At 38.1% G+C, this 72089-nt stretch overlaps 1 protein-coding gene, 1 long non-coding RNA gene and 1 other non-coding gene across 3 annotated transcripts; all 3 read right to left on the bottom strand.

The window, feature by feature from the left end:
- Positions 1-4230: 4230 nt before the first annotated feature.
- Positions 4231-4336, bottom strand: LOC145621687 (small nucleolar RNA R71). Its single transcript, XR_014108500.1, has one exon. It is a non-coding gene; the product is annotated as a small nucleolar RNA R71 (small nucleolar RNA).
- A 31308-nt stretch (positions 4337-35644) lies between these two features.
- LOC145620940 (OPA3-like protein) lies at positions 35645-58036 on the bottom strand. Its single transcript, XM_081675680.1, has 5 exons — positions 57576-58036; positions 55083-55217; positions 48650-48736; positions 36080-36268; positions 35645-35854 (listed from the first exon to the last, which is right to left on the bottom strand). The coding sequence occupies exons 1-4, from the start codon at positions 57702-57704 to the stop codon at positions 36119-36121; spliced, it is 501 nt and encodes a 166-aa protein (XP_081531806.1). The 5' UTR covers positions 57705-58036; the 3' UTR covers positions 35645-35854; positions 36080-36118.
- Positions 58037-68323: 10287 nt separating this feature from the next.
- Positions 68324-70608, bottom strand: LOC145619237 (uncharacterized). The gene is made up of 3 exons (XR_014108107.1): positions 70492-70608; positions 69883-69937; positions 68324-68461 (listed from the first exon to the last, which is right to left on the bottom strand). It is a non-coding gene; the product is annotated as an uncharacterized LOC145619237 (long non-coding RNA).
- Between the last annotated feature and the right edge of the window lie 1481 nt (positions 70609-72089).

Genomic DNA, 72089 nt, shown 5'->3' with positions numbered 1-72089 from the left:
ATGAATGCAAGATTTTCACCTTCAAGTTTACCTTTAAAAGGTCTAATGATTAGTTTGCCGAGTGAACAAGCTTAATAGTGAAGTTCATTTGATTGTGGGAAACGTATATTATGTAACAGATGTCCATTTGAACTTTTAATGATCTTTATCATCATGCTTGTTCCAGGATGAACCAAGCGGTCATGCCATATATCAAACATTTCCCAGTTGCCTACATTGTGGTTAGACACCAAATATGTTTCAATTGGACTGATATTAGTAAAGTACAATCATGAGGAGTACACTTCTAATTTTTCAAGAGTCTCATAATTGCCAGATTTTCTTTTGACGAGATACATATACTCCTTATTTTCAATAGCGGTTTCCATGTGATAATCATTCAGACATAAATCTTTAAAACTCAATAGATTACATCGAGTTTTGCTAGAATAAAATGCATTTTTAAATGTTACTTTGGACCTTTTGGTAATATTACGCAAGCTTTTCCAGAGCCCTCAACCATATTGACAGTGTCGACAATTGTGTTGAGATTGGTTTTTATTGGCTTGATATGAGTAAAAAATGACTTGTTGCTCAAAATGTCGTGTGTAGTTGCGCTATTAATCAGGCATTTTCACCATTTCTGTTGTTAAATTTCATTGTCTTCACATGAATTGAAAAAGGATTAGTAAAGTTGTCATCTACCAAAACGCGCATGAGAAAGAAAAACACATCTTTATTATAGCATATTTTACAAGATTAAACAAAACACACTTGATACTAGACTAGAAAAAACATGCTTAGGAAAAACTTAGGATTGTGGATGAAAAAGGAAAAAACAATTATAATGGACAAACAACTCGAAAATATATGACAATAATGTTGATGAAGAAAACACCACAGGACAAGCACATGATCGATGTAGTACGTCAAGACATTTTCTATGTCGTCAACAAGATAATCGGCTACACCGAGTTCTGGGTTAGGGGAACATTTTGTGAGAAAATTATTTCCCACTTGTTTCCCTTGTCCCCCTTTTGAGGCAAAATATAGGTCCACGAGGTGTTTTTCCATACGACAATCCTTGGCCCAATGGCCTTGTGTATCACATGTATATCACATTTAAAACACTTCTCTTGTGGCCTTGCTCGGTTTTGAAAATTTCCCGTTCCTCTATCGCCTCTACCTCTACCTATCAGGGTGGGAGCATTTGATGTATTTCGATGACAATTTTGACGTCCTTTCCCCCCTTCCTCTACCCCTATTGTCCCACTGACCTCTGTCTTGAAAACCTCCTCGTACAGTATTGTTATTCCAACGCCTGCCAATTTTTATGGCTTTATTTCTGGTATTGCACTGGTATCTCCTGGTCTTTGAGTAAAAAAAGACAGCATGATCTAACTGTTTTGTTTTGCGACTAACAATACGGAAATTTAGTCACAAAACCTTTCACAACGCCTTTCTCGGTACTGTTCTTGTTGTCCCATATTATTTGTGTGCATTATAGTGTGAGTTTTCTTGATCATGGCTTTTTTAGAGACTAGTTCTCCACATAATCTCAATTGTGAAGTTATGCAAAGTACAACAGAGTTACATTCACGTACTGAGCTGAAATCTTAAAGTCTCAAGATAGAACATTCATGTTGGGCTCTTGGCCCAACTATTCTCTATAAGTGTTTGTCTTAGAGGCAAACCCAAAGTTCTCTAGGATCCTCAATGAGAATATACTCAGTTTTTAATTCGTCATGAATGTGGTGTTTTATGTACACCAGAGCTTTAGCTTGTTATAGGGGAGTAGGGTTTCCCTATTCGGTAGGGATGGAAATGGATCGGGTTTGGGGCGGGTGGATCATCACCCGCCTCCATCCACCCCACCCGATCCATCCACCACCCGCTATACCATCCACCAGAATCCATCCATCCATCACCCACGAGTGAAACGGATGGTTCGGGTGATAATCGAATATAAAATATGAGTATTTAAAAAAAAACATACAGTATTGAAGGATGATAACTTGTTATTTGATACGATTTTAGGGTGATTTTTGAACCTTGTTTACTTGAAATGTTAGCATTTTGGTTCACTTTCTATCCTATTTTCATTCAATTTTTGTGTATCCCTTGCTTCACGGGTTTTTAGTGTTTTTGTTGAGTTTTCAGGACCAAAAACCGATGATTTGAAGCATATGGATAACAAACCAAGTTTAGAAGCCGTAACAAAGGAGCAAAACTGAAGAGAATGTGAAGATAAGGGCTTAAAAGACCCTGCACGGCCGTGCCATGACCTGCACGACCGTGCAGGAGTGTCCCAGCTAAGTCAAGCCACTGCCTGATTTGGCACGGACGTGCAAGGCTTAAGCACGTCCGTGCAAGTCAGTCAGCACGTCCGTGCCAGAAGATGCACGGCCGTGCATCTCACTTGGCGTAAGTTGGAGCTACCGCCCGATTCTGCACGTCCGTGCTTAGGGTGGCACGTCCGTGCCACTAAGGCTGCACGTCCGTGCCACTCTTGGCACGTCCGTGCGCCCCTGTAGCCGTACCCGACTCTTGTTTTCTCCGTCTTTTTAGTTTGAGGGTCATATAAATACCCCCTTTTGCTCAATTGTAAAACAATCCAAGTTTTCAGAGCTTCCTCTTAGTTTGTAGTTGTAGAAACATAAATTCTCTCAAATCATTAGTTAGATTTCAATTATTAGTTTGGAATTCTCAATCTCAATCATTGTAGAAGACAAGTTCCTCCATTGTTATTCAATTTCAAGCTTCAATTAGTAATTTCTCCAACCTTTTTCTACTTAATTTCTGATTTCATTTGCTTTTGCATGTCATTTAAATCTTCTTAAGTTCTTGGTAATTTGTTATTGGATGATAGTTATTTCAATCGTTAACCACTTTCCCCCAATTATTGAAGTAGTTAGAACCCTAATTGTTGATTGCATGTTTATAAATATGAGTTGTGAGTAGTCTTCTTGCTAGGGGTTGGGTGAAGCTCAACCTTTTGGGTTAGTTATGCAAATATGGGAGAAACATTGATGTTTGTATTGCAATTAAATTGATTATATGAGATTGCTTGTTAGTTCTTCATGATAGGATTAGCTACCCTTGACTTAGGAGCTTGATAGCATGATGTGCCTAATTTGACATGGAAGTGTAAATCGAGTATGTCATTACTTATTGTAATTTGATTATGTATCATCTATTGCTAGACTAATGAGGAATCTAAGTTTAGTAGTGTGAGTTGTTTTCTTATTGCATGAGGTTGATTTTACATATAGTCCTTGCTATAGCTTGTCTATTTTACTCCCGTTTGCCTAATTGCCTTGGTTGAGTGGATCCCATTCCCTAGTGTCTTTAAGCCATTGATTTAGAACCATAGTTTGTTTGTCTACTTGACGAAACCCAATTCACCATTGACTTCGAATTAGCTTAAGTGTTAAGATCTTTAGCAACCATATCCCGTTCCTTGTGGACCGAACTCTTACTTGTCATTATGCTTGGTTTGTAAGGTGTTTGTTAATAAATGTGTTTGATTGAGTGTGGAATGAGCGACCGTTCTAACGCCCATCAAAATGGCGCCGTTGCCGGGGAACGGTGTTGTTGATTGCTAATTGATTACTTGAGTCTAGTTCACCATAAACCATAAAAATTTCAAAAAAAAAAAATTGTTTCTTTTTGGCTACACTTGTAGCCTTGGTACTAATTGCGTTTGTTGAGAGTGTATGCGCAGAACTCATAACAGGATCTTGGTACCTTACGATCCCGAGATTGAGCAAACTTATAGAAGGAGAAAAAGAGCCGGTTCTAGGCCTTTCAATACTCCCCCAACTAGAGAGACCAATTTCGAGGAGGATCGAGATCAAATGGGTGACGCGGAACCACCACCTCAAAGACCTTTAAAGGAGTTGGGAACTCCGGGAGCTTATAGAGCTTCAAGCGGCATTGCTCCACCCGTTACTCAAGCCAATGACTTCGAGATTCGGCCCGCGATGATAAATTTAATTGAAAGGAGGCAATATAGTGGAGCAAAACATGAGAGCCCTCTTGCACACTTGAACGAGTTCGAGAAATATTGCAACACAATCAAGGTAAATGGGGTAACTCAAGAGTTTGTGAGACTAAAACTATTTCCTTTTTCTTTGATAGGAAGGGCTCTTGAATGGCTTGAGAAGGAGGTGAGGCCTAACTCCTTGAGAACTTGGGACGAGGTCACCACGGCCTTCTTAGGGAGATTCTATTCTCAAAAGAAGACGGCCGAAGCAAGGGCTTTGATCCAAGGCTTCTGTCAAAGGGCTAGTCAAACCATATATGAGGCATGGGAACGATACAAAGAATATCAAAGGGAGTGCCCTCATCATGGCATTCCATCGTATCAAGTGCTTCAAATTTTCTATGGGGGATTGAGCCCACAAGGAAAGACTAGCTTGGATGCGGGAGCGGGTGGCCCGATTATGAACAAAACGGAGGAACAAGTCATCGAGATAATTAAGGATGTGGGAGACACCACATGGATTGGCAAGAAGGAGAGAGCGAGTCTTTAAGCAAAGGAGGGAATGCGGTCTACTCCGTCGATCACCTCAACGCCATCAATAATTTGACATCTCAAATAGCCAATCTTGGCAAGGAGATGACATCTATCAAGGCAAAGCTAGAGACTTCCACTTCACAACAAGAGCATCCCTCCCAATCTAAGGGGAGAGGTATGAATTCTAACTCTTCTCCTTCTACATCTAATAACATGCCACATGGGTGTTTGTTTTGTGAAAATTGTGGGTCATATGACCATGATACCTCTTCTTGTAATTATGATTCCCAACCCCAACCCCATTATGAAGAGGGTAATGATAATGAAAATGAACAAATCAATGCCTTGTCTTATGATAATAGACCTAGGAATGACAATCAAAGATATTTACCACCTAATCGAAGGGAACAAGGGGGAAATGCTTATAATCAAAGAGGAAATGATTATGATTACCATAACCAAAACCAATGGGGTAATAGGAACCAAAGGGACCAAAATCCCCAAGGTAACTACAACCAACAAGGTGGTTATGGTAACCATAACCATAATAATCAAGGGAATTATGGGAATCAAGACCAATATCACCAAGGGGGGAACTCTAATAATAGGAATAATTGGAAAAACAATAACAATAGAGGTTTTTCTAATCAAAATGCTTCCAATTCAAATGTGAGAGGTAATAGAGCTCCCCAAGATAACTATTATGCCCAAGCACCACCTAGTAAGTCTAATCTAGAGGAAATGATGGAAAGTCAAGCCAAAATGTTCAACACTTTCATGGCCACGAGTGACAAGAAGTTTAATGAAGTAATGACTCATAATAAAATGCTTGAAACTCAAATTTCACAATTGGCCAATGCTTTGAAGGAAGGGGCTAGCACTTCCAAACTTCCACCCCAAGGACTAGATCCTAAGAGGCCCGTTAATGCCATATCTACTAGGAGTGGGAAGGTGTTGGAAGATAGTGTTCCTAAGAAAAGCAATGAGAGAGTGAACATGAGTGAGCCTCCCCTTGAGAGTGATTGTGAGCAAGAAAAAGAGAAAAATCAAGAGAGTGAAAGAGAAAAAGAATGTGAGAAAGAAAAAGAATGTGAAAAAGAGAATGATTTTGAAAAAGAGAGTCAAGAGAAAAGAGAAAAAGAGAGGGAAACAAAATAATTGCAAAGGCTACCATATCCTCATAAATTTGTTAGAAACAACTTAGATGTGCAATTTGGAAAGTTTCTTGAGACATTGAAGCAAATTCATCTTTCAATTCCTTTTACCGACGCTATCAAGCAAATGCCTAATTATGCTAGGTTTTTAAAAGACATTTTGAGTGGAAGGAGAAAGTGTGAATTGGTTGAAACGGTGAATCTCACCGAGAATTGTAGTGCTATTATCATGAATAAGATGCCACCCAAGTTGAAAGACCCCGGTAACTTTTCTATCCCATGTGCGATATACAAGATGCAAATTGATAATGCTTTGTGTGACCTAGGGGCTAGTGTTAGCCTAATGCCATACTCGGTATACCAAAGACTTGGGATAGGGGAACTTCTACCCACCAACATCACCCTACAATTGGCCGATCGCTCTATTAAATTCCCAAAGGGTAAGGTAGAGGATGTTCCTCTAAGGGTAGGAAAGTTTGTAATCCCGGTGGATTTTGTTGTGTTAGAAATGGACGAAGATGTTAACATTCCAATAATTCTAAGAAGACCTTTTCTTGCTACTTCGGGTGCTTTAATAGATGTTAAAAGTGCTAAAATTTCACTAAAAATAGGAGATGAGGTAATAGAATTTGACTTGAATGAGAGCATGAAATATCCAAGCTCTAATCTTGATAATTGCATGATGATTGATACTATTGATTCTATTGTAACTTCCATGCATGAGCACTTGCTCACTACTAATGATGCCCTTGAGAATGTCCTTTTGAACAAGGAAAAGATAGGTGACCAAAGCAAAGAGATGGCATTGTATGAGGAGATGCTTGAAGGAAGTACGGAATCAAGCGATGAGCAAGTGTGCATGGGAATCACAACACATGATGCATTAGAAGTAGCTACCTCAAGGGAAGGTAAGGGTGTTCCAATGGTAGAGTTGAAACCTCTACCATCACACCTAAGGTATGAGTTTTTGGGCCCCAATTCACTTTTCCGGTTATTGTGAATTCTTCTTTGAATGAGTGCCAAACTCAAATGTTATGTGGTGTTTTGAGAGACCACCAAGGTGCTTTAGGCTATACCATAGATAACCTCAAAGGTATTAGTCCCGCTTTATGTATGCACCACATAACACTTGAGGAGGGTGCTAAGCCTTCCATTGAGAGGCAAAGGAAACTCAATCCTCAAATGGGGGAGGTGGTGAAGAAAGAAATCACCAAACTCCTTGATGCCGGCATCATCTTCCCCATTTTGAGTTCTAGATGGGTTTCCCCCGTTCATGTGGTCCCTAAAAAGGGAGGAATGACCGTAGTTGAAAATGAGAATGGTGATCTCATTTCAACTAGAACGGTGACCGGTTGGAGGATGTGCATAGACTATAGACGTCTAAATGCATCCACCAACAAGGATCATTTTCCTCTCCCTTTTATCGACCAAATGCTTGAAAGACTAACCAAGCACAAGTATTATTACTTTCTTGATGGTTATTCGGGTTTCTTTCAAATCCCTATAAACCCGGATGACCAAGAGAAAACAACTTTTACTTGTCCCTATGGAACTTTTGCATATAGGAGGATGCCCTTCGGGCTTTGCAACGCACCGGCAACCTTCCAAAGATGCATGATGAGTATTTTTGGGGACATGCTTGAAGCCGAAATGGAAGTTTTCATGGATGACTTCTCGGTAGGGGGCCTTTCATTCGAGGATTGTTTGTCCAACTTGGGCAAGTGCTTGGCAAGATGTGAGAAGGTCAATTTGGTTTTGAATTGGGAAAAATGCCACTTTATGGTGGAAGAGGGAATTATCCTTGGTCACAAGATTTCAAGCAAAGGGATTGAGGTCGACAAGGCCAAAGTTGAAGTGATAGAGAAGCTACCGCCACCAATCAATGTGAGAGGAGTAAGGTCATTTTAGGGGCATGCCGGGTTCTATAGAAGATTCATCAAGGATTTCTCACAAATTGCTAGACCCCTAAATGCTCTTCTTAAAAAGGATGCCATCTTTATTTTTGATGAAAAGTGTCTCCAAGCTTTCAACAAATTAAAGGAGGCCTTAATATCAACTCCAATTGTGCAAGGGCCAAGATGGGATTTGCCATTTGAACTTATGTGCGATGCAAGTGATGTTGCGATTGGAGGAGTATTGGGGCAAAGGGTAGAGAAGAAGCTTCACGTGATTTACTACATGTCTAAGACCTTGAATGAAGCTCAACGGAACTACACCACAACGGAAAAAGAGTTTCTTGCCGTGGTTCATGCTTTTGAGAAGTTTTGGAACTACCTCATTGGTTCCAAAACTATTGTCTATACCGATCACGCAGCCATTAGGTACCTTATTGCAAAGAAAGAATCCAAGCCACGTCTTCTTCGGTGGGTCTTATCTCTCCAACAATTTGATGTTGAAATCCGTGATAAAAAGGGGGCCGAGAATGTGGTTGCGGACCATCTTTCCCGACTAGAGAATGTGCAAGCTAGCAATGATGAAATCCCTATATGTGATGAATTGAGAGATGATGTGCTTTACATTTTGAATGAAAAGGAGCTTCCTTGGTTCGCCGACTTGGTGAACTACTTGGCTTGTGGAGAATGTCCACCCGATTTCTCCAAGAATCAAAGGAAGAAGCTAAAAAGAGAAGCAAGACATTATGTATGGGATGATCCCATTCTCTAAAAACGAGGAGTAGATGGTTTGCTCCGTAGGTGTGTCCCGGATGAACAAGTGCAAGAAGTGCTCAAGATGTGCCATTCCGATCCATGTGGAGGGCATATGGGAGCCAACAAAACTGCATTGAAAAATCTTGCATAGCGGGTTGTGGTGGCCTCACATTTTCAATGACGCTTGGGGATTTGTGAAGACTTGTGACCGGTGTCAATGAACCGGCAACATATCCAAGCGCAATGAGATGCCCCAACAACCGATTCTTGAGCTTGAGGTATTTGATGTTTGGGGTATGGATTTCATGGGGCCATTCCCGAATTCTCATGGAAATCAATACATCCTTGTGGCGGTCGACTATGTATCAAAATGGGTGGAAGCCATTGCCTCCCCAACCAATGACCACAAGGTTGTCATGAAGATGTTCAAAAAAGTCATATTCCCAAGATTCGGTATTCCAAGGGCGGTGGTGAGTGACAATGGTTCACATTTTGTTCATAGTGCTTTTCAAAAGATGCTAAGAAAGCACAGGGTCCACCAAAGATTCGGCCTTACCTATCATCCACAAACAAGTGGACAAGCGGAAGTGTCTAACCGTCAAATAAAGCTAATCCTCGAGAAGACGGTTGCTAAGAATAGGAAGGATTGGTCGGAAAATCTTGACGACGCTCTATGGGCATATAGGACGGCGTACAAGACCCCAATAGGCACAACTCCATACCGGCTAGTGTATGGAAAATCTTGTCATCTACCGGTGGAGCTTGAGCACCGAACCCAATGGGCGATCAAGAAGATTAATTTCGACTTGGCAAGCGCGGGAAAGCAAAGATGGCTTGATTTGCATGAGCTTGAAGAGCTAAGGTTGGAAGCCTATGAGTGTGCTAGCAACTATAAGAATCGCACTAAGGATTGCCACGACCGGAACATTAAAAAGAGAGCATTTCAAAAGGGCGATAAGGTACTCCTCTACAACTCTAGGATGAAATTGTTTCCCGGGAAACTTTTATCAAGGTGGAGTGGACCTTTTGTCGTCAAGGAAGTGTTTCCTCATGGAGCCGTGGAAGTTTGGGATATGGACGGCAAGAGATCTTTCAAGGTGAATGGGCATCGCCTCAAGCTTTACTACGAGGGTGCTCATGTGGGTGTTTTAGAATCAACTCAATGTAATCTTATCTCCTGAGTGTGGAGGTCGTCAAGCTAGTGACGTTAAAAGAGCGCTTCCGGGAGGCAACCCGAGTTTCTCAACTCTCTCTCTCAATAAGCTATTACTTAATTTCCATCACTTTACTATTACTAACTTTTCTTTCAATGTCTTTTGTAGGTGTTGATGAAAAGAGAAGTAAGAAAAGGTTTTTGTGAAAATGAAGTAGTAGGCAATTTTATTAATAGTAATAATAATAATGGTGATAATAATAATTTTATTATTATTATTATGCCTTACTATTAATGACAAAAAAAAAAAAAGGGAAAGATGCAGCATCAGGTATGCACGGACGTGCAGAACATCGCACGTCCGTGCAGAATCAGGCAGTAAGTGTCCACAATGCTTCGGAATTTGGCACGGACGTGCCAAATTCAGCACGTCCGTGCCAAATCAAGCAGGAACTTTATCTCAAAACTGATCGAAACTGCACGTCCGTGCCAAATTTGGCACGTCCGTGCAGCCTCGATTTTGGCTGTAAAGCCACGGGTTTTAATCTAAAAAAAAAAAAATTTCCTCACATTCTACTCTTTCAATCTCACGAATTCCCCTCATCTCTCTCTCTAGAACTCCTCTTCCTCCTCTCCATACTCACTCAATTCTCCTTTCCCACCCAAATTCTCACCCAAATTCAACTCTTTATACAATAATCTTCACTCCATTTCAACAAATTCACAAACTACTACTCCTTTTATCACTTTCAATCCCAAAAATCACCCAAAATACTCAAACCCTAACCTTGAAAAATTGATTTGGGGGTTTTCTTTGGGAGATAAATTTGAAGCAATTGGTTGAAGGGGGTTGTCAAGCAAGCAAAAAGGAAGGCAAGAGAGGTTCATTTGCGGGTTTTACACCCACGATAAACTCGGTATAATCGTTCCTCCCTTCAACTATTTATGCTTAAATTCTTGGATTTTTGCATGTAATTGCTTATGAAAGTTTGTTGAAATTGGTTATGAGTGATTGATAATTGATAATTCCCAAGTATTATAGAGTTTGAATGAATTTTGGTGTGTTTTGAGAATTGAACTTTTGTAAGTGAGGTTAAGGAATTGATTTTCATACATGACAAAGCATGCTTGTTTGAGTAAATTGTTGTGTTGGATTTGTTGATTCTAGTGCATAATTTTGATATTAGAATTGTTGTGGTTGTGATTGGATTAAGTCTTAGTGGCTTGGTGATTTGCTTGTTTTAGGTGGGAGACTTAGAGCTTGGCTTGATTGTGTAATATTTGTTGGCCTTATTTGAACTTTGGTTGTGTATAAGTGAACTTAGTGCCTATTGTGTGTTTATTGTGTTGATTATTTGGTTGCGGTTTGTTTCATTGCATTGCATAAATCCGACCATGTCTAGAAGAAATCGACCTAGAAACACGGACGCTAGGTACCGCAACCCTTCTCCTCCTCCTCCCGTTGGTCCACCACAAGTGGATGCAATGGGAATAATTTTCAATGACGAAACTTTTGCAAACAACTTTCTGAGAAATAGTAGGAGGAGAATTAGGCCGACCAAGTTCTATAGTGAGGAGGTTGCCGAGTCCCTAGGGGTGGGGGAGGACATTAGAATGTTATTCGAGGGATGTGGCCTAGGTAGTTGGCTAGACTTACATGCCTTGACCTACAAGAGATTAACTCTTGAATTCCCACTACTAGAAAACAGGCAAATAGCGACGGATTGCTTCCGACGGACACATTATTCCGTCGGAAAAGTCAAAATTTCCGACGGATTTTTAATTCGTCGGAAATTTCCGACGAATTCAACAATTTCGTCGCAAATCCGTCGCAAATTTCCGACGGAATAAAAATCCGTTGGAATATATGTGCGTTCCGATGGAAAATTCCGTCGGAAAAGATATTTTTCGACGGATTTTAAATCCGTCGGAAATTTCCGACGGAATTTTCCGTCGGAATATATATTTTTTTTTTAAAAAATAAACCCAAATTCTAAAAACCCTACCATCATTTTACGCCTCTTTTCCTCCTCTCTCCTCTCCTTATCCTTTTTCCTCTTCATTCTCCCTCCTGTTCTCCTCTCTGTCGTTCTCTCTCCTCTCGTTCTCCTCTCCTCTCTCCTCCTGTTCTCCTCTCCTGTTCTCTTCTCCCTCCTTCTCCATCCTTCTCTCTCGTTTTCCTTCTCCATTCTCGTTTTCAGCCTCTTCTCTCTGTTCTCTCTCCTCTATTTCTCCGTACTTTCCCCTCTTTCGACCACCACACCACGGCGTCAACAACAACACAACCACCGTCACCAAACGGTCTTTTTCTAGTAGAACGTTCATGATGCCGACGAGTTTGGTTTGGTGGTGTTCAAGACGCCGGTGAGTTTGGTTGGTGGTGTTCAAGTCGATTTCTCGCCAATTTTTAGAAATAAATGGTTTTTCATGTCAAATTCGACCCTAAAAACTTTAGATCTAGAGTTTTCAGGTTCGAATTTGACCTTTAAAACCCAAATTCGAGCCAATTTTGGGGTTTTTTGGGTGAAATTCAAGGTATGTACCTTTTTTCTTACTGATTTTTGTTTTTTGAGATTTTTTTTAATTTTATAGTGAATTGTGGTTGAATTGCGGTGGTGGTGGACTTGTCGGTGGCGGTGGTGTAGATCTAGGTTAGGGTTTGGGTGTTTTAGGTGCTTGGATCTGGGTATGGGTTTAGGTTAGGGTTTGGCTGTTGAAGTTCGAGTTTAGGGTGTTGGGATTTTAATTTTTTTTTTCTTCTTTTTTTTGTTAATTTTTTCGGGTTTCGGCAGTAGTTTTAGGTGGGTTTCGGTGGTGGTTTAGGTGGGTTTCGACGGTGGTTTTAGGTGGGTGGTGGCGGTAGGTCTGTTTTCATTTTTTGTTTATTAATTTTCTTTTTTTTTTTTGTTCAGTTTTCAAAGAATTTTTTGGGTTTTAAGTTTTCATTTTAATTTTTTTGTTTGTTTTTTGTTAATTTTTTCGGGTTTGGTGGTAGATCTGGTGGTTGTGGGTGGTGGGGTGGTTTTAGGTGGGTGGTGGGGTGGTTAGATACGGGCTAGGTAATTGGGTTGTAGATCTGGTGGGTGGTGGGGTGGTGGTACGGGTTAGGTGGGCTGGTGTGGGGCGGTGGTGGCTGGTGGTTGGGGTAGCTTTTTATTTTGTTTTTTTTTAAAGCATTTTCCGACGGATTTTCCGTCGGAAGTTTTCGACGGAATCATTTTCCGTCGGAAATTTCCGACGGACTTTTTTGTACCAGAAAACTTCTTCCGATGCAGGAAATCCGTCGGAATTTCCGTCGGAAAGGGTCGATTTTCCGACGAGCACTTTTTCGACGACACTTTCCGACGGAATTCCGTCGGAAACCAGATTTCCGACGGAAAACAGGGTGTTTCCGACAAAAAATTTCCGTCGGAATTAAGCTGTTTTCTAGTAGTGTCCTCTCCACCCTCCAAGTCCAACGGGACACAACTAGGAACCCCCGCCGTATCACCTTCCAACTAATGAACACCACCCATACCATGACCATCAATAGGGTGAACCAAGCGTTCGGGTGGCCTACGAACGGAACCATTGGGGCAAAGGATAGGCCACCCCGTAGCTATAACGCAGGTGAGTTTTGGAGGAAGATCACCGGCCTCTTTAACTACAACCCCAGGACCGATAAGGCCACGGCCATTAGCCACCCCGCATTTAGGTTTTCACAGCGCACCATAGCGAACACGACGTTCGCTAGAGGTGACAGTTCGGGGGTAGTGTCCACTAGGGAGCTTCACTTCCTATGGCACTTGAGTATGGGTAGTTCGGCCCTAGATGTAGGGTCCTGGTTTGTAGACCACCTAGAGGATGTTGCCACCGGGTCCGGTAACATCACCATAGGTGGTATGATCACTATTATTGCTGCTGCTCTTAATCTTGATTTTGCAGATCAGCAGGTTTGCCCAGGAGCGACGCGGATCGATATGCAGTCGCTTAGGACAATGAGGTGGGTGGAGGACGTCGAGGGGCCACACCCCTACCTGTGGCACGTCAGTGGCCGGTCCTACGCCTACCTCCCCGACCCGGAGCGGACCTTCATCTACGACGAGACCAATTGGATCTTCGAGAGAGACCACGATTGGGCTCCCGGCAATGAAGACGATGAAGAGGAGCAAGAGCAAGGAGAGCAGCAGCAACCTCCACAACAACAATTCCAACAACAACAACACGATCACCAACAAGGGTACCAGCAAGGGTACCAAGGTCAAGGCATGGGTGAGGGCAACCCACCCCTCACCTTCGAGCAGCAAATGCATATGATGAACCAAGGGTTCAACCGGATGACCACCAAGTTCGAGACTATGAGAAAGTCTCACGAAGATATGAGGTCCTCCTACGACAACATGAGGACAAGCTTCGAAGGACTTCGGTCGGAATTAGGTGAGTTCCGAAATGCCTACCGACATTGGTACCCCGGGGGCTCAAGCTCCCAAGGAGGACCAAACCAATGAGTTAGTCTCTTTTTCCCCTTTCTTGTGCTTTTATTGTTTTAACATTGGGGACAATGTGTATGATAGCTTGGGGGGGAGTCTTTCTCTTTGGTTTTGTTGATTGGTTCTTGTTTGTGCTTGATTGGTGATTACCTTGCATGTTGTTTGTTCCTTCCCCTAACATCCAAACCCCTTAACATCCAAATTTGCTCCCTTTGAAATCCAACGCCCTAAATCCAAATCTCTTAATGTGTGAATACTTTTCTTCTCTCCTCTCTTCATTTATTTGTATAGTTGTGCTCTAATTTATTTTTTTTATGCTTAGTTTAGTTCTCCTAACTCGTTCTCTAAAAAAAAAAATAAAAAAAAAATAAAAACCGAAAAATAGCCCTTGGATGAGACTCAAATGACGATGCTTATACGATTTGCTTGCTTGACTCTTGAGTGATGAGTAAAGTTCTTTTAGAAGGGTGTGTGCAAGAGTTGGGGTCATTTAGAGGCTTATTAATCTCGATTGCACTAGTGTATATGAAATGAAAACCGATGAATGCTCAATTGCACGTCTAGCATAGGATATTGTCTAATTCGCCCAAAGTAGGATATGTTTGAATCAAATTGCGGTCCCTTGTGCCCTTGGTGTGTCTCCCTTCCTCCCCGAAACAAAACTCTGCTAGGGAATTAGTTCTATGTATATCTTGTGTAATAAGTGGCATAATAAGCCACATGTTTCGAATAAAAGAAAGAGCCGCTCAAAGTTAAAAGAGGCGAGGGCAATGAATGAAAAAAAAAATAAAAAAAAAATAAAAAATAAAAATAAATAAATAAAACTCCTCCAAAATCCTCAAAATTTTCACTTTTTCTATTCTAGAGGTCAATTTGTGGATGCCTCCCACACGCTTTCTATTTTGAAGTTTCTTGTGTAAATTCGCGAATTATAGCGTAGTTGAAAGGGCTTGGGAGTGCATTTTGGGAGGTGGACTTGCATTCTGAGATTTTATAACCGAAAAAGGGCTTTGCAACTTTGGAATATCTAGACGTGCTCTAATGAACTAGTAAAAGGTATAACGAAGTGTCCTAGTGCAACCTTGCTTAGTTCACCTCTCTACCCCCAACTTAGGTGCACATTTGTATGAATGGTAATTCTTGAAAGTTGCTCACTTGTCTTGCTTGTGTTTTGTATCCCGATGAGTTGACTTGGGCAATAAAAATATTGGTTTTGTGTGTTTTGACCACTTTGAGAGCAAGAATGTGCTATGTTAGTTGGTGTGGTTTGTGTGAGTTGTGGGTTAAGCTCAAGGGAAACCCTCACGAGATAAAAACTCGTCCTCTTAGGCGACTTAGGGGTTTAAATTGCTTTCACTTGTGCTAAAAGTATTTATGGTTCTTGCCATGCGGATTTGTGTTTGTGTTTTCTCTCCTTGGTTTGACCATTAGCAAGTAATCTTCCTTCTTGATTTTGCATGTTTGTTTTGCTCGAGGACTAGCAAAAACTTAGCTTGGGGGGATTTGATAACTTGTTATTTGATACGATTTTAGGGTGATTTTTGAACCTTGTTTACTTGAAATGTTAGCATTTTGGTTCACTTTCTATCCTATTTTCATTCAATTTTTGTGTATCCCTTGCTTCACGGGTTTTTAGTGTTTTTGTTGAGTTTTCAGGACCAAAAACCGATGATTTGAAGCATATGGATAACAAACCAAGTTTAGAAGCCGTAACAAAGGAGCAAAACTAAAGAGAATGTGAAGATAAGGGCTTAGAAGACCCTGCACGGCCGTGCCATGACCTGCACGACCGTGCAGGAGTGTCCCAGCTAAGTCAAGCCACTGCCTGATTTGGCACGGACGTGCAAGGCTTAAGCACGTCCGTGCAAGTCAGTCAGCACGTCCGTGCCAGAAGATGCACGGCCGTGCATCTCACTTGGCCTAAGTTGGAGCTACTGCCCGATTCTGCACAGCCGTGCTTAGGGTGGCACGTCTGTGCCACTAAGGCTGCACGTCCGTGCCACTCTTGGCACGTCCGTGCGCCCCTGTAGCCGTACCCGACTCTTGTTTTCTCCGTCTTTTTAGTTTGAGGGTCATATAAATACCCCCTTTTGCTCAATTGTAAAACAATCCAAGTTTTCAGAGCTTCCTCTTAGTTTGTAGTTGTAGAAACATAAATTCTCTCAAATCATTAGTTAGATTTCAATTATTAGTTTGGAATTCTCAATCTCAATCATTGTAGAAGACAAGTTCCTCCATTGTTATTCAATTTCAAGCTTCAATTAGTAATTTCTCCAACCATTTTCTACTTAATTTCTGATTTCATTTGCTTTTGCATGTCATTTAAATCTTCTTAAGTTCTTGGTAATTTGTTATTGGATGATAGTTATTTCAATCGTTAACCACTTTCCCCCAATTATTGAAGTAGTTAGAACCCTAATTGTTGATTGCATGTTTATAAATATGAGTTGTGAGTAGTCTTCTTGCTAGGGGTTGGGTGAAGCTCAACCTTTTGGGTTAGTTATGCAAATATGGGAGAAACATTGATGTTTGTATTGCAATTAAATTGATTATATGAGATTGCTTGTTAGTTCTTCATGATAGGATTAGCTACCCTTGACTTAGGAGCTTGATAGCATGATGTGCCTAATTTGACATGGAAGTGTAAATCGAGTATGTCATTACTTATTGTAATTTGATTATGTATCATCTATTGCTAGACTAATGAGGAATCTAAGTTTAGTAGTGTGAGTTGTTTTCTTATTGCATGAGGTTGATTTTACATATAGTCCTTGCTATAGCTTGTCTATTTTACTCCCGTTTGCCTAATTGCCTTGGTTGAGTGGATCCCATTCCCTAGTGTCTTTAAGCCATTGATTTAGAACCATAGTTTGTTTGTCTACTTGACGAAACCCAATTCACCATTGACTTCGAATTAGCTTAAGTGTTAAGATCTTTAGCAACCATATCCCGTTCCTTGTGGACCGAACTCTTACTTGTCATTATGCTTGGTTTGTAAGGTGTTTGTTAATAAATGTGTTTGATTGAGTGTGGAATGAGCGACCGTTCTAACGCCCATCAAAGGACAAACTGATGAATCATACGATTCATTCCCAGATTCATTACCATTCAAAATATAATTTCCCATACCTAAATTAGCACCAAATTCACATCAACAATTAATTAAAAAAGCAGCAAATTCAAATATTTATATGAACCTTAAACACAAGCAGCAATTTCGTAAAATAACCTTAAAAACAAGCATTAAAATCGAATTAATTTTGTGATATATAAGGAAGCAAATTCGTGAAGAAGAAGGTATCAAATTTATATGAACAAATTAATTAATTGAACAAGTGAACAAACAAAATTCATATGAACAAATTAATTAATTAAACAAGTGAACAAACAAATTCCTAAACAAAAGGGACGATTTCCTTGCTGCCGTCGTTGGCTCGTTGCTAAGGTGTCACCTTGAGGCAAAGTTGTAGAGAGGGGCAGAGAGTAGTGGTGGTTTTTCTTAAAAAGTTAGGGTTTAGAAAATAATGTGCTGACGCTCTTTCAATGTTAGATATATGAAATGAATTGAATGGCAAGGCATAACATTGAGATTGAGATTCATTTGAATTGTGAATTTAATAGTTTATTTTAACGAAAAATTTCAAGAGATTGTACATATTTATATATATATATATACAATCTCACCGTATTAGGGAGCTGAAAGCTCACTAAGGCAACTTGTATGTTAAATTTTTGAGTAACTAATATCTCATTATTAAAGTCTTTTGATGATCCAGAAGATCACTGTCTAGTGAATTACATACAAGTGACTTATACTTATATAACAATCTCTTGATTATTGGGGCTATTATCAGTCAGCACAAGAATAAAGATAAGAAATGATGAACACTGCACAATATACTCTCCCCCCATGGATAATATTCTCCAGAAGAGATAAATTTTATTGAATTTGATCTTTCCAATGAAATGAATTATTTTGCAAATTTATATACTAAGTTGATCAAGAATTTTAATGCCCCCATATAGAGTGTTTTTATCAACTTAGGGGGAGAAGGGTTAGCATTAGTTGGCAAAATCAAAAACTTGATGATCCCCGTAATGTAAGTTTGAAAAGTTACATGCCAACTATCTACATATTATCAAGATATGTTGCACATTAATATTTTGATTTGTATTTAGTTATGACTCATGTTGCATAGCGTTGAAGATACATTTTGGTCATATTAGTTATGTGTATACATTGAGATAAAATCTTGCCAATTATACTTGAATCACTACACGTGAAGTGTAGGTTGTATGATCGGTTCCAAAATAAAAATATGTCTAATATATATGATATATGGCAAGATAGTGTAGTTCACACTAATAGTGTAATAGTATATAAATACCATACTGTATGAAATACCCTAAAAGTGGTATAGGTGTCTGAATTATTACAATAGATGGCCTATGATGTAAGAAAGTTATGATGGTACCAATAAGAAATGTATTCAGATATCATTGCAAAATAGCATGCAAATTAAAATTGTATTTTGAGGAATTATATGATACCAAGATATGATGGAACCGATATATAATATGCAGATGCAGAATGAATGGACTTGTGAATAAGGGATCAGAAATATATGTCCATTTTGATGTCGACATGAAACTAAGATAATAAATCAAAAGGTTATCATGGACTAGTAGTCCAATTTGAAAATAGATTTCTGAAATCCACGCTGTACAGTTTTTACATTTTGAGTCTTTTATTCATATGTATGTTTGAGTTTTAGATTTATGCATTACTCATTGTATGTATAGAATGTAGTTTGATGCATTACTCATCACATATGTATTTTGTTTATGATTTTATCATAAATTCTACATCTCATATTGCATGCATTAGTTCTATACAACAATTGTGTTATATCTGAATGTATGTGGTATGACGAGTTTATAATTATGATGAAGGCTTACAAGAAGAAATTTATATATACTTCGATGGGCTTATAATTGTGATAAAAGTTTATATGATGACGATCCCATAGCATGTTATGAATCATGTTTAAAAGTTCCCGAAGAACTTACATACAATGTATTCAAATATCTAGCCCTTCAAATTCTATATTCTAAAAAATGACAATGTTGATATTGTTACCAAACTCATGGAGAGTATTGGTGACTAAGTTATTGAGTTTTCAACCAAAAGTTTAACCAAGTTAATCGATTTTTGCATTCATTGGAAAACTCTCGTGTAAAATGAAAATGTCTATAGAAGAATAGTAATAAGATATATTATAGTAAGAATAATCTTCTTATGGTCCAGAAGAACCATGAGTGAAGTATATAATAATTACTTATGTTATATTATTACTAATTCATATAAGCTTAGATAATGATATTAAGATATCACAAGTTGCCATAAAATATTATCAATATTTGATAATCAATAGTTACTTTACGACCTCCAGAAGTAGGCAAAATTTTAATGATGCCTAACAGTGAAGGTTTGAAGATTCAACTTTGATTAGGGAGGATCAACTATCAAAGAATGTTATTCAGCTACGAATGTGAAGTTACTAAGGCATTGGATACATTACATTGGAAGATCTCAAGTTATGCATTCATCAGAGGGAGAAAAATACGCGCTACACTCTTTTTCCCTTAACCATGGTTTTGTCCCACATTGGGTTTTCATGGTAAGGTTTTTAACGAGGCAGCATGTCGAGGCATATTACGAAAGTGTTGTAATCTTTTTCCTTCACTAGGTTTTTATCCCATCGGGTTTTCCCTAGTAAGGTTTTAACGAGGCACACTATTCGATAATGGTCATCCAAGGGGGAGTGTTATATAATACATGTATTAGTGGATGCCCATTATAACCTTAGGAATATTCAGGAATATTCTAGATACTATTATTCCCCAAAACCCTAGTTGTATCTCATGTATACTCCCACATATTATTGAATAAGAATATCGATCTATTCTCTCCCCTACTTTCTTCTCTTTCTCTTTAATTTTATAACATAATATGTGAAGCTAGCTTTTTTCAAATTGTGTACACGATTAAAATGAATGACCTTCCACATTCCTTTGTAAATCAATTGCTAATTGAGCCAATGAGTAGCATAATTAATCCCGCCCCTTGCAAATTTAACATGTATGACTGAATAGATCTGATCAGTTGATCACCGTTCATCGCATTTAAGAATTTCAAGATATTTAACCAATAAAATAAGTTTCTTTGTCTATAAAAATTATACGTCTATTTGTGTGGGACATTAGATGAGTTTATATATATAGGATAGAAAGAATACTTAATTTAAAATGGTGATTAGTCTTTAGATATGATAAACTTTAATATGAAATTTTTTGTTAATGTAGTGTTTAATCTTTTAAATCAATAAATGATAAATGATGAGTGGATGGATGAATTTTTTTTTAATTTCTTTTTTACCTCTTTTTTTTTTGCATGATTAAAATTAAAAAGAAAGGATATTTGTTGGTTTAATATAAAGTTTATTTTATATTATTTTATACTTAAATCAAAATTGTATTTTCTAAATGAAGGTAGTTTTAGGTTTTTAAAAAAAAAAAAAATAAAAAAAAAACATTGTTTTAGTTGATAGCAAAATAAGTTTAATATATTAAGTTAAAAGAATAATTTTAATATATTTTAATGTGTATATATAAATATCTAATCCAATAGAACCTTTTTTTTACCTCTATCATTTATTTTAATTCTTTAACTAATGTATAATTTAAATCCATTATTATTTTTTTTAAATTTAATCCAAAATTAAGTTTTTGTAAATGAACGTTATTTTCGTTTATTTTTTAAAAAATGAACGTGATTTTAGTTGTTATCAAAATAAGTTTAATACATATTTTTTTTTTGAAAGAATGACAGGCTAAAGTCGTATCACCTAATCAAAAGTATTACCTAAATCCTCTAACTAAAGTAGATAGGGAAGCAGGGTCGAATCCATAGGGAAATTGGTCTTTCTACTCCTAATTAATTAATATAATCTAAATTATTAAAGTAACCAATTTGTTGTTTATAATGTGAAATTATACTACGAAGATTGAGTTTAGAGAGAAAGTCGATAATAAGAAGGCCTACGGTCATAGGTTCACCAATAATTAATAATCCAGGATAAAACATAACAATCAATAATTAACATTGCACAAATAACATGATTAATAGGCTCTCGCAATTTATTAACCAACATAGATCTAACAGGCTCTCGCAATTTACTAGATCTAAGTTTCTGTTGAAAATAGCCTTTAACATCAAATTAACATTTGCTCGATTCATCAATTCAATATTGCTAAACATTCACAATCAAATTACATCTGCTCGATTCATAATCTAATTGCAAAGAATTAAAACAATTCAATAAGAAATTATCATGCAATATCAATAATCAATAATAACAAATTATCCCTTCATATTAATCATGGATCCCCATAAACCCTAGAATTAAACTACTCAGACATAATTAAATCTAAAACATGCATAGTAATAAAATAAATCATGAAGAATTGAAAGGAAGAAATTACTGAATTTAATTAAAATAGAAATCGTACCGAATCGGTGGAATTACAAAGTAATCAAGAATAAGGGAAAAGTTGAGAGAAAAGTCTAGAGAGAGAAAAATACTAAGTAGAGAGAGACAGTTAAAAGGAAAGAGTAACCAAATATACTTATCCTAAAACGTACTTAAACGAAATTCTAAACAACTCCTAATTAGAAACTAAGTGCTCGTCTAACAAGCACCACCAGAAACACGCGCCCGATCGGGCTAAGGGTCGCCAGATCGGGCGCGCCTTTTTGCCAGCACTGTTTAGGGTAAAAATACCCCAAAAACGTGGCCCAATAAGAAGGCGACACGTGGCCCAATCTTATAGCGACACGTGGCCCAATAAGAAGGCGACACGTGGCCTTATAAGAGGGAGACACGTGTCCTCCTGATAGGGTGACAAGTGTCAGCTGTCCCAAACATATAAAACAACATTAGAAAGAGAAAAAGGCATTTTTTACATCAGGCCCAAATCCCGAGGAAAACCTTGAAAGCCACAAAACGACGCCCCCTATGACACGTGGCGGCCCCTGATTGCGCAGCCAATCACGTCACGGAATTCTATGGTACAAACCCTAGAGGGGCACATGTTCCCACCCTTATAAATACCCCAATCATTTATGATGGGAGGGGTGGATGGTGACATAACATAAAATAGAGCATTAAAGAGCTCCAACTTTTCTCTACTTTCTCTCTCTAGCTTTTCCGATTACCGATCTCTAACTTGATCGTCGGAGGCGAATATTCCGATAAACTGAATATTCGTTGTTTTGCAGGTGTCCGAGTCTCGTTGCCAGGAGAGCGTGACCAGTATCCGAGGAGACCACAAAAAACCCTAAAACATTTGGCGCCGTCTGTGGGGATACTCGTCCGTTATGGAAATAAATGGTCAGACACCTAATACTGGTCATCGTGCAGGCGAGGACGGATATGTAGAAGACTTACATACAACCATACACTCTAGCAATCCTCTAACTGCCTCATTTCAAGAGGCCGAGCAACTTCTTGTTACCCCAGCTACCCTAATGGCCGAGCTGACTAAGCTTCGCCAAGAGTTGGCCTCAAACCAACAAAAGGGGGGAGGAGGTGCGTCCAATAAAGTGTACAACAAGACCAATGCAACTGATGCTGGTAATACTCCATTCCGTCGTCCGCATGGAAGGTCTCCCCGAGTCCCACGGACCAATCTCTCTAGTCTGTTGGCGAAAACACAGTCGGCTGGGGGGAGGGGCAGACAGCCAAAAAGAGTGGAGACTGAGCCGTCACAGCGTTTCAAGGACGCAAGGGACTACATTCGGCACAAACAAAGGGAAAGGGCCGCATATTCTGACACGGCCTCTACCCCAACCATGCCGGATGAAGTCTCCAACCAATCTTTCTCTCAATACACCAACACGACCGTCTCCAGCAGAAGCCAAGCCGCGCGCTCACACTGTTACTCCCATTCCAGTCCAGCCATCACTATATCAGCCCCCTCAAGTTCTCAATGGGCAGTATGGGCCGTATGGCCAGGTGTTCGGCCAGGCTCCCTACCTGGCTGGAACGTCCGCGCAGCCTCAGCCCATTGATTGGCAGATGCGCTTGTTGAATTTGGGAGATAAGCCGCCTTTGTTTTCGCAAGACATATTAACATCCCCTCAACCAGCAAAAGTGAAGAGTGTTCTAGTGGGTGCCTATGATGGTACGGGCAACCCAGAGGAACATATTACCTCGTACAGGAATTTGATGTACTTGCAAAGTGTAGATGACGCTACCTGGTGCAGATGCTTCCCGGCCACCCTTACGGGAGTGGCTCAAGATTGGTTTAATAGCCTTCCGGCCGGATGCATAAACTGCTTTACTACCCTCAGTTTGTTGTTTGTGGGAAATTTCTCTTACAACATCCCACCAAGAAAGACAAGTCTCAATTTGGCAACAATTATCCAAGGAAAGAATGAAGGCCTACGTTCGTACGTCCAAAGATATAACCAAGAAAAAGCCAAAATTCATAATCTCCCGGACGAAATGGCATACTCAGAATTTCTCCGGGGATTAAGGCATAATGGTTTCAAGTTTGATTTGGTAAGAAAAAAGATTCGGTCGTACGCAGGTGTATTGCGGGAAGCCGAAGCCTACATTGAGGCCGCGGACTTTTGTTCGCTCACCATATCAGAACAGCCGACCAAGGGGGCTGAGAAGAAGCAATTTTCTCAGCAAGACTCGGTCGACCGAAAGAAAGAAGGAAACAAAAGAAAAGAAATCTGGGTAGCTGATGACAAGCAACCCAAGTCAAAGAAAAGCAAGACGTACGAGCCTCGGTATGAGTTTAACAAGGATGGCTACTCCATTTTGATGGAGATAAAAGGCAAGTTTGAGTTTGAGAAGCCTCAGCCTTTGAGAGGCTCGGCCCAGTACAGAAACAAAAACAAGTATTGTCATTACCACAAGGATGTAGGTCATGACACGAACGATTGTATCAATCTGAAGAGGCTGTTGGATAAGTTGACCGACAAGGGTCTATTGAAACCCTATGTGACGAAGTCCAAGTTCACCTACAAACGGACAGACAACACGTCCGAGAAAAAGCAACAAAGTGATAAGAAAAATGACAAAGAAGATGATGGGAACAACACTGATTCAGGTTTTGTGGCCGTGATATCAGGAGGCTTTGCTTCAGGTGGCCCTACCATGAAAGGAATCAAGCAGGACGCTCGAAATTTGTCAAATGTGATGCAAACGGATGCCATTAAGGCCGAGCCTTTTCCTGAAGTGATCATTAGTGAGGCTGACCGTGGGGAGGTCAGGGCCTTGCACAATGATCCCATGGTTTTTGTCATGAAGATAGCAAACTTGAAGGTGGGATGAATATTGATTGATACGGGCAGTTCGGCCGATATCATCTGCCTGTCCGCCCTAAGGAATTTAAGCTTCCCAGAAGATGCTCTTCAAGACATCACTCACCCTTTGGTAGGATTTGGGGGGAATGTCATTCATCCCGTCGGACGGATAGATCTTCCAATCCGTTTCGGGCAGAAAGGAGAAGGGAGAGACATGGTTGTACGCTTCCTAGTTGTCAAAGAATTGACAGGGTACAATGTCATTCTTGGCCGTCCTACTCTGAATGCAGCCAAGGCGGTCATTGTGCCCCACTTGATGTTGGTGAAGTTTGAAAGGTCGGACAGTAAAATTGGAACAATTGAAGGAAGTCAGAAATTGGATAAGGAATGTAATTAGTTGGCCGTGAAGCCCACAGCGCGCGGTCCAAGACTGTCCGAGCCAAAGGAAGAAGGAACCTCACTCCCAGCATACTAGGTCGGCTAGAAGCGTAAGGAGGCCAGGGCAGAAGAACCCTAGCAATTAATGACTGTCGGCCGGCCAGATGAGTTGAGGCCCCAGCCGGCCGACAGCCACCAGGATATAGTGCTTGACTCCAACCTCCCAGAAAGGACGGTTAGTGTTGGCACTATAGCCTTGGGAATGCTTGGGGATGAGTTAGTTCAACTGCTAAGGGAATTCAAAGATGTGTTTGCATTTGAGGTTGGTGAAATGCCAGGGATAAGTCCTGACCTGGCCGTACACAAGTTGGCCGTGAATCCCTTGATAAAGCCTGTCCGCCAGAAGAAGAGGAATCACGGAGAAGAGAGGAATCAAGCGGCCGCAGCAGAAGTGAAAAAGCTGCTGGACGCCGGTTTCATTCGGCAATGCTTCTACCCAGATTGGGTGGCTAATGTAGTTCTCGTGAAGAAGTCGAATGGGACTTGGACAATGTGCGTGGACTACACGGATCTGAACAAGGTGTGTCCTAAGGATAGCTTCCCCTTGCCCAAGATTGACCGTTTGGTTGATTCTACGGCCGGGCACGCCCTAGTGAGTTTTATGGACGCATACTCCGGATTCCATCAAATTCCCTTGCGGGAAGAAGATCAAGAAAAGACAGCGTTTGTCACCGAGCAGGGGTTGTATTGTTACAAGGTTATGCCATTCGGCCTCAAGAACGCCCCTACTACCTTTCAGAGGCTTGTTAACACAGTCTTTAGAGACCAGCTCGGCCGAAACATGGAGGCGTACATTGACGACATGATTGTCAAGTCAAAAGAGCCGGCCGACCATCTAAAGGACTTGCGTGAAACGTTCACCGAACTCAGGCGGCATAAGATGATGTTAAATCCGAAGAAGTGTGTATTTGGTGTTGAGTCCGGCAAGTTTCTCGGATTTTTGATTGATCAACGTGGAATTGAGGCCAACCTTGAAAAAATTCAAGCCGTCCTTGACATGAAGTCCCCAAGAACAATTAAGGAGGTGCAAAGACTGACCGGCTGTTTGGCAGCCCTTGGAAGATTTTTGTCATGGTCAGGGGATAAGTGCCGTTACTTTTTCCAAACCATTAAGAAGAAAGCAATGTTTGAGTAGACAGAGGAGGCTGAGGAAGCATTCGTACAATTGAAAAGTCACTTGCATACATTACCTCGCCTCGTCAGTCCGCTCAGGAATGAGAAGTTATTCATTTATCTTGCCATCTCTGAACATTCTCTAAGTGCCGTCCTCCTTGCTGAGAGGGACGGCCACCAGGTCCCGGTCTATTTTATCAGCCATGTACTTCACAATGTTGAGCTTAAGTACCCCCCAATTGAAAAATTTGGCCTGGCCTTGTACATGGCATCAAAGAAGCTGCGGCCGTACTTCTTGGCACATTCAATTGTGGTCTATACAGACCAACCCTTGAAGAAGCCGTTCTCAACGCTAGAAGCAAGTGGTCGCATGCTCAAATGGGCTTTGGAGCTCAGGGGCTTTGACATTATGTTTGAACCAAGAAAGGCAATCAAGGGGCAAGCTTTTGCGGATTTTTTGGCTGAAATGACACGGCCTGATTTTCAGCCGGCCGGGGACCAGATTTGGAAAGTATTTGTGGATGGTAGTGCAATAGCGACCGGGTGTGGTGGTGGTATTATATGTGAATCTCTTGTGGGAGACAAGTTCAAATACGCATTGAGATTTCAGTTCCAAGCGTCAAACAATGAAGCTAAGTACGAAGCATTGTTGGCCGGCCTTAGGATGTGTAAAGCGGTCGGGGCAACCAAAGTTGAAGTATGCTCGGACTCCCGGCTAATAGTCCACCAAGTCAATGGTGGCTTTAAAGCCAGGGAGCCGTCCATGATGAAGTACATGCAGCTAGTGAAAGATGAGGCCGGGTGCCTTGAACATTTCTCTCTTAGACAAGTTCCTCATTCAGAAAACCATCAAGCGGACGCGCTCTCCAAATTGGCTTCCTTGGCATCATGTGATACTCCAAGATTAGTGTTTTGGGAAGTAAAAGAGAAAAGGAGTATTGATGACGAGCCCGTTCAGATAATAGATAGAAGTTCAACCTGGATGGATGAAATTATTTCCTATTTGAGGGATGGAATACTTCCGGACGATCCAAAAGAGAGTTGGCTAATGAAGAGGAGAGCGGCCTGGTTTGAGATGAAGGATGGGGAACTATTCAAAAAAGCTTTTGTGAAGCCCTATCTTAAATGCATAACTACTAAAAGAGGGCATGATGTGTTAGACGACCTTCATCAGGGACATTGTGGCTCTCATATTGGAGGACGAGCCTTAGCTGAAAAAGCGACACATTTGGGATATTACTGGCCGAGCTTGAAGACGGACGCCATGCAAATGGTGAAAAAATGTGACAAGTGCCAGAGGTTTTCAACCCTTATTCATCGTCCAGCAAATAGTCTGTCAGCCATAAGCAGTCCGCTTCCTTTTTCTAAATGGGGCATGGACATTTTAGGGCAGTATACTCCTGCATCCGGCCAGAGACGATATGTACTAGTGGCAGTAGACTATTTCACTAAATGGGTTGAAGCTGAGGCCGTCCGGGGCATTAAATGGACGGATGTGTCAGCCTTCATTTGGAAAAGCATAATCACTCGGTATGGGGTGCCTCAGTCAATGGTATTCGACAATGGACCTCAGTTTGAGACGCGCCAACTCAAGGAATGGTTGGGAGATCAAGGCATAACTCATTGTTTTGCCTCGGTCGGCCGACCGCAAGCCAATGGTCAAGTTGAGGCCTATAACAAGTTGATCTCAAATGGAATCAAGCGCAAGCTTGAAAAGGCAGGCGGACTATGGGCAGATGAGTTAGTTAATGTGCTATGGTCCATACGGACAACCGCAAAGAGTTCCACAGGGGAGACTCCATTCTTTTTGGTCTATGGAGCTGAGGTTGTACTCCCAATTAAAATGTACGAGCCCACATTGCAGGTAATGCTATATGATGAATCGACCAATTAGGAGGCCATGAAGACCACCCTAGACTTTCTTCCAGAAGCTAGGGGCAATGCGGCGCTTAGGCATGAAATATATCGCTGAAGGATGACAAGGGCATTTAACCGCCGAGTGTCTAGGCGGCCGCTAAAGATGGGGGATCTAGTGTTGAGAAAAATGGAAGCTGTTGGCCGTGCCAATGAAGACGGAAAGTTGACTCCAAATTGGGAGGGGCCGTACCGAATCAGAGAAGAAGTCTGAGACGACACATATCGCCTTGAAGCAATTGATGGCTGTCAGATTCCACGGACTTGGAACACTAACAATCTGAAGAAATATCATGTTTAAGTTTTTCTCTTTAAGTACTTAGCCAAAAAGTTGTATATTCAGTTAGGTCTATTGACCGAGCAATGTAATTAAAGTCATACGGCCACAGCAATGTAATTTTGACAAATTAATCAAATAGTCAAGCATTGTTAAATTCTTTTGCTATCTTGTTTTTACTTGCATATTATGATTTAAAATGAAAGGCCGAGTGAAATCACTTACTAAGTTGCTTCCAACATAGCAACACGGCTCATCAAAGTCTTACTGAGTGGCCGATGTAAAAAGGTAGCAAGATTGCTTCCGATGAAGCAACTCGGCCACAAACAAAAAAAAAGAAAAAAAAAAACTGACTTAATGCATAAAATAACGCGTCCGCTTTGATTCAAGGCGGACGATTGAGGCAAGGTATCCTGAACTTGTTTAATAACAAGTGTCCTTTACAAATAGGGAAATGGCATACCTAGGCATTTAGCCCGGTCGAGCCAGGAATCTCTAAGTTGAGATAATACTTGGGATTTCCAGGGTCCATCCGAGCGATAGTTTTAACGGACGACTCGTACAAAGATAGATGAACGGCCAATTAAATTAATTTGGTGCTTCACCTTGTCCAAGGGCAATCATTACTATGATTTGATTAACTTTCTAGTCGTCATACCCTTCAAGGCATAAAAACTACCAAGTTAATCAAACCTCTTAGAGTATGGACTAGGCGAACACCGAATAAAGGGGAATACCCCTAGGATCTTACGATAGAGCATAATATTGAGACGTACGAAAATCATTCAAAAAGCACAACATTGCGAAAAAATTGCTAAGTATGAAATAGGATTAAAGAACCGCTCAAAAGGCGGAGAAAATTTCCATTAATCTGACCGCTCAAAAGGCGGTCGAAATGTTTACACAACCGCTCAAACAGGCGGCTTCAAAATAAATACAATAAAAGAAAAGTACAATAAAAGCTAAGTAAAAGGAAAGCTGATAAAGGGAAAGCTGAAAGCTGAGCAGACGGTTGCTGGAGGACCTGAGCTCTATTTATCCGTATTATCCTTGGCAGGCTCCTCCGCACTCTTGGCGTCCTTGACCGGAGCGGCACCATCGTCCGCCTCCTCCTCCTCATCCTCTTCTTCCTCGTCCTCTCCGGACTCGGGAGAAGTAACTACCAGCTCTGGAGGAGGCCGACCGACCTTCTTTGCCTCTTCTCTGAGGCAGACGTAATTCAGACGCTTTTTGAAGCGCTCTTCGTAGTAAGCGGCTTCACCATCGTCTACCATCAGTTCAAAGGCATCAAAGAAGTATGCCTTAAGCCGATCTTCAGCGTTCTGCTCTATGCAGACAATCTCTTCCGCGCTGGCCGGCCAAGGAGCTTTAAGCTGCTCAGTATAGTCCGAAACGGACTTCTTCAAGGCCTCAACCTCGGCCTTCAGCGCGTCCGCTTCTTCCAAAGCAGACTTAAGGTTGGCATGGGCCAACTTCAGCTCACTCTTCAAGGCCTCAGACGCCTTGAAGCCCAGCCTCCACTTCTCCCTTTCCAGGACGGCCTCGTCTCTTTCAACCCTCAAGGCCTCCCTGGCCAAGGACTCTTGTTCGAGTGCCTTGCCCAGTTTGACCAGGTCTTCAGTTTGACGCGCCCCCTTGTCGGACAGCGCGGTTATCTGGTTCTCAAAGTGCACCCTTTGGACGGCGGCCGTCCCAGTTTCCGCATCCTCGGCCTTCCGAATCTCGAGCCAAGTCTGCTTCAGCCGCTCGTTTTCCTTGTCCTTCCAATCAAGGAAGGCGTTCAAGCGGAGGAAGAGCTGCGGACAGAAGAAGGAAAATTAGTCAAATAAAAAAAATATGCTAAGTGTTGGAAAGAAAGTGTAATGAAAGGGAGACGTACCTCAATACTGCAGTTGAGCATGGGGCCAAGGAAGCCCTCATTGATTCCCCGCAGCTTGTCACGCTGTGCTTGGGGAACCACGCGAACCATGGCCTCGCGCATAGCCTTTCTGTCCGCGCCAGTAAGCGACTGGCCGGGCAGCCTCATTTGCAACTCCTCTGAGATATCTGCGGACGACCGTGCAAAAAGAGTCACCTAAAATGAACAATTACTAGTAAATCAAGATATACAAAAATAAAGAAGAGAAACTAACCAGTGGAGAAGCTTGGAGGATAGAGATTGACAGGAGGGGGCGGTAGAGAGGCGTCCCCCTCATTCCCCGAACGGCTAGCAGCGTCACTGGCCGACTGGCTGGCGTTCAACCAGTCAGATGTTTTGACTAACTCGACGTGCGAAGTCGAGATGGGGCCGGTCGTTTTCTCCGGGGACGACTTACCCCCATCGTCCAAAGGGACGAACGCATCATGGACCTGATCAGCAACAGGGTCCATGGACTTGGAGACCTTGCTTTGTACCAGACGAGGTTGTTCTCCTTTAGACTGCGTTGGAGCAGTCTGCGACTTGGTCTTGGCCGCGGATTTTGAGGAAGCCTTGGTGGCGACCGTCTTCCTCCTTTTGGATGCGCTCGCATCAGGAGTGGAAGAAGTCGGCTGCTTCCTTCTTGCCTTTGGAGTGGAGGAGGACTCTCAAAACACAAGTAAAGATGTTAGAAAAATTGCACAAGGCAATTAAAGAACATGTCAGCGTCCGTGTGAATTTGAGAAGGAGCTTCCTTCCAACATGCTTGAACGGACGAAATGCGTCCGTGCAAACTGGGGAAGCAGGGTCCTCCCAATACAACAAGATGGACAATGAGAAAGGAAAGACTAAAAAATTAAACAAGTATTTACCTCTTTGAATTGCTCGTACATCTTAAAACGAGCCTTGTAACGAGCAATGTCCACCTCGGACATCTCCACCTCCCGCTTCTGTGCTGAGTCAAGCATAGCGTACGCCTCCGCTGCAAAAAGAAGAAAAAGTGTTAGAATAATTTTCTAAGCAAAATTTATGTGCGTACAAGAAGTTTATATCTAAGCGTCCACCTAGGGGTATGTTCTGGTACAATCCGTACGCAGACATGAAAGTAGTGTCCCTAAGCCAACAAGATAAAGGGACCCAGTGGCGAGGAACACGTTCGGTTTTGTTACCCCGCTTGACCCTGTTGACCTTGAAGTATTCAAGCTGGTATTCTTGGCTGGGATGGACGGGCGGTTTGTCAGGCTTGTGATCCCCGCGTCCGAGTTGGATAGGTTCCGGACGGCACCTATTCATGCGAAGGTTGAACTCCGCGTCTTTAGTCTTGACACGGTAGAAACGGTGCTTCCAATCCCTCCACTTACTGACACGGTCGACCACTACCATGTAGTCCCTGGTTGCACTCAAGACGAGCCAACCATCCGTGTCCTTCTCCAGCCGTGTTAGTGCGTGCATCTCATAGAAAACGGCAAAGTCAGGCTTAAATCCTTTGCAGATGCACGTCACCAAATACCCAAATACATTCAACCAATTGTTTGGCGTCAGTTGGAAGAGGCCAATGTCGTATTCGTCCAGCACTGTCCGGACGAAAGGATGAAGAGGGAAGCGAAAGCCCACATCCAAGGCAACCCTGTACACGCAAAAGGCCCTTTTGCGCGGCTTCTCATCATCCCAGGTAGCCACAGCAATGGCTTTCCTGGGGACTTGAATTTCAAATCCCTCCCCCAGATGGAGGAACTCCTTGTACTTCTCGAATTTGTGGCCCAAGAACTTCAGGGCCGTCTCCCCCACCGTACAGGCTTACGGGTCTCGGAAGTTATCGATGTTGGCGACGTTCTATTCGGCCGCCGCCTCGCCTTCGGCCGTCTCACCTTCGGCCTCTTTCTCAACTTCTTCTTCTTCCACCAAGTGAGAAGGAGCAATACCAAACTCTGAAGACAGCACCCTGTCAAGGTCTGCTGCCTCGGCCGAGCTCCAGCCTCTAGAGCTGAGTACGCCTATGGGGGAAGTGCATCCTCTTCGACTAAAGGACGCTTGCCCTTATCTTTGGAAGCAGCCGCCTCATTTCCCGAAGGAGGGGCGCTGCGAATAGGCAGAACAGACGGTTCTCTGATTGAGATTCCCGTCCTTGGCCTGTCTGTTCTGCCTGTTGGAGCAGAGATTGAGAAGTGGGGACGAACGAACCAACAGCGTCCGCCCCAGATTGGGAAGGATGGTCTTGGCAAGCTACCAGCTCGGCCCCATCCATGACCGTGCTGGCGAATTGAGGGAACCTAAGTTCCGGAATTGGTGCGGACGAGGCGCCTTGAGCTTGTTGGCGTTCCTCGAAAGAAGATGTGACCTCCACGGCCAAGTGATGAGAGCCACTGGAGGCGGTTGTTGTCTGTGTGGTGGAGGTAGTCTCCACCTCCATTGTACTTAGGTTACTCGGGTCATAAGGGACCCTAGGGTGAACCAGACTACCGTTTGGGTTCCTGGCAGCATGAACCTCACGCGTACGCATTGTTCTAGCCATTGCCTGTAGGGACAGAGAAGAACAAGTGGGGGTGAGTACGTACGCAATAGACATAGACTCACTCCAAGGAGGAGACAACTCTTCTCCGTCCACTCTAGACTCCTCAGTCCCAGGCGAACGGCCGGCCTCATGAGGAGAGTCGGACGAAGCCGAGTATGGATCAAGAATTGAAATGAAGTAAAAAATACAAGTAAAAATAAAAGAAAGAAGTGTAGACGGCCTACCTTTGTACGTTCTGAAAACTTTGAAGGTGTTCTTGGTGTTCTTGAAGATTGACTGGAAAACTCATAAAAACGTCCGGAAAGCTCAAACTCACTGTGGCGCTCTTGAAGATTAAAGGGGAAATCACTTTCTCTCAGTAGAATGCTCTGACTTCTCTCTAGAATTCACAATTGGGTAAAGTGTGAAAATGAGATTTCACCTCCCATATTTATAGAATGAATTTGTGGGGGCAAAATGGTAAAACCACTTTTCCCGCCTAAACATTCAAACGGTAAATTTTTGAGAAATAACTCGAAGAAAGAGACGGATGACGTTAGGGTTCCGTTAACTTATATGGAGATCCAGACGGACAAATTGACGGCACGTCAAAGTGAGTTGAATCACAAATTCAAGAAATTTACACCTTCAACACTTAGTCTCCAGAACACTCAAAATATCTAATGAGGGAAATGCGTCCGCCCAGTTCCCAGACATTAAGTCCAAAGGGAGATTTCAGACGTACGCAACATGGTGGGAGTACCAGAGAGTACGCCTGAAAAAGAGGACGTCCAATCCAAATGTAGTGGACGCTCTAGGTAGCTAGGAAATAAGCTCCTCCCAGAGTATGAGAACGTCCAGACCAAAAAGCTAGGACGTCCATTTCAAATGCTGTGGACGCTTTGGGTAGCTAGGAAATAAGCTCCTCCTGGAGTATGAGGACGTCCAGTCCAAAATATCTGGACGTCTTGATGAACCAGGAGATAAGCTCCTCCCAGAGTATGAGGACGTCTAGTCCAAAATATGTGGACGTCCAAATGAGCAAGAAGACAAGCTCACTCCAGAATATATGGACATCCAAGTAACAAAAAGAAACTTAAGCCAAAGTATATGGACGTCCAGGGCAGATGGGAGGTAAACCCAACACAGAGTACATGGACGTCCAGATGGAGGATCAGAAGAGGCGGCCAGTAAGTGTACGAGCCACCCCCTCTGAGGGGCAAATGTTTAGGGTAAAAATACACCAAGTACGTGGCCCAATAAGAAGGCGACACATGGCCCAATCTTATAGCGACACGTGGCCCAATAAGAAGGCGACACGTGGCCTTATAAGAGGGTGACACGTGTCCTCCTGATAGGGTGACACGTGTCCTCCTGATAGGGTGACACGTGTCAGTTGTCCCAAACATATAAAACAGCATCAGAAAGAGAAAAAGGCCTTTATTACATCAGGCCCAAATCCCGAGGAAAACCTTGAAAGCCACAATACGGCGCCCCCTATGACACGTGGCGGCCCCTGATTGCGCAGCCAATCACGTCAATGAATTCTAGGGTACAAACCCTAGAGGGGCACATGTTCCCACCCCTATAAATACCCCAATCATTTATGATGGGAGGGGTGGATGGTGACATAACATAAAATAGAGCATTAAAGAGCTCCAACTTCTCTCTACTTTCACTCTCTAGCTTTTCTGATTACCGATCTCTAACTTGATCGTCGGAAGCGAATATTCCGATAAACGGAATATTCGTTGTTTTGCAGGTGTCCGAGTCTCGTTGCCAGGAGAGCGTGACCAGTATCCGAGGAGATCACAAAAAACCCTGAAACAAGCACCATGTTCACAGCAACTCCGCCCGATCCTGCTAAGCCTCGCACGATCGGGCGCGCCTAGCACGCATGGCCCCTTTACTGCTGCCTTGCCCGATCGGGCCCTTGTTACTCCTCGAGGCTTGGACTTCGATTGGGCTCGATTCCTCAGCCCAATCCAGATCTCCTCTTTGGGTCTTGAATACTCGGTCCAAATACCTCGGTATTCCAAATACCGAGCCCTTAATCACCGGCTTGATGACTCTAGCCGGCCTTGAGCTTCAATAACGGTCGTGCTCTCTCATTCTCGTAGTTGCTCCATGAAAAACCCGGGAAAATGCTCCAAAGATGCAATTTCCTACAAAACTCAACAAAGACTACGAAAACACCAACTAGTAATAAAAGTGGCTCGAAAGAGCCAAAAACACTACTAATTATGAACAAGGGACGAGGGTAAATTTCTATATATAAAATGGACATATCAAAAAACAATTTTAATAAGTATATTTTTATTTAATTCAGTAGAGCATATTTTTGTACCATAACTTTAAGTATTTTAAATAATTTAAATTTTAAAAAATTACTATTCATTGTTTTTACCTACAATACAAAATTTTTAAATATTTTTCGTCACTTTTGCTTTAGTGGCGTGTAAATTTTATTATTGTAAAATAAAATACAAATCTAATTTTTAATTGGTCGAAATAATACATTTGCTTATGTGGCGAGTCGAATGTTCCCGAAAAATGCATATTTTATTTATATGATGATATACTACCTCCGTTAACTTTTATTTGCAACTTTGGAATATTTTATATCTCACAAATAATACCCCAAAGTTGCAAATAAAAGTTAATGAAGGTTATGCTATGATAGTCTTTTCTCAAAATCAAATCAATAATACAAGTACTAAATGTTGGCTACATATCACTAATCTGCAAAGCCAGAATTTGTAGGCTTAAAAATTGTCGCATCACCTACAAAAGCAGTTTTGTGTCGGCTCTAGGTACGTACCACGCAACTGGCTATCAACAACTGACTATTTCTCTCACCTGCCTAATTTCTTGATACCTTATAATGTCCCAACAACTAACCATTGCTAAACCATAAACTCTAGTTTAAGGCCCTTAAAAGTCTCCAGAAGTCCAGATGCGAAACTGACTCAACTCTGCAACAGCAGTCGAAGCAGAGCAACCAAGCTTACATTCATACAATTATGAGACAAGAATTTAGGAAAGTTATCCGCGCTTAAAGCTGTCTTTCCTAGCAAGGCTGAAATCATAGATCAAATAAATCAATTCTTCAAAAACCACTGCCAACAGACAGGCATCTCCTCACTATAATTTTAGAAAAAAAATGCAGAAACCATATATATTTAACTATTTAAGGATTGCCACCGGGAACTCAGGAAGATGTTGGTATAAACAAGCCAACATGGATATGAATTACAAAATCTTGTACATATGCCTGTTTACAAACAACATTTTATCATATGAATTAGTTTACAGGTACAATGAATTATTTTAGACAAAATGTTTCGAGATTTTTCTGTCAGCAATTGTGGACTGTATAGATTCTAGATTGGCTGAACACTTTTCACATCTGTCAGATATTCTGCCATGAATGGAGCATCAAGGTTAGAAATGAGAAGGATAATCAAGGAACAAAACAAGAGTGAGAATCATATTGCAATTAAATTAGTTTGTACATATACTTAGATTTTGAAAATGTTTCATTCTAGCATCAATAAGATAGAGAGCCGAGAGCCTAAGCTAAAGTTATGCTCAGAAAGGATACGTTGAAATATATATATGTACGATTGACAAACGTAATCCTTACCATGATTAATCAAATTAAATATCTGCATGGCCAGTTAGACTATTTTGGATCCTGTGCTATAGGTGGCTGTTTGCGGATGCTGAAAATTCCACTTTTTCCTTGTTCTTTTGCCAGTTTTTCTATCTCTTCAATTCTTTGTTTAAGAGCCTCAATTTCTCTAGTCAAATCCTCATCTCGATGTCTCAATGCCTAAAAGAAGCAAAAATGAATTGTAAATTGTTCAGCAAAAGAAGCAAATTGAGAAAAAGAGGGGGAAAAAACAGAGACAGCAAAGGTTAATCTGCTACCCAATTTGTATACCATATTTGTGTATATACAACTATATTTTGACATGCAGTTTGTATGCCATATTTAGAAGTTCAATAGTTGGGTAGCAGGTGATCATGAGTTAATGAATAGAGACAGCAAAGGTTAATCTGCTACCCAATTTGTATACCATATTTGTGTATATACAACTAGCTATACTACAATTGGTGTTGATGTGTACAGGAAACTATGTCCAAACTAGTTTTATTCCAGTGCGATAGACAGAGAAGATTAATCAGGCCAATAAGGATCAAAGGAAAATTCGAGTATCAAAATAATCAAAAGGGAGGATAACAAAAAGTAACACTTTTAAAAATGGAGTAATTAATAATCTTTGATGATAAATTTATTACATAAATGAAAATAGCAATTTGGCAATTGCACTTTATGCCTATTATTAATTAGATGCTTGGGGAAATTCAACAAGAAGAACAATGTTGTCTCTCAGTAGTAAGCATAGATACAAGATCAAGTGAGTGTTTTCAATATTCTCATCACTCAATTGAAGTTGAACAAAATAGAATCACATAAAACAACCCTGAAAATCTTAAGAAAACAAGAAATATGACAGATTCAACTGATTTTTTGTTATCATCCCGCAGTCCAGCTCTAAAGTGCGCATTGACAAGGGAATATGAGCAATAACATTCAGATAGAATGATGCTACAATAGGCATCACAAGCATGGGCATAGGGACTATGATTTTTACATCTCAGAAATCCTTATATGGAAGCAGTACACTACATTATATTAGTGATTTGATTAAGCATTCTACGTTTCTACAAGTATAGCACAAGCCACAGCTTCCTAGTAACTTGTCACTATCATCTGCCTTTTGTGATCGAATACAAAATATCAACAACCAATCAGAGAACTGCATCGGGCTTTCACCACAAAAGACAAAGCACTGTATTACGTACAAAAAATACGCTCGACATTAAGTATTCCTAAACACACTTTGATTTAAATCAACTCCTCAGAGACTAAATCCTTCTGATTATCCTCCTATTGGCGCATCATCAAAAATGTCTGGAATTAAATTTAAAGTACTACATCTTCACCATTAAAAACAATTATTTACATTATAGCGAAACCTAATAATAACCCAAGGCTTAAAGACTCCACCTTCTTCCTAGCTTCAACTCATTTGTGTCTCGCAATTATTAGAGATGAATGTTATGCACCCACCAAATGGATCACCTGTGCACTTCACAGGAAAAAGGAAGAGGGTATTTTTGGCAATACAGGTACTTCAGCTTACATCTTCTTGGGAATGGGGAGTTTTGTTATGTTTGATTGTTTCAGGAGGAAGGCAGGGGAAAATATGGGCAATCAGTACATATGTAGCCAATCTAGGATAAGAAATTGTAATAAATAGAAGGGAAGAGAGAGGAGGGCATTAAGAAAATTGTACTGAATACTTGTATTGGATAAAGCTAGCTTAAAGCTTAATGAGTTGTATTTGCTAGTATTAATACAAACCCATCTTTCCTGAATTTCTTCTTTCTGCAAGTTGCTTTTGCTTCTTTTCTCATTACTTTTTATGTCCTTTTTCTGAATAAGTTCTTTAGAGCATGAGACTGATGTAAAGGAAATATCTACAGACTGTGATCTTCAAAGGGAGTTTGGTAAAGCCCGCAACAATTGAAATAAGTTGTTTTAAATTACCCAAGGTTTGGATTATGTATTCACATAATTGCCCCTATTGACTTGTGTGGTTAGTGGTAGGACTATTGCTCCCTATCTTTCATACTCTGTAAAACCAGACTTTGACATTCTTACTCACCTGTAATATAGTGACTAACAGAAAATCAAGGCCAGCATATAAATTGTTATTCACAGAATCCTCAGAAATAATAACATCAGTAATTTATGTTGGAACGTTTTACCTGACTGCTCCTCACTTTATCTAGTTGAATTCCTCAATATCTTTTAAATATTAAAGGTCACCTAATCATCATTGTGATCTTTAGAGGTGCTATTATCATATGCTTGTTCTAAATTATTTAAATACACCATCCATGTTCCTTTATCTAACTGTCAAGTCAGGAGCTCATGACCCCATTTCTTAAGGTATTGGAACTGATTTTGCAGCCACGTTCTTCCATTTCCATAATCACTTCTTTTTCGAGATTTTCTTATTTATGAAAATGTGTACCATATTGACTTAGTCATAGCCCTCATTTGTGTGGGTTAGTGTGGGCAAAAAGAATGTTTTTTCTAGAGAGAGAGAGAGAGCCATTTCAACCCTACCCTCTTTCAGCTTCTCACAGTCACTCCAGCTCCAGCTCCTCTGGTCACCAGAAAGCCAGATTGCGGTATCTTGGAGCTTTCTTTTCTTCTTCTAATCATTAATGGTAAGGTATTCACTTCTGCTTTAATTCGAGGAAGTTAATTATAAAGCTTCAATTTTTTGTGTAGAGAGAAAAAAGCTTTGTATTTTTTAATTTACCATATCCCTGCAGCTTTATCTTGCGTTAAGTGCATTTAAGCTCAATAATTTCTCTTAAAGATTGGTGCTCTTTTATGTTGAATTTGGATACATCAAATTTCAAATCGCTATATTGGAAGGCAATATCTTCTATGGAGACAAGTGGTTTTTATGAAGTTAGACATGCTTTAGTCAAAGCAGCTCAACTACATCCTAAGAATGTTGACGTACTGCATGAGTTAGAATGTTAAATATTATTGAAAAGTAGGTGATTTTTGTATCTATTAAAGGAAAGTGCTGGGGAGTCTCTTTTTCCCAAGGAGGATAGAAAAAGGAAGAGAGTTATATCTTATGTAGTGATGGCTTCCCCTTCTAGGAGTGTTGATTTTACAGAACAGAGTTGCTTGTCCGGAGTGTGTGACGTGCATAATGGGAGTACCACTTCACAGTCCAAGAGATGTTGAATTTGGAGTATGACTCAATACATGTCCCAGTTGGTCTTGCATTTGGGTCAACACCATCAAAAAGGGAATCAAATCAAATTGGTGAAGGGTAAGAAGGCTTATTCAATGGAGATTCAGATATATCATAAAAGATGCTAATGTGCAGACAATTTGTGATAGGAGTAGGTAACTTAATTCAAATGAAGTCGGACTTAAAAAAATCTTAGTCTCTTACACTCATGTGGTGTGGGTATTGATTTTATGAGTTTGTGTTTGTTGCCCTTGATGTTTTGATGATAACACAAGTCAAACTTAGGATTGGACTAATGTCTTGATAAGTTGTGTAGTTTGATAAGTCAAGTTACAGGATGATTCGAGACAAAGGAACTAGAGCCTTAAGAAACAGAAGACTAGTTGCAGTGTTCCTTTACAGGAACAGAAGCTTCGATGCTTAATGGAATGCGCATTATCTTTGGATAGAATTTTATGGTTGCTTAATTATAGGAAAATCAGTTTTTGGAAAAATATCTTTTCTATTTTGATATTTGAATAAATATCTTTTAATTTTTCGGAAAATATCTTTCAAGAGAGATTGCAACTAATTTCCTAAACTTGCGCTACTGATGATTGATCAAGTCTCCCACTAAACAAGGAAACTGCTTCTAAGTAGTTTAACGTGCCCCGAGTTTTAGGACACGATTGAAGTACTGGAAGTAGTGGAGATTGGTGGCGTTGATGTACAGTAGTAGTGGCGTAAGTGGAGGGGGTAATGGCATTTTCTTCAAGCTAAGTTTTCCTATAAGCACTTAAGTTAATTTCTGGAAATATTTCACCCTTGCTTAATTATATTTTTCTATCTTCATTGTTTTCTAGGAGTCGAGAGTCACCTTCTACTATAGTTGATAACTTTCTTATTTTCTTTCATTAGAGTATTTCATTCAAGAGTTCTAATTGGGGATTGGGAGTTTGTGTGAACTCTAAGAGAAGTCATAAGAGAAAGAGAAGAGAAGAGCAGCAAGTAGAGGGACTTGCTGCTGGGAACTTCAAGTTCATTGGGAACTTCAAGTTCATTGGGAACTTGGAGATAGGGTCTTTAGCTTGTAATAGGTCGATTGCCCTATTCTAATAAAGAATCTTTCCTAAAATCCCAATAGGTCGTGGTTTTTCTTCTTGTTAGGGCCAAAAAGTTTTCCACGCTAAAATCTCTTTGTGTGACTTTTGAGTTCCTTTAGCTTAGTTTTCTTAATTCCACAAAAAATTAGCTAATTCCTCCTATACTACAATTCACCCCCCCCCCTCTTGTAGTATTCTTCTAAAGTAACAATGTTCAATGAAGACCTTTGATCTCAAAGAAGTAATGGATTTATAACAAAAGAGGGCAGGATTCCTTGATGATGATTCCGAAGAAAGTTTATCATCGGGTTGCTAAAAGGAATTCTGGTATCTATCACAACCCAAAGATGGGTCAACCATGAAATTTGAGTTATTAATGCTACGAAGGAGTCACCAGGAGAAGATATTGTAAAAGCAGGTTGAGAATATTGCAAATTCTGATTCTTCATAAGAAGTCTCTCAAAGCTCACAGGCTAAAGGGTCACCTATGAGTTCTACAGATAAATGGAGGGAAGTAAATGCAGGTTCAAATTCTGGATTGGATTGGATTGCATCACATGTGAATTAGTAGGTAATAGTTCTAAGGAAAGTCTTCAGAAAAATGTTCCCCTTAAGTCCAAAAAAATGCAGTGTTCATTCATGTATTTACAGATCAGGAAGACCAATATGAAGGTACCCGGTGCAAAGACGAGAACTACTTCACACAGTCATTGAAAGAGACCCATAAAAGGTCAGCGTGGGGGAAAGATGCTTCTGTTCTAATTCAAAATTTTGTAGCATAGCATGAAAAGTAAGGGCGTAGCTTCCTTCTTAGATTGCACCAAACGCCCAAGGAAAAAGAACTATTTAAGTGATAAGTGTATTGATAGTGGGGTTGGGTTTGGGTCAAATGTTAGTAATGTTTGGAATGCTTTTTCGGTAGATCATAGAGTCCAGTCAACCGTTTGTGTAACCTTGGAAAAGGCTCTAAACTATAAGCAGTGGGTATCTTTGTACTGTTTTCCCATTTCTTAAAAATTCACTAGATTTGTTGTCTTTATTACCTAAGAATTTATTAGTTGTCGCGATACACATTCCATCTCCCTATTTCAACATATTCTCAAGAACAATCTTTCTTGGATTTGAAATTAGATATCTCCCTTGTAACAAAGACTATTCTTAAAATATGAAAAAGCATTAATACTAGTCTTGTTCATTGAATTGTAAGGAACGTTCCTTTGGGCACCACGGTGTTTGGTACAAAATTCTTTCATGCTTTAGCCACTCCCTTGTCAATATTTCATCCCAAACATTCTTCTAATTTCAGTCTAATTGCACTTCCAACATCATAATCATTGGAATATTGAACAAAAGACAATCTAAATTGTATCCACTTCTTATGTTCCATTTGTAAGAAACTATGATAACCAACATACAATGGAGCATGGAGCATAAAGATAAAAATTAAGAGTTTATTTTCTAGTATTCATGTATGTATGTAAAACCCGAAGGATTATGAAATAAAGGTGATATAAGAAACTTAAAGAAATAGATTGCACTCTAATAATATAAAACTATTTTTTTTTTAATTTTTTATGTGTCCTTATTACAGAAATTCTTGTTATAATATTAATTTCAAAAAACGAATTTTATGAAAATTAAAGGTGTGTTTTTCACATGGAAAAATACGGGTGTGTTTGGCATCATTATTGTTTTTGTTTTATTTGTTTTTACCCCCAAAATAAAACAAAATAGTACTTGGTAAAATAGGTTAAAAAAACAACTTTACAACTATTTTGTAAAAAAGGAAAACGGTAAACCTAAAACACCTCAAAGAAGTTATTGAGGTTTTGTTAAAAATAATAAATAAAAAATTAACCCTATCATTCACAAGATTCAAGGAGTAAGCAATTATAAGTATGGTACGTTCTCCTCTCTCTTTTCTTTTAATATCATTTGTAATCTCCACATGTCTCCTTATTGTTCTTTCTACTTCGTTAATTTATATAAATTTATTGATGTTTTTGCTTTTAAATTTGGTTGTATTCTATTTCTTCGATCAAAATTGGTTATCTTTGTTCTTTATTTTTCCAAATTTTAATCGGTTTTTGTATAATTTGTATATAATTTAGGGATTTTCCATATGTTACCCAAATATATATTTTTTTCCTCGCGGTACCATTAATATTCTAGTTAATTAATACAGTGACACTATGTTAATAAAAAGTTAATTTTTTTTTTTTACGAAATCGCATACCAATAGTAGTCTATAGTACTATATATTAACAACTAAAAAATATTCGATCTTAGTCCTTGTATCACCCACCTAACAATATATAAATATAAGGAAGGAGCAAAGAAAAGCAATTAATCAAAACATAATAATCAAATTAAGGCAAATTAAGCTCATCTAAACCACATTATTTCTTCTACCTTTTCTTTTTGAATGAGTTGTTGAAAAAAAAAAAAAAAACAATTGATTGAGAGCAATCAAAACAATACTACACGACACTCGTTGCAATTTAGCATGAATCCAGAATCTAAATTGATTATCCATTTTTTTTTCTTTGTTAAGAAAATCAGAGGAATAATGAGCTCAATAATTAACTTTACGTCAATATATTAATCTAATCAAACTAAACAATAATTTCACAAAAATTATATGAAAAAATGATTCAAACATATTGTCAAATGTTCTGGAGAAACTTCGACGCATAGTTGAAGAAATTAAGTTAATTAACAATTATAACAGCGAAAAGTATCATCTTCAACCTAAACGGAAATTTATATATCAATCAAACATAATAGATAACAATTAAAACTTCAATCATCGTCTTCAACTTAAACGGAAATTCATATATCATAGCAACACCGTTTGTGGAAGTTATCCGGTTAGTTTTCCGGCGAGGGGGATGGTGAATCGCGTCGCAAACGACGTTTGTAGGAGATGGTGAAGGTGAATTGAAGCAATGTTCGAAGGAGAAGAGATGGAGGAAGAGAGATAGGTGAAGAAGAAAGAGAATTGGAATAAGCAAAGAGATGAAGGGAAGGAGAAGGAGAAAGGGGATATGAGCCTAAGAGGAAAGGACGAAGGGGATATGAAGAGAGAGAAGGAGGAAAGAAGGAAAGAGTAGTTGCCATTGATATCTATAAATTTGACATTATTGTAGATTTGTGTACAAATGGAAGAATGAATGAATGAAGTAGATCAATGGTACCAAATATAATTAACGTTTTAATTAACGGAGTGTTAATGTTTTAATTAACTATAATCTTGGGTGGTACCACATGGAAGAAAAATATATTTGGGTACCATATGAAAAAGCCAAAAGTTCAATGGTACTATATGGAAAATCCATATAGTTTATTTTGGGTGTTTATGGGGCTCTATTTTTTCCTGTTAATAATTAAATCATGTTGTAAATTGAAATACTTGAATTTGTGGGTAGAAAATCTGGTCAACTAAGTCTAAGCCAAAGACATGCCGTTTAAAGTAGCATGACTGACATATTGGAGATTTGGAGCAAATTGTTGTTTTAGAAGCCAGGAGAAAGAGTATTTTAAACTAGTATTAATTTTGTGGTACATTTTATGAGAGCTATATGCCAAGTTAGCTTAAATATTTTTTTTTTTGACAAAAAGTTAGCTTAAATAGGATCAATCACTTTGATGAAGTTTGCATGTTTAACATAATCGTAAGTTGTGTTTTTCTGAAACTTCCTTTATTTTGAAATGATCTGGTCTATTTTGTTGCTATTTTCCGTCGTCGCAAGTTTAAAATACAGTGTTCAACATCTTTGAGTCTTTATATAAACCGGTGGAAGAACAAGTTCACTAGACATGTTCTATTTTCTGCTTGCTCAGATCACCAACTGTACATAGATTTTGTCAGATAATTGAGTTAGCAATATCAGTTGTCTGTCAAATCTGTCCAACTATTAAAAAAAAAATTTACTTTTAAAAGGTGTAACTGTGATGTATTATGTCAGTTGTATATGGAACGGCTTCATGTTTATGGAACAGACTGATTGTGTTTGAGGATCGGATGAGTTTGTTTATGTACCCTCCTGGAGATTCTACTGAGGATTTACTCTGCTAATTAAACTTACATAGATTGGACTATGTCTACTTTTCTCTTTCTATCTCTATTTTGATTGGTTATTGGAGTGATAAGTGGCACTCTCTTAGATACAGCAAGACTATAATCCTGCAACCTTTATATTTTACATATTGTATGGTTCTATTCTATTTTTATATTACAAATATTAAATGGACCATATCATAACTTTAGGACATGACATTTTTTTTCCTTAAAATTTTGAACATATGAGTAATAATTTAGAACATCAGTGTGAGTTATATGTTTAGAACATTAACTTCAGAATTAGAACAAGTGATCAAAAATTTAAAAAAATTTGCTTTATAAAATTTTAAACATATGAGTAAAATTTATTACATCTGATTTAAGATTATGAACATGTGAATAAAAATTTAGAACAAACTAATATAGAATATAGAAAGTGTGAGTAAAAAAATTAGAACATATGAGTAAAAAATAGAACATATGCTTCAAAATCTGAAGCATATAATTAAAAATCTTAGAACATACGTTTTAAAATTTAGAACATATAAGTTAAAATTTTAGAACAAGTTATTGAAAATTTATGACATTCAACTTAACTAATTTATGATTTAGAACATGTGAGTACTAAATTAGAACATTTGATTTAATTTAGAACATCTAAGGAAAAGTTTAGAACATCATATTTAAAATTAAGAACACACGAGTAAAAATTTAGAACATAAAGAGTGTTCTCACATAACAGAAATTCTCACATATAGAAGGAGGTCTCACGAATCTGAATTGATCAAAGTAATCAAACATCTTTAGTCTCTAGCTAACTTGTGATTTAAGATCTTACACCAACTTATAAGTGAGTATCATAATTGGCTTCAAAAGTATCATGACTAGCATACTGTAGATTTTAGGCACGAAATATATGCACATAGTATATGCACATGATTGATCTTCTTCGCATTAAGGTGAGTAATTTCATAATAATTGTTCCAATTTAGTCAATTTCAAAAATAAGGGTTTTGATTGTTTCGATTTGGGTTTCATTTCATAGAAATTGCTTCCCAAGCTCCCAATATGTCTCTATATGATCGTATCATATAATAAAGTCATAGCTATATCTGAATTGATTAAAGTAATCAAACATCTTTAGTCTCTAGCTAACTTGTGATTTAGGATCTTACACCAACTTATAAGTGAGTATCATAATTGGCTTCAAAAGTATCATGACTAGCATACTGTAGATTTTAGGCACGAAGTATATAAGATGAGTAATTTCATAATAATTGTTCCAATTTAATCAATTTTAAAAATAAGGGTTTTGATTTTGGTTTCGATTTGGGTTTCATTTCATAGAAATTGCTTCCCAATATGTCTCTATATGATTGTATCATATAATAAAGTCATAGCTATATCTGAATTGATCAAAGTAATCAAACATCTTTAGTCTATAGCTAACTTGTGATTTAAGATCTTCCACCAAATTATAAGTTAGTATCATAATTGGCTTCAAAAGTATCATGACTAGCTTCCTGTGGATTTTAGGCACAAGTATACGCACATAGTATATGCACATGATTGATCTTCTTGCATTGACGTGAGTAATTTCATAATAATTGTTCCAATTTAGTCAATTTCAAAAATTAAGGGTTTTGATTTGGGTTTCGATTTGGGTTTCATTTCATAGAAATTGCTTCCCAATATGTCTCGATTTGACCCCAAATCGATTAAAAATTCACAAAATAGAACTGTATTGGTACCTGGGTTTGTCGATAATGACGTAATAAGTCCCGCTCATCTTCCTTCTTCCCTATGCAACTCGTTTTTTATGTTTAGCCATGGCAAAACAAGCAATTAAAAAATGGAGCAAAACGTACCCAAAAAGGAAAGCTTTCCTCTTTCAAACAAAGAACAAAATGAACTCTTAGTGCTTGGTGGTTGACAATATAATAAGGTCTTCAACTCTTTGGCATTCTTAGGGAAGCAAGAATTGACATCTCCTGACAGCAATTAGAGCAGGGGAGAGAGAGAAAGAGAATGACTGCAATTGAAGAATTGGGGTTTTATGTGAAAAAAATGGAGGGAAAATGGGTGCAATTAGGAGAAATAAGGGTCACGAGCAGCTCACGTGAGAGTCAACGTCGGAATTCAGTGGATCAATACTTGAAAGCTATGTTACTTGGACTTGGGTACCCATGTCCGACACGGATACGTGTCCAAGTGTCCGACCCGGCTATTTTTTGAAAAATTTCCATGATTTTTAACTAAAATGAAGTGTCCAAGTGTCCCACCCATGTCCGAGTGTCGAGGGTCTGACACGAGTACGTAAGGTGAAACGAAGAGTCCAAGTAACATTGCTTGAAAGTGGAGGTTGGTCGCCCTTAACAATTTTTTTTTATTTGGTGTGACTTTGCCAAAAAAAAATTCATAAGGTTGTCTAAAAAAAAAACTTTATTCAAAAGGTTGTCTAAAAAATATAATTGAGATAACTAGTGCATTAGACCATAATACCACATTCTTCTCATACTTGTTCATGGGCTTATCCCTTGATTTAAAAACCACAGTTGTTATAGAAATCATGGGAAAGTGGATTTGATACTGATGCACTAAAGGATGCATTCTTTTTCACACTAAATTGTCTAGCTTTATGGAGTCATTCTAAAAAGGGTATGACTTAAGGCTTCATTTGTTTTGATGAAAAACAGTTTCCAAGGAAATGATTTTCATATTTTCTATTGTTTAGCTTATAATGGGTGGAATACACTTTGTCCTAAAGGTGAAAAAAAGTTTACACGAAGAGTGGAATACATTTTTCTTTTGAATTGAAGGAATGCCACAATTTTCTTTTGAAATGAAGGAATTCCACATTTTTCACCTTTCTTCTAATACCATTTCCCCTTCTCCTATCCCTCTTCTCTCAGCTACTCTCATTTTCTTCTGTCAGCTACTCTCATTTTCTTCTCCCTTAATTATTTTTCTTACACGGAGACAAACAAAGGATAATTATTCTTACAATTGCTTCAGGAGATAATGGAAGAGCATTTTATTTCTATAGAAATAATTTTGTAGTTTATGTAGGTAAGTCCTTAAGAGTTTGTAGTTCATTGTTCTTATTTCTACATATTAAAGCCAATTAAATTGTCAAAGTGTATGTTTTTGAGAGTTGGATAAGGGTTTGGGTAAATTCTTGTAATGGGAGATTGATCCGGGTCTAAGTGAACTCTCATATTCAGTGAGCTCAAGTTCCTTCTAAGAATAGGTATTAAGTTAAGTCTAATATTGGATGAAGAGTTTTAGTGAACCTTTCTTATAACATTTAGAGTTAAGTCTTGATTAGAAGCTAGAGTGAGAACAATGTGATTCCTAGCCGAGTTCCGATAAGTTGTACCTGAAGTGTTTCCCTATTAAGTGGAGTTTGAGTCTAAATAAAGAGTGAATCGTGGTTTTTCTTCTTGCTGGGCACAAGAAGGTTCCACGTAAAAAATTCTCTTGCACTTCGTCTTCCTTATAGCTTTTGTTAAATTCCGTATATCTTTCTTATAATGCCCCGTCTACTTTTCAACCCGCCTCTCGTAGTGTTCGAACATTAAAATTAATTTGTAACATCATAAGGAAAACTGAAGAGTGGAACAGTGGGACCATGGAGGGGATAAACGAGGAAAAGGGAGACTGAAAATGACTTGGTTGGAAGGAGTTAGGAAGAATATGAAGTATATGGATTTGCATGAGAACGAGGCATTTAATCGTAAGGGATGGAGGAGAAAGATTTTTGTGGATGACTATATGGAATAATCACTTTTGGCTCATGTAGCCGTCCCCACTTATGGGATTAAGGTTTTGATAGATTGATTGATAAGGATATCGAAAACTAGTAAATAAAAAAATGGCCCTCACCTATGAAAATTTGACATCAAAGTGTAAATTTAGAACATTGGGTTGTTTATAGAGGTTGTGCATTCAGCAGCCTATTACTAAAAACAATATATGATAAATGACAATAATGAAGCATGGAGCCATATTTGTACACTACATTATGACCATCAAAATTTTTTTTCCTACTATGTTTTTTCTTAATTTGCTTCAGCAAGTGCAAATAACAATGCAGGCAAAACAAATAAATCATTTATGAGCTTTGGCATTAACTTCTGTGGCCACATTGTGGCACTTAACAAGAAAAACACACTCCATTATCATTTAAACTGCCTGCTTTTAAAGAGATGTACCTGGAACTCCTGTGCACGTGCTTCTTCCTTCCTAGCCTCTGATTTAGCACTTCTCTGCACCTCAAAAATAACAGCAACTCCAGCAACCTGCATATATGCAACTTGCTATTCAAACTGGCAAGAGGATCGCAAATCACCAATGCTAAAAGCAGCCTATGGAAACTAGTGTTACTCAGCCCAATACAATTTGTTACTCACAATGTCACAAATATGAGTTGTGGGTGGTGAAATTACAGTGTAATCTCTAGTGTTCCTACCATCCTAATTATGTAAATCAATGTTACTCGGACTCGTCTCTAAGTGTCTTGCCCGACAAGGTGACGAAGTGTTTTAGTCAACAATTCAACACAGGCAGTGTCCTGACTAATATTTGAAATACGACTACTATATAAAGTGTCCCAAAAATTTAATCTGACACATAAAAATAAAAAAAATATATATAAAAGTCATAAAATTGAAAATTTTATATAGATGAAATTCAAAAATATGATAAACAATATTAAATACTACTTTCTGTAATAATAATAATGATAATAATATAGATGAAATTAGACTTTCTTTGGAGTTAACAGTTACCCATGTGTACCCTTTTCCCAATGAAGGCAACTAATAAATCTACAGTACTCCGCATAAAAATATTAAATTGGAAGAAAGTTCAAAGTTGTTAACCAAAAAAAAGAAAAAAAATTATACAGCTGTAGTACATAACTAAAAACTTAGGCAATAAAGATAAAATCTATAACTAATACTAAAGTAATCCCCGCTAACATCATCACTATCCAAGTGTCAGCTTCTTATAATAATTTTTTCCCCCAAAACTATTTTTGACATTATTATTTTTTTTTTTAACCTTTTCAAGGTAAAGCTAGTATTTGAAAATGATTAATTAATTATACACTTTTCTAAAAGCTTTTATAATTAAATTGACTAAATACAAATTTTCTAATTCTATTGAGTAAAATTAATTGACGATTGTTCTCTTTCACATTTTTTTTCATCCTACATAGCTTTTTTTTTTTTTTTTGTTTCTTTAAAAATCTCCTACATTTTATTGGTGATTGTAGAGTTTGGATTTTTCACTCTTTATTAATTCTTCAAACTTTCAACAATGAATAAAAAATGAAGGTTAACATGTTTAAAATTTTATTATAGCTAAGAAGTTAATAAGAATATTTAACATGTCCTTCATTTTAACTCAATTAATCTAACTAAAGGGATCACGATTGCGTGCTATGTTTTGCTTAAAATATTTATATTACATACTTACAAGTAAATTTTTATTATTAAAACTGTGCATGGCACGGGTTTAACCTAGTAATAATATAAAGAAAACGAAAAAAAGGAAGGGTCCACCATTTTGTTTTAAAAATTAGGTTAAGGTGAGTTTTCAAGCGCCAATGAACTTCTTCCTTTTACACACTAGTTTCTTATTTTCCTCCATTAATGAAACATCAAGCTTTAATTCTAAAAAACTCAAGAAAATAGAAGATTCTTTAGCCTACAAATGGGTACTCCGTCGAACACGAATCAGATCGGGAACCACCACGAACTGGAAGGAGTGATGTATTGGCCGTATCGACACCTAGTTCAGACACTTTTTTGTTCCCCAAGTCGACACTTTCCCGGAGCCGTGTCAAGGGTCATGTCGCACGTCGTGTCGTGTCGACACGCGACACCCATGGCCAGGGAAGGTGTCGGAATAACACATATGTAAATTAAGATGTCAAATAGTACATCACATACATGATGTGCAAGTAAAGCTTAATGGAATATATGCGTGTAACATAGCTTGGAAAAGCAATTAGATATTTCCATACTGCCATGAGGATTGCAAACATGGTTTTAGAAGCAGGCCTTCTAGATAATTGGATATTCTAAAGCCAACAATACTTTATCGAAAACTCCAACCGCGCATGTCAAGGATAGAATCACAATGTTGTAATCTATGTCCCTATTGAGTAGCCATTTCAACAAAAGATTTCAATCAGAAGCAAACCAACAAATAACACTAACAGAGAAATTTTCATGGTAACACACAGGTTAAGTATTCTAATATTCTAATGAGCTGGTGGCTGGGTGCAAAGTGCTAAATATATATTCATATGTAAACTGTAAACAAAAGCATTTAAACTGAATCCACCCAAGATCAAAAAATAAAATATCAGTTTAGAATGGTTAAGATGGTCATTAATTAGTAGATGGATTCATGTTACTTGTGTTCCATACATATTCTTAGGTATTTATAAGGTGATCATAAAAATGAGCAAGCTTTTTTTAAAAGAAGAAACTAATAAAGCATAGTTAGGCTACCCAAATGGGCAAGTAGATATAATTATAGATATAACAAGGATCCATGTTATAGTTAATAATCATAATTTTATTTCTTAACAACCCTTCCTACATACTTCCTCCACTCCAAGTTAATTGACACATATTCCTTTTCGGGAAGTCGCGTGTCTACTTTTTTTGTTTAGAAAGCCACAAGGAGGTGAGAATTGATCCCAGGATTTCCTAGAACCGGGAGGAAAGCTCTAACCACTTAGCTATCCTTCACTCTCAAACGCGTGCCTTATTTGGGTAAGTTTTATATGTAGAAATGTGAACTTTGCCCTCACCCTTCACTTTTCCCTTCCCCATACAAACCCAGTCAGTGCCTTAATTTATAGATACCACCATGGGCACAACAACCATTTTCTCTCTCCTTCCCCACAACCAACCCCACCACATAACCCCATGTGCAGCCTAAAAACCACCAGCACTCAACCTTTGTGCATACCTCATAGCGACCACCACCACGCTTATTCTTTAATTTCTTTAGTGGTCAAAGTTACACAGCATCACCATATACAGCGGTACAACTAGCAACAACAACCAAAAGAACCAATGGTTGAAGAAACAGCATGAGTGGAATTCTTCACCGTATTAGTATTTAACAAAAATTACAAAAATAGATACACCTTTACTTTTATTCATTAGTGTTTGTGAGTGCGTAAGTATTACAAATGGTGGTATAAACTCGTCGTCGCAGCCTTTAATTCCTATGTTTAAGGGTGAATATTATCATTTATGAAGTCTCAAAATGAAGACCTTAGTCAAGTCCCAAGAGTTATGGGATTTGGTGGAGTACGGTTAAGATAAGCCAAACCCGGCACCTGCTATTCCCGATCAACATTTACGGGAAAATAGTAAGAAAGAGGCAAAGGTTTTATTGTTTATTCAATCGGCATTGGATGATGAGATTTTTTCCATGAATTTCCGATGCGTCAACACCCAAGCAAGCATGAGAGATCATCAAACAAGAGTATTTTGGTGATAAGAAAGTAATTGCTGTAAAATTACAAACTCTTCGTACTCAATTTGAGAGTTAAACAATGACAAAGAAAGAATCTATTCAAAATTATTTGTCTAAAGTGTCCTCAATTATTAGTCAAATGAAAATATATGGTAATAATATCTCAAATGAGACAATCGTGGGCAAGGTATTAAGGAGTTTGAACAATGATTATAAGCATATTGTGACTGCAATTTTAGAGTCTAAGGACATATCAACTTATACATTTAATGAGTTGATGAGTTCTTTTATGGCTCATGAGGAGAGAATGGATAAGTTTGTTGATGAAACTGTCGAAGAGAAAGCCCTTCAAGTTAGAGTAAAATTGTGGGATGATTGCAATATGATCAAGGTCATGGTCGCGGTATGGGTAGTCGAGGTCGTGATGGAAGAGGTCGTGGTTATGGTCGAGCGTGAAAATTGTGGTGGTTATGGTCAATTTTTGAAGGACGACAATCTATGATGAGTAATGTTCAATGTTACTATTGCAAAAGGTATGGACACAAGGAAGACCGTTCTTGGGATAAACAAATAGACGAGTAAGGTGGTGAACAAAACAACTATGCTCATAAAGTCGAAGAGGAAGAGAACGAGCTATTCTAGAGTTGGGTGTGTGGTTAAGTGTTCATGTTGAATCAAAGTAAGTCTATGTCGAGTTCAAGTCGAAGTCGGTCGTCGCAATATGGTAGTTGATGTTTAGCAATTGTACGTGACTTTGAAGCAAAGGGGTGTGTTGGGTTGTGCTTCCAAGTTGAGGGTAGTTGTTTCCTTAATTTTAGGATTATTAATTTTATGCTTAGTGGGTTTTTGATGTCAATCAAGAGGCTAATTCTTTTAAAGGTCCCAAAACACTTTTAAAAGGCTCAAATAGCTTCATTATGGGCCGCCTAAACAAAGAAATAAACAAGGAAAGGTCCACTAGATCAATAGAGAAAGAAGAAAGCATGATTTGCAAAGAAGAAATGGAGCAGTTCACTGCAGTACACTTCTGGCAAGGAGCACGGTGGCCACGCGCCGAGATGGGTCCCATGCGCTACCTCCCCGGACCCACCTTCAACCCACCTACACCATGGGCCGGCGCGTGAGACTTAGGGCAGCGCGAGTGGTGGTGTTGTGGCGCGTGGGCAAGGTTAGGGGTTGATTTTTTTATTTAAGCACTTAGGATAAGGTTTATAATTTGATTATGTAGTTGCTATACACTTCCTATGTATATTAGGAAAGTTTTTAGTTAATTAAGTAAAGTTTGTTTAGGATAAAATTTTTATTTTAGATATGATACTTGGGGGGGAAGGTTAGGGGTTTGTCCTAATTTTGTAGGGATGGAATTAGCTTATTATTAGTCTATAAATAAAGGATCTTCGTGGCCTTTAGAGTCATAGAAAATCATATTAATTCATTAAACTTGTTTAGCTTTGCTTAAAACTTTTCTTGTTAATTGCCTATTCAAGGAGTTGTCTTGATTGTTAGAACGTGCAAATCTTTAGTCTATGAGTAGTTTAAGGTTTGTTCATCAAAGTATCTAGTTCTAGGAGTAATCTAGATAGTTTGATTAGGCATTTCTAGGAGTGGTAGTTTTCAAGGTCATATCCGGTTACTTTCAATCGTTTTTGGTTCGAATTTCTGATCACGAACGGAGATTTATTCTAATTTTGTGATTTTAGATCTTTTATTAGTTTAAAGGGCTTTAATCCACATCAAATTGGTATCAGAGTTTCAAAGGTTTGATTTATTTACAACTCGTTCAAGTCGCAATTGTTTTTGGAGGATCAGTTTTTTCAGACAACTTCAGAGGGCTCGTTCTCCTTTGTTACAAGGTCTTTTAAGATGATTTTTTTTTTTTTTTTTTTTTTTTTGAATTTGGGTGAAATTTTGTCTACTTTCTGCTTGCAAAATTTCAGAATTTTCAGAGTTCGTTTGCTATTAAACTGGACTGTTTTCCCAGCTGTGTCAGTTTTAGTCCGATTTGATAGTTATTGTTGTTTGTGTGTGACTTTGTTCCAAGTTGTGCTGCGGTTTTTGCTTTGTTTTGTGCACATATTGTGTGTATAAATCATGGCAGGCTGAGATGTTTCAAGAGAAACTTGAGATTATGGACGAAAAGATGACTAACCGCAATGATGCAAGGTTTGAGGCTTTTACTAAGTAACTTCAAAGTCATAAAAAGAAGGAAAACATGATAGTGATAGTGATGCTTCTAGTAGTGATGATAATCATCACAATAAACTTCAAATTGATGATAGAGGAATCAAACTTGATGATTTCACGGTTCTAGGAAGCCCCGAAGATTTTCTTGAGTGGGCGAGACAATTGGAGAAAATTTCAGATTATAAGGGTTTTGATGATGCTAAACGTTTCAAAATTGCTTATATTGGACTCACTAAGAATGCGGAAATTTGGTTCGATAATTTAAAGGCTTGACATGCTACAACAAGGAAGTAGAAAATCAAGACATGGACGGTTTTGAAGAAAAAGATGAGCTCTAAATACCTTCCACATGATTTCGAACAAACCCTATACATTTGACTCACTTTGTTGTCACAAGGTACTAAGAGTGTTAATGATTATATGGCTGATTTGATAAACTAAGAGGATCACTAACGGACCTCTGACTACAGCAGAGCAGCCAAATGCACTCACCCCAATCAACACAGAACAGATGGCAGCATTGATGGGAAAGAGGGCAGCACGTAAGACAAAATCAGCAGCCAGTAGCAATCTTTTAGGGAATTGCTTGTACATATAAAAAAGGGAGAGAGAGATTGAGGAAATAGGCAATTTGTGAGTAATCTTTTGTGGAGATTGGTAACCTAAAGTTACCCTAGGAGAGTGGCGAGCTAAACCCACCGTTTGTAAGAACCTTTTGACTGGTACTTAAATCAAAGATTCAATCTTTCTTCCTCAAATTTACTTGTTTGTGCATTTTTGTTTGTGAACTGAAATGCTTCCGTTACAATATCTTATAAATCACCCTATCATCCCATAAACATGCATAGTTATTTCATATAACTGTAAATACAAATCAACAGCATAATGTGTAAGCAGAAGATATAAATATCAAAGAAAAAGGGATAGAAAGAAAAAGGATTGCTGCTACAAGATTACCGTGAACACAAAGAGTTCTCCAATGAGATCAGCAGCGGCTTGGACAGCTTTCTCTTCATTTAAAGGACGAATCTCAACATCAGTTCGGTGACCATAGATGCGCCGTTGAATCTGTGTTGTAATTCGATGATTTACCTGGTTCATCCAAACATACTTGTTGTAATTAGCAATCTAAAAGTTACAAAATATACAATTTAAAATTTTTATGTCACGAAGTCAGAAATGTGGTTAGAGTTAAGATTTTCACACCAATATGTTACATCAGGTCATTCAAACTCTTCATTTTGAAAGAAAAACACATTTAACAATTTAAACAAAATGAACTTCTAATTCATAGGGAAGCAGCAAGCAGTCGTAGGAGTTTGGATCAAGACCTAATTAATAACCTATAATACTCAGACTCTTCATTTCACCTAAACCCATGTCAGACACTCGGACATGAGTGTTGGACACTTCACTTTTTAGTTTAATATCAGACAATTTTCTCACAAATTAGCCGATTCGGACATTTGGACACGTACCCATGTAACATTTTATAACATCTCTATGTCGCAAGGACAAGATTGTGCACATCCAAACCCTTTGACCTTGCCCTATGTGGTAGCCTTTTAAGAAACATTGGGTTGGGTAATATTACATGTATGATGATGATGATGACAATGAGGAATCACCCCATTACATTGTTTTTAACTTTTAAGTCATTTAACTATAGTAACTTATCCAATCCCATACATCAACCTTGAACAAGGTTAAGAATCAAGCAAAAGATAAGCAAAATCAAGGCTAATTTTATCACACATGACAAACACAAAACCAACAAATAGTACTTTCACAATAGAAAGTAGATATGACAAAAGAAGTGATGCCAATATGAAGAACATATTAATTCAGAAAGAATGGCAAAGGGATATCAGTGTAAAAGGCCCCATGAGTTGCAAAGGATTCACAATATAATTTCTATCAGAATAAGCTATTTCTGCAACCCCAAAGGTCGGCACAGAGCACATAAGGAAAATATGCAGTCCTACCAGTTGACAGAACAGTACAAGATAAACAAAATTTAAATATAATAGGACTATGCTGATACATGAGTAACTGGGAAGTAAAGGTCATACGATTATTTTAAAATCGATTTCTCCATGATAGTCCAGCAATGCATTGAAAAAATAAGAACATAGGCCCTCTATTTCCTATTCTGAAAAGTTCATTGATATGTATCCTAGTGTTAGTGGGCAATTAGAGGTGTATATGTTTTCACTTCACAAAGAAGAACAAAAAACTCTGAATCGTGGACAGCACCTCCATAATGTCAAGTACCCCCTCCATCCTACATAATGTCAAGTATCCCCTCCATAACTTTGCTCAGTATCATTGTGACAACTAGTAGCTACATAATGTCAAGTACCCTTCCATCCTTATTGTACTCCTTCCATCAACTCAACATTCTTGCTGCCAAACCCTAAGCCTTTAACAAGTTTTCATGGTTTACAAATTGTTATGACAGCGATGGAATCTACATGATATGTTAATAGTATACTGATCAAGACCCAATCTTCATTATGCATAGTAAAGGTTGTAAACAACTAGCTAATAGTAGCAGCACAAGTCCAAATGTGATTGATAAAGGAGAAGGTGATGGCAGGGACAAGCATTTGAGTAGGCGCACACACAAAAATTTACGCCATTGTAAAGGTTCTAATTTCTAAACCAATTTTTTTTCATTATAAATTTAGGTCCCTTATACAAAAGAAATGGCAAATAACACTAAAATATCTGAAGTGTCGTTCTCAAATTCAAGAAAATCCATGGCAGGGCAAGCATTTGGGTAGACGCACACACAACAGTTTACGCTATTGTAAAGGTTCTAACTTCTAAACCAAATTTTTTTCTTTGTAAATTTAGGTCCCTAATCCAAAAGAAATGGCAAATAACACTAAAATAGCTGATGCGTCGTTCTCCGATTCAAGAAAATCCATAAGCATGACAACAAATATTAAAATTACCAAAACAAAGAAAATAAAAAATAAAAAAAATAAGAGCATAATGCTGCAATGCTCTGCAAGCATCAGACCCTTCAAAACTCCATGCCCAATTTCCCATTAGCATTTATACCATAGGTGAAAGCAAAATCGGAATATATTTCAATTCTAATCACCCCTAATTCCTTCTTAGCTCAATATGAAATATTGACTATAAAAACATAAATCACATTCATAAATCACTTACTTCATCCAATGGAAAAATCATCTACAAAACCCCATTTCACACAACAATCATACCTCCAAAAACAACAATTAAATTCTAAGAAATAAACAAAACAATACCATCGTATAGATTGATCATCAGTGTGAAATGAAGAAAAAATCAGCTCGAAATCAAATGTTAACAACATACATAGCCGCACAAAGTTGAATACAGGAAATCACAATGTGGGTATTATAAAAAAAAATACAAATGAAATTGGAAAAGAAAGAAAAAAAATGATGGGATTACCTGAGCAAAATTGATGATATGTTGACGAAATCTGGGGTGTAAACTAGCCTCTTTCTTGAGACGATTAGCAATGGGTTTGCAAGCAGTTTTTAAAGCAAGAGTTCCAAGCTTTACAAGAGGAAGTACCATTGCTGAAAATCACAACAATTTTGGGAAGAATCGTTGGAGAAAAAGGCTTACATGTTTCTTTGAGCTCAAGTCAGAAATCAGGAAAGAGACGACTCAGTCGGAAAGGTGGGCTGATGGCGTCGGAAAAAGAATATTGAAAAGTGGTCGTTTAGGAAAGCTAAATGTGCTCTTAGGCCAAACTGCAAAAGAGGTTTTTTTTCAGGAAATTACCACCTCACAAAAACATCATAATTGCTTTTACCACCTCCCAATCCAAAAGTATTACTTTACCACCTCATAATAAAAAAAAAAAAAAAAAAAATTTGCCCGCAATAATCCGACCTTTTCGCCGTCCGTTGAAAATAATCCCACCTATGGATTATTTTTAGATAATCCCACCTTTATACCCACTCCGCTATAAATGGTCCCAACCGGTCATGTAACCTGTGATATCAAGTTCCATGACACGTGGCGGCCTGTGATTGGTCTAAAAAATAAAAATAAAATAAAATAAAATAAATTTTTAACAAAAAATTAATATTAAAATTAATATTTTTTATAGAAAAAATTCAAAAAAAAAAAAAAAAACCACCCCAGCACCGCCTGAGTCCCCACCTCGGCGGCTCCGGCCACCAGAACCCACCTCAGAGCCGGCATCGGGGTCCAACCCCAACCCACTCCAGCGTGACTCCAACCCCCAACTCCAGCCCCAATCCAAACCCAACCCCAGCACGACTCCAATCCCACCGCAGCACCGACGACCTCCTTCCCCTTCCCCCGAACCACCAACCCACTCCAGCGCGACTCCAACCCCAGCACCGACTCCAAACCCAACACCTTGCAAACTCTCTAAAACCCTCGATCTCAGCCCCTTTCCCCTTTTCCGTCCCTTTTCCGGCTACCTCTCTTCCCCACGCCTCAATTTCGACCATCATCCCTTTCCCACGCCTCGATTTATGGTTGTGGTGGATTAGTGGCGATGGAAAGGGGTAGGGAGGGTCGAACGACGCGCGGCTGGCTTCTCCGGGCCTTGTCTGGTAGGGGCGGCGAGGTGGCTAGGGTCGTTGTGAGGCGATGTGGTGGCTGGTTTATTTTTTTTTTAATTTTTTTTATTTTAAATTGTTAATTAAATGTTAATTATTAATCAATTCTTAAAATCAAAGTTAAAATTAAAACTTATTTTTTGACCAATCACGTTGTGACACGTGTAAATAAAACTTAAAAAAAAAATACCTACTCAACCGGTTACAGGTCACTTGGGACCATTGAGAGCGGATTAGCTATAAAGGTCGGATTATTTAAAAATAATCTAAAGGTGGGATTATTTTGGGCGGACGGCCTAAAGGTGGGATTATTCCAGGCAATTTTTCCTACAAAAAAAAATTAAAGATAGGTTTTACCACCTCCACCTGACTCCGGTGACGGAAAGTTGCTATTGGGACCACCAGTTTTCATTTCCCTCCGCATTTAAGACAAAAAACACGATTTCCCTCTCTCTCTTCCTTTTCTCACCTTCCCCACTGAATTCTCATCAATTCTCACCTCCCTCCATCAATTTCTCATCGATTTCACTCTCGCTCCTCTCCAATTCTCATCTTTCTCTTTGTAAAAAAAGGTAAACCCTTATTTCTCATCAATTTCTGTCTGTCTCCTCACATTCATCACTCAGCAAGAAGACTTGGGACCACAATTTCGCAACAACTCAGCAAGAATTTTGAGCAACCAACACTTGGCACAAAATACTTTTCATTTGATTAACCAAATATTCAATTTCATTACATGCAATGGCAACCCTTACAACAAGCATAAAACCTTAAATAAAGATTCATGCCAATCCTAAGAACTAGCAAAATACAAAGCCATAACCAAACCAATAATACAACAAAACACAACAACACCAATTAAAATAGCCAAATTCTTTGATGTTCCTTCCTTTCCATGAACCTCCTTGCACATCATCTTCCTTTCAGAATTAAGTGCCTTGCACTTGACCTACAAGCAATCAATCTCATTTAGCAAGCACCTCCTCTGCCCACGCACTAACATCACCTACTTCCTTCTTCAAGTCAGTAATTTCACCCTTCATCAATTTCTTGCCAAGTATCAAGTTGTTAATCACCCCTGTTTGCCAAGGATTTCCATCTGGCTGATCCACCCACTCAAAGGCTTTACAACCCCTTGTCTCTTTCACAGGGTCATAGAACTTGCAAGACCTGAACTTTCGTCCCGGATTATCCCTAGTCCAGGAAGTAAGCCCTGCCATCGGTACTCCGCATTGACATTTTTTTTCTTTTGATGGTGAAAAACTTAAGGAAGACATTTCCTTCTGCGGCAATTGACAAGCAAAAACATCAAAATTACTTCTAATTGAACTAAATTACCATTGTCATACCCTAATTACATTAATCAATCGTAATTAAAAAAAACCCCAAATTAATTGAAACTAACATGAACCCTAATTTCTAAAATACGAAATTAGGGGTTAATTCTGAAGTCATATCCACACTTACAATCAAAGATCAAAATTGCAACATAATTAAGACAAGAATTGCGAAAAATTGCTACAAATTCATCGTATTCGCGTTTAAATTGAAAAACTTACCTCCTTCCAGTTTCTGTCTAACCGAACTTTGCTAATTGAGCACAAATATGGAACAAATCGATGTTGGAATTGATAGGGCACAGTTAATTTGAGGTTTTTGGAAAGAAAATCGAAAAAGAAAACCAAGGTTAAATGGATCTTTTTAAAAGAAATTGGTGCAATGGGTTATTTATAAATGAAAATCGAGGAAGAAAGGGCCAAATCTCAAAAAGTAGCCGTTACTCTAGGCCCCACATCAACTTTCCGTCACCGGAGTCAGGTGGAGGTGTAAAATCTATTTTAATTGTTTTATGAGGTGGTAAAGTAAAACTTCTTTTTTGTTAGGTGGTAAAAGCAATTTTTGTGTTTTTGAGAGGTGGTAAAAATCAAAATTTCCTTTTTTTTATTTACTGAGCTTGAGTATGTTAGGTTTTTTAAATTTGTTTTTTTTTTAAACGGTTTTTTAAATTTGTTGATTAGTACCTTAAAAATAGAGGCTTTAGGATTTACTATCCTAGAAAAAAGTTTTTAACCCTAATTAATCAAAATAGGACCGATTACTATCCAAATGCACTTTCCGGTGACTTAACTCACCTTATGACGTCATAACCCTTATATAACCACAGTTAATCCTAACTCTAATCTAATTAACCTAACTAACCTAAAATTAACCTAACTAACACAAATTAACCAACACAGTAAACCTAAAACAAAAAATACCCCAACTAATTTTTGTATATAAATCAAATGAGCAGTGTCCCCAATTTAACCCCTGTAATGGCTCCTTCACCATTATCAACTCAAATCCTCTCATCTTATCCACTACAAATCAACAAAACTTCAATCTCCCTATCACATCGCACACTTGAGCTTGCAAAATGAAGACATTTTAATAGGTAATTGAGTCTTTTCTTTAGGCTTCTTCTCTACCCAAACTTTCTTTTTTGTAGAGTCAACTTTCCTTTTCCCTTTATCTTTGTTAGAACTTTTCTTCTTAGGCATCACAGGAGTCTTGAACTCAATTTTGTCACCTAGGCGTTCCTTAGCAGGAATTTTCTTGTCAGCCAAACGAGTCGTCACATCGGTCTTCTTCCCAATTTTGGTCTTGTCCTTTTGAGATCTACCAATTAGCCATTACTTCAAATCATTGGATAAAGAAGGTGGAACCTTTTGGGTAATCACTTCCCAGTATAGGCCTAGCACACCAATACTTGTCAAATCTATCAACTTTTTGTGAAATGGGAAATTCAGAAGGACGACGAAGATCTCCAGAGAAGAAATGGTTTGTGTAAGACCATATTGTCTCTTCACCCTAGAAGGATAATAAAAAGTCAACCTTGACAAGCTAGGAAGACGGCAAAAGGGTTGGGTATTGCAATCAATTATCTTTTCAATCGATCTTCCACTAAGAACAACCCACTTGATGGAAAAAACACAGTTCGCAAATATCTTGCCCCATTCACGGCGACCCATCTTCAAAGAAAAGCGCTTCTTTCGCCGCACAAAGCAATTGGGAGCGTATTTTTCAATATTGCCAGGAGGACTAATTAATTCTAGCCTCTCTGTAGACACCCATTTGTGCCTCCCCAAAACCAAACCCAGTGAAGATGCCTTTCATGTTGTACGGTTATCGAATTAGGTGAAAGTGGTTGAAAGTCAAGTGTTGCGGTTTAGTTTTAATTAAAGTTCTCTTCTCTCTATTTTTGAAAATGACTTTATTTATTTGAAAATAGCCAAACCAGTTTAGTTTGGTCCATAATTAAGGTCCAATAATAGTGTAGTTGGATGGGGCTCGATAAGACCTTTCCAATGATATATTATAATCCCAATTCCGATGAATATTGAGGAAGTTATGGCCAAAATACTAAACTGAGCCTGGTTAATTATTTAAATACGGCCCAATGATCTAGAGGAGGGCCCAATGTTAATTATTATTCCTACAATTATTAGGATTAATTATAGTTTTCTAGAAGTTTCTAGAAAGTTCCTTTTAATTCTAATATTATTAGATTTAATAATTAATTATTTTAAAATAGATTTTTATTTGGAGTAAAATATCGTTTTATTATCTTAAAAATATATATTTTATCTTCTGTACGGACTCCGTAGATCAAGTTGATTAAAGATCGGATTCCGCGTGAAGAAAAACGCGCTAATACAGGTTGTCGCGAAACGACAAGTCTGTCGCCGCGCGACAGACATTGTCGCGTCGCGACAGAGTTGATTCCTGGCGACAACGTGTAGTTTTATTCCTTATCAAATTCTTTGATTTTTCCGGACTATTTTCATTATAACTAGAGTCCGAATCCCTGTTATCAGAATCATCAATTCTCATTCATTCTTCCTTAATTCTCTCTTTTCTCTCTTGAGCAATATATGCTTTCTTTCTCTCTCTTTCTAAACTAGCTTTTTACACACAATATTCCGCATTCGCAAGACTTGGAATCTCTTAGCCAAGTTCGAAGTTGCCTTCGCCCTAGACGTGCAATGTTTAATGTTTTCTGAGGGTTTGGTCCAAAACTAGTCAAAACTTTATTTAATTTGATTTTAATTTAATTATTTAATTATTCTTTATTATTTTCATTGAAGTTTACTAACTTGTGTATTTTGTTATTAGAAAGAGGTACGAGGCTTCAAAGTATGTAATCTTATTACTCTCTTTCAATGTAGAAAGCATGTTTATTATTGATTAATTCCTAGTATCATGTTAGGATGTTCAATTCCTAGTATCATGTTAGGATGTTATTTTATGCTTTCTAGTATCATGTTTAGGGTGCCTTTAATCTTTTCTAATATCATGTTAGTACCATGTTAGGATTGAAGCTTTGATCTTTATTGTTTAGTGACATGCTAGGAGTTGTTATTAATCTTGTTAGTATCATGCCTAGGATCTTGCTATTCTTTTAAGCTTTATTATGCTTTATCATGTTATTATCATGATTATTATTATTGTTATTGATTTATTATGTTGCTTGATATATTTTATTGTTATTGCTTGATCACACCTTTTATAATTGTTAAAGGGAATTTGTACTTGAAATCACGCTTAATAAGATAATTAATGATTTTGGTTTAGGCTAATGTGATTTTAACTCAAGTGATCGCCAAGAATAGTATTATTTGTGCATTAAATTTCAACCAACATAGATTAACAGGTTAGGTTAAATATAATGTTTGTATGTTATTCGAAAAGCGCACATGAATACGAGCAGAACAAAGTAGAGGCCTATTTTATAGGGCGGGTCCTTTCTTTTGTAGATTGGATTCGTACCCTCATCCCCGGACCCTATTTGGTTCAAGACCTTATGGAGTAGTTGATGGGCCTTTTGGATTGTCTTTTGGGTTTACAAGTTCCTAAAACTTGTTGGCGACTCGTTTTGCTCTTTGTCTTTCCCTTTGGAACGCCACCGTACTTTAGTGTATGATCACAGTGGGGTTCAAGTTTGGGATCATAATGCTTGAAATATTCCCAACAGTTTTTTGGCGACTCCACTGGGGATTATTTCTATTTATATTCCTGAAATTTATTTAATTTTGGCAATTATTTAGAATGAGCGGATGGGACTCGAAAAATTCTAAGTATTTCATGTGCATGATTTGATTAACATTATTGTCATATGCATTAAAAGGTCCTCATGGGAGCACCCCATGAGTCAATCCATAGGAATTTTACACGTAGGAAATTTGAGAAATATCTTTCATGACTAGAATTGAAAAGATGATGCGAAATCTGGAAAATTCGAAGAACACAGAAACTTGCCTAGGCATGTAGGAACTAGCGTCTAGAAAACAGGGCTTGTCGCCCGTAAAAAGTTTCTGTCGCCTGGCGACAGGAACTTTTTTGTGGCGACAGTCCCTGTAGTCTGGCGCCAAGTTCTTCCAATACCGAGCCAGGGGTCTGCCTTCTTGCTTTGACCATTTCTAGCATTGTTGGCTTGATTTTGCTTATTGATTGAGTCATTTTCTCACTTTTCTGAACCCATATGTGTTCTACATATGGAAATAACCCTCTGGGGGTTCCTGCTTCACCTGCCCAATGGAATATCCCACTATCATGTGCAAAGTTCAGATTTGGGTACGTGCAAAGTTTGTGAATCCACCAAACTATGGAGTCGAGTTCGATTTCATCATGAACTCGCGGAATCCTGTCCATTCGCTCCAACCCTCCCGGTAGGCTTGTGTGCAACGCATATGGATTCATAACCATGGACCTTTTGACTTAACCCATATCCTTGAACTTTATAGAACTAGAGCCATGGTTAGGTTGCAAACTCATCATATTGTGACTATGTGAACTACTTGTGCACCCTTGCTTGTATATATTATATGTGTGTTAACCGTTTGTTTGACTTGTGTTAAAGACTAAATAAATTGACTAATGACTAAAAGGACTTTGTCTAATTAATTAATTTTGAATTAATTAAAGGCTAATAAATTAATCAATTCGACTTAGTACGACTTTAGGCATGTCCATTTAGAGTAAAATTATTGGAACAGTCCAGATTAATGTTCCAGCAATGGCACAGGAATTTGGACTGTGGCGCTGCAGTTTAGTGTCTGTCGCCTGGCGACAATTTTGTCGTCTGGCGACAGGCTTCAAACAGCGGCGACAGTCCTGTTGTTTTAGGGACAGTCCAGTTTTCTTGCTCGAGTCATCACGACGAGTCTAATTCACAGTCTACTAATCAGTTTATCAATTTATTAATGGTTCAAACCTGGTTAAGTCTTTAATTGAGTTTAGGCACTTAAAGTCCAATGGTCATACACTAAGAGTCAAAGACCTTGTTTAATTAATTAATTAACTAGTGAGTAGTCCGGGCGGTTGCCCCGGGTTGCTATTGTTGTAGACGTACAATCGATAATTTTTCTTAAGTCTTTTTAAAATTGTAGTTTATGGTCAAATTAAAATTGAATATTTTTTAGTATTTTTTTCTTAATTGAACCTAGTTGTTTGCACTTATATAATTTTTTTTACATATTAATTACATACTTGATAATTGGCTAAGATGGTGAAATGGCTATTGTCGTTATACGAGGTTGAGGGTTCGATCCTCCTTATCCTTATGTTTTTAAATTCAATAATGTTGGTTGCTTGGGTGATGTGCTGTTGTTTGAGTAATGATGTGGCATCACAATATATTGAAAAGATGATGTGGCGCAACAAAAAAGAGATTACGTGACACATCGACGTTCTTAGGAACGCCTTTTAATATATAGTATAGATTAATTTGAACTAATGAATAAGCCTTAAGTCGAGTCATAGTTCCTTTTAGTCAACCCGGATTTTTATTCCCGCATACTGCACATGCGTCAACTTGTTTTGGTCATAGCCGGAGTTCTAGGAAGAACCACGAGTCGTACAACCTATGGATCTGTAGCCCCGAGTTTTATCTTTAATTTGGCGTTGGTTTCGTCCCAATCAGAGTCACAGATTAAAAGTTATGACTAAAATACTACAGCCTGTCCAGTTTAATGCACATGCGTGAAGTCTTAATTTAGTCTTTGCTTAAGTCTAGTCACATTGTTTAGCCACATGGTCATGACACAAGTCTTAACATGTCACCTACACTCATTAGTCTTAGCACACACATAACATGTTTGTCACACTATGACCATGTCTTAGGTTCATGCATGAGTCGTGCTTCCGTCATTTGAGTTGGGGGTCCATTCTATTCTTAATTCTTCCATATTTCTCCATCTCCATCATCTTCCCACTCACTACATTCTTTCCCCATACATATTATTCCCTTCATTCTTCCATGATCTTTGTCCATTTATGCATGTTGAATCGAGTTTGAGTCATGTGATTGACAATAATAATAATAAAATAAAGAGTAATGATGAGATAAAATACAAGGCAAGCTTCTCACCAAGATTTCATGCTTTCTTCTTTTTTTTTAGACCTTTCCCCCATATATAAGTCTAGCATAGGCACCTTTTGTCTTCCTTAGATTTATTACATAGGTTTTTTTTTTTTTTTTTTTTTTTTTGTTCCCCTTAATAAAATGAGCATTTCATTCCTTGCATATGATCATTGCATTACATTGTCAAAAAAAAAAAAAACCGTCGAATTAAGTACAAGGTATATCAATGATGGGAGGCACCCCTTGTAGCCATATCATATTATCTTTCACCCTTTAATATATAATCCATTTCTTGATAAACCACTTTGAGCCTCGTCTAACGATAAACCTTTCATTTTTCAACCCATATCTACTTAACCTTGGGATGGGATGGTGTGTAACTTATGCAATTTACAAATACAAAAGCTTGAGTGATCTCAAAATAAAAAGATAATACAAAAATAAATAAATAAAAGTGTACAAAAGGGCAAGTGTTCCAATGTCTATGATATGAAAATATCTTTGATAAGAACATGTCTCAGATTGCGTCTCTTATCGAGTGCTCGGTACCGTGCCTGAGAAACATGAATGCCAAGTGAGTGATAGATCGCATGATCGAGATTGCCCACACTTATAAAAAATGCGAATATGAAAAAAAAATGCAAAAGCAAAAAAAAGAAAAGAGCAAAAAATAAAAAAAGAAAAGAAAGCTCAAAAGTGAGAAAAAACCTCAAGCATAAAAATACAAAGTTTCAAATTAAAAGCAAGGTTGCACACCTTGGGGGCTTATTTAGGGTCTTGAGCCTTTATCCCCTTCTTCTCTAACCTTTAGCCTAACCACGTTACAACCCTTAAAAAGACCTTTTTGAGGTATACATACACTTGTGTGAGGTTCGGCTAGAGCTACGTTTGGCCTGATTCCTAACGGATACGTAGGCAACCTCGTATCACTACAAGAAAAAAGCGAATTAGCGACGGCCAAAGTAGTCGCAAATCCGTTGCAAAAATGGATTTGCGACGGATTTGCAACTACTTTGGTTAGTCCCTAAAGACCTCGTCGCAAATTCATTTTTGCAACTAATTTTTGGATAGTTGCAAATTTAGCGACAGATACGCAACAACTTTGCAACTACCATTTAGCAACTACTTCTACAGTTTTTGCAACTAAACCACTATCCGGCGTAAAATATTTGCGACGGATTAGCGACTACGCAGCCCAATATTTTGAGACTAGGGAGACCAGTGGTTTGTGACGAATCAGCGACTACCAGACCAAATTTTTACGACTGCGGAGACTAATTTATTTTGCGACGGATTAGCAACTATGAGACTAATTTTTTTTGCGACGGATTAGAGACTACTGTGAATTATTATTTTTTGCAACTAACCATTCATTCTCTAAAACAAATATGCAGTCGCTAAATTTTTGTGACTGACTATAATATTTGGAGACCATAATTTCATGATGGCCAATATGAGTGAAAAATAAGTTACCGAGCATAAATAAAATTAACCAATGCCAATTTTATTCAAGTAACCAAAATATCAACAACTTTGCATCAATGTATTAAAAAACAATATTCTAAACCATATGTCTAATTGTTTCACAATCACCTCCCATATTAAGGAAGTTACTTCCAATAAGAACCTATAGAAGATATACAAATATGCCTGCAAATATTAAAGATCAATCGTTCACAAAATTACCACCAAGAAAATAAAAATCACTTAGTTGCATCACGAGATCGGGTGACAGTAGACAACGGAGGCTTAGTAGGACAATAATGTTGAACAAGTGTTGTCATATCCTTCAATGTTTTATGCATAGCCATTTTTCCCTTCTTCCATGTTGCCTTTTCTATCTCATGATTTTCAACAATTTCCTTGGCATATTTTAATCTTTCCACTGCCCTTTTTTGGCTTTCGATCTTCTGCTTGTCACGTTTTTCTTTCGCCATCTTCTTTAATCCTCAACTTAAGAGCTAAGTTGAGAAATCATTGCATGGAAGGAGTGGAAGATGATGTAATAGGGTGAGAAGTAGGGTCCTTCTTGAAGTACATTTGTGAAAAACTCCCTAAACCGAAAACTTTTCATTTCTTTTGCCCACCTACAACCTCTAAGTAGACTTTGTCGGAGAGCCCCTTTGTTCTTATATTCCTCAAGTTTTTCCATATATTCTCCCTACATTAAGATATGTGTTAGTAACTATGGTGGTCTCAGTTGTTACAACTTAAAAACTTAAAACATACAAAAAAAATGAAACATTCATGATAATATCAATGTTGGAGTTTTCGACAGAGTCTCCTTTGTAAATTGAACAATAATCTCCACCAGTAGGGTATGGCTTCAAAACCTGCTTCAATTCACATCATGTCATACTACGTTATTCTCATCCTCCAACTCAATCACACATTCAAACAAATAGACAACCTATAATGATTTGAGTTTTAATTAAAGAGTAGTGAACTAAACTCATCCTAGCGCTTAATGGTAAATTTGGAAAAAGAAAACAAGGGACTTGATAAAAAGGTGAGGGACGTAAGGAGGGGGTAAGGCTGAAGAAATAATGTCATGCTAACAAAGGGTAGTGACTAGAGAATATTTTATGATAGTTGCTAAAAACTGAAAAAATCATGTTAAGAAAATGCTCCTATCATTTCTCTTTATTAATTAACGTGTAAGCTAACTAATTAATGCAAACAAGGTTCTTTAAAAATCAAAGAAAAAAGTGAAAAGATAAGTGTATGATATCCATGATTTTGAATTAGCTTATAGTGAAACAAGTAGAACAAAACTATGCTAGATTGCTACAACTCAATGTTTTACCAAAATAGAGAACAAAATTTCAGACTAAATGAAACTACATACATCAAAATATGCAACTACATATGAGACATATAAGTCAAGTTAGTAAGATTGTGTAGCTTAGAAGTAGATTATATTGCTTAAATCCCTATAAGGTTCACATTTTAAGAGTTCTATAAAATAATATTAGACAACAAAAGATAAGCCATAAATTCCAGGGGCTTCATATACAAGGATATATGTAAAAGTCAGTTTTTGAGTTCTACGGGTGGGTCAGATTGCAAGAATAAACTGCACCAGTTGGATTCGAATTTTGAGGCGATTCTAGTTGCAGTAGTTAGAATAGGATATCTAGTGTTAAGGAAAAATATCAGAAAAATTAACTAAAAATATTTTTTAGGGTTTTAAGTTAGTTTTGTCAAGTAGTACACCTGGAAAATCTGATAAGCATGTTCTGCTAGCAAGGGCTGCTTGCCTTGAAGTTTTATGCAATTTCTTAGCTTTGTTTCACACGTGTTGCTCACATAGATGTAGCCTATTTAAAGGCCTAAGTTAATCAATAATATTTAGCTTTTCAGCCATCTAAAACCCCCATCCCAACAAATAAGCCTTAGACCTTGGATACAAGTTTATTAGAGACCTTAATTGAATTATAAGCGTAGATTTTGTACATGTATATTATAGTTGCTTACAATTCAATGTGAATCACTACAAAAGACTTTAAAACATCAAACCAAAAAGATTCTAACAGTATAAAATCAAACAATATTACCCATATAACATCAAGGTAATTAAAGCAGCAAAAATCAAAAGCCTAAAACTAAAAGATATAAAATTAAAAAAAATAAAAAAATTTGAAACATATATAAAACTATAGAAGCAGGGGATATATTATTAAGCACTCATTATAGACAGCCAAATACATTAATCATTGGCTCATATAAATTGTTAAACAAGTAGTAAACATACCTTATTAATTTCTTTTTCTCGACCTCTTTCTTTTTGACATGGAGTTCTTCAAGTGCTGTTTATACAGACAACAAATAATGGAATTATAGCTTCAATTATAGATTAAATAGAAAAAAAAGCATATTGATTAATTAGGCAAAGCAGAATCAAAATTGACGAAATAATTAAACATATAGTAATAAGAAATTGACAAAACCCAAAACATTTACTAAATCGTAGGGATTATAGCTGGAATAATCAGACTTGGGATCTTTACATTGAAAATAATTAGGGCTTTTTGTATAATCAATCATTTTTGAATTGTTTTACATTGATGGACTTCAGTGATAACCCTAAAATTCGCAATTGGCAGCCAGATTAAAATCAATTCAATCAATTTGCAATTCACAATTTACTATGGAAACCAGATTAAAATCAAATCGATAAATTTGTAACTCAAATTCAATCAATAAGTAGATCAAAATCAATTCCGCAATTCGAAATGGAAACCATATTAAAATAAAAAAATTGGACAAAAAACACAATGCGATCCATAAGATTCGCAATTGGCAAATTGCAGTAAGTGAAAGATGGAATGAAGGGTAGGAAGGGGAAGAAATCATAACTTACCTAGGTGGAGATGTGGTGGCGCAGCGGCGGCAGATGAAGACGACGACGAGGGGTTCGATCTGAAGTTAAGAACTTGGCCTTTTTTTTTCTTTGAGAAAGAAGACTATGTACTGTTCGTATAATGAATGAAGGAATAAGAAGTGAAAGTTCTTGTTTTTTTTTTTTGCGGCAACAACTTATGATGCCAAGAGATTTTTATTTTAATTTTTTTTTTAAATTTCAAAATAATTGTAGCGACTACGTGTTAGTTGCAACAGTAGTCGCAAATTTTTTAAAAAAATGGTTTAAAAATTATTAAGCCTAGCAACTACACTTTAGTCGCAAAAAATTATAAGGGTGTCACAGATTAGTGACTGCGTAGCAACTATTACAAAATCAGTTGTAAAATTTGCGACTGCTTGCCTTTTTCAGTCGCAAAAATATTTTTTCAGATTGATTATTATGGTAGTAGCAAAAATCAGTTGCTAATTAGCAACCACATAACAACTTCCTCGAAATCAGTTGCAAAATTTGTGACTACTCTTTTTTTTTCAGTCGCAAAAATTATTTTTGCGACTAATTATTATGGTAGTCGCAAAAATCAGTTGTTAATTAGCGACTGCATAACAACTTCCTCGAAATCAGTTGCAAAATTTGTGACTACTCGTTTTTTTTAGTCGCAAAAATTATTTTTGCGACTAATTATTATGGTAGTCGCAAAAATCAGTTGCTAATTCCCCTTTTTCTTGTAGTGATATTGAGGTGCGACCATAATAAAAATGCATTCATTTTCACATTCACACACTTACACTATGATCATATCAAGGGATTTCCAATGCTCATCCCTATTCACTTAGAGCTAGACTTGGGGGCTTAATCCTTACATCATTAGCCTGCCTAGCCTAAGAGTCATCATTATTTGACTCTTATCAAATAATACTTTTCCACACCGTTAGCCTTTGCAGCGTAGCCTTAGTGTCACTTTCACACACATCACAGATACATGACCAAATAGACTTCCAATTAGGAACCTTTTGTCATGAAATGTTAACGTTGAAGCATACTTTGTCATATCACACATCACTCATCACTTATAATCATCATTGTATCAAAGTATGAAGTACTTAGCCTCCGTGCCTAAGTTACTTAAATACTTTCATAATCAAGTCAACTAAGATAGTTTAGGAGGAATTAATCCTTGCACCTTGAGAGATAATATCGAATGCATATACTTGATTAAGCTCATTTAACATGCACCATCAAACACTTCGATTCTTTTTCGCATCTTTCTTTTTCGGGAGAAAGTCGGTACCCTCCACAAAAATGACGGAAATTTTTTTCTTTTTTTGCATTTTCGAGTCGCACACTACACGAGTCATGTACATTGAGTCATGTCGTGTCAATTCACCTTGGGTCAACCTCAAGTCAGTCAGTCACATTGAGTTAACCTCAAGTCAATCATTCACCTTAGGTCAACCCTAAGAAACACATCAAGCCTTAGGTCAACCCGAAGAAAAACACAAGCAAAGTCTTTTGGCAATTCTTTTGATTTTTACAGGATACAACCATTCAGCAAAGCTCCTGTTCGCAGCCAACCGAACGATCGCAACAAACATTCA

This window comes from Chenopodium album, chromosome 27 (assembly GCF_948465745.1).
Source record: "Chenopodium album chromosome 27, dcCheAlbu1.1, whole genome shotgun sequence".
In the NCBI taxonomy this organism is placed as follows: Eukaryota; Viridiplantae; Streptophyta; class Magnoliopsida; order Caryophyllales; family Amaranthaceae; genus Chenopodium; species Chenopodium album.
Note: the sequence above shows the minus strand (reverse complement) of the source record. Positions and strands in the feature narration are given on the sequence as shown.

Coding starts and splice junctions, on each gene's coding strand:
- LOC145620940 (XM_081675680.1), bottom strand. CDS start 57,704: ATGGTACTTCCTCTTGTAAAGCTTGGAACTCTTGCTTTAAAAACTGCT. Junction 55,218..57,575: donor ATATCATCAATTTTGCTCAG/GTAATCCCATCA, acceptor TGGATGAACCAG/GTAAATCATCGAATTACAAC. Junction 48,737..55,082: donor GAGAACTCTTTGTGTTCACG/GTAATCTTGTAG, acceptor GCATATATGCAG/GTTGCTGGAGTTGCTGTTAT.